Below are 72,089 nucleotides of genomic sequence, written 5' to 3' on the forward strand. Positions count from 1 at the left end.
CAGATGATCAAATTTAACCTTATTAAAACATGCATTCACCAACTAGTACATATAAGATTGAAAGAAGTAAAGCAACCAATAAGCCAATTCCATAAAGGAATACCATAACATAGAGAATTAACGTGGAAAACCTCAAAGAGGAAAAACCACGGTGGGATTTGTGATCCACAATATCAATCCACTGGCCATATGCAAAGATATTACCAAATATAGGGGCCTGCACTTAGAGAAAGGCTTACAACCTAGAGCACACTGCTCATCACAAAAGGAGCCTCACTGACTACATACAAATCCAAACTACAATCCAGAGAAATGAGTGAACTACAAAGATAACATCATCTATTCCTAACTATAGTTTTGGTTAAGCTCTATCTGTTCAGGTTTGAAACCCTAAACCCTTACCGGAATAACCTCTTGCATAAAATTCACATTACAACCTTTCATATATCTCAACATATCTTCCATATCCGAACATGTTACAAAATGATCTAATCAACTGACCTATATACCCTTACAATCCATTATGCCTTATGTTGGCTTACAAAGATAATTACAAAATGAACATACATGTTAAATCAATTATATATATACATAAATATCAAAATCAATTGTCGATGCTAGATCTCCCAAGATGACGTCGACCTCCAATACCAATAACCTGACGAAGTCATGTCGGCCTGCAATGCGGGTACCGAGAGAATTCTTCCCAACCGATGAAGATACCTGTCGGTGCTGGTGAAGTGTCTGTCGGTAATCAACCAAACCAAAATGTGAAAGACGGAACATGTTGCCATCAATGAGAACATATTGAAACCAATAAAATTAGTGTCAATTGCCAACAATCTCCACCTTTGGCATTCATGGCAACACTCATGTGAAAAATGATAATGGTTTCCATCTGTCAGTTTCATCTTGAGACTGCTCCCCGTGAGCTGAATATCCATCTAAGATCATTACCAATACAAAATACTCCATACCTCCATATCTTTTGATACCCCTTTGACATCAATGCCAAAAAAAATACCAAAAACTGAGACGAAGAATGAAAGTCTGTACAAAACAATGTCCCATTATACCTTACCGAAGTAGAATATATTTGAAATTTTTTGGATAGGATTTCTCCAAAATCTCTAGATAGGTATCCCGACCTGATTTGAGTGTCTTGGAAACAGATACTAGTCCATTAAGCATATGGGCATATGACTCTTTATCCTTAAGTTCTGCCAGTGTGGGCTGACCAACCATATCAATACACTCCTTCTTATGCACACTAAATGAATCCAACTGAGGAGTCACCAATCCTCTAAGACCTCTGGCTCTCCTTATGATTTTATATTTTTCCCTCTCAAGAGCTAAAACTTGGGCTTTCAAAACCAAAATATGACCATCAATAGATGTAGTCAAAGAAAGTGATCCATCAAAATAATTGACTATACCTACAATCTTCTCTTGAGTATCCTTATTCCCTTTATCTGTCTCAGTTGTAAGTAAACTTGTGTTACAACATACTCTATAAATATTAGTACACAACCTCAAAGCATTATCAATCAACTTCAGCTTACCATTGATCTCCTTTTTATCTGACTCAATCATCTAATCAAATGTTGCTCTCTTGGCCTGTGTAAACCTCTCCAATGCCTGTCGATTTGATATCTACTGTAAAGATTGAAAGTCTTTTGAAATGTGTTCTGAGATTACTTTAAGCTTGCCGGATGGGATTGCTTCTTTGTCAAATTTGCACTCTGGGACAAGTCTATGCAAAACAGTGATAGAATGATCAATAACTCCTTTGTCCATAGATCCTTCCTTCATTATCTTATGTGCAACCATCATCATGAACTCAGTAGAACTCATCTCGGTAATGCTTTTCGGTTCAACCTACGAGGTGTCAATTGACAACAATGATGGGCTCACTACCGGTTCCCTGTCAGATTCCTCTCTCTTCTCCTCTAATGGTTTAACTTTTATAGCTTTCCCTCTTGCACCGGTGGCTTCGCCACTTGGTGTAGTATCAGTTACTGTCAGTTCCATCTTATGAACTATGACCTCAACCTGTACATTCGGATCCGAAGGATTATTGTCCTCAACATTTGTAACTTGTACACTCTCCGATTCTATCGGTATCTCAACATTTTCCTATACATTAGTTTCTATCGGGAGCTCTATATCCAATATCTTAATATTTTTCAAAATTGTAGATATGGTACCCACTATACCTTTACCTTTCCCTTCAACTGGGATGTCTATAGTGTCATTTTTAGCTTTCGATGAAGTATCAAAACCAGGGTTTGATGCAAAAAAATTGAACCCATGCCTTGTGGGTCTCCTTGACTATCTCATTAACCCTTCCTAACATAAGACTGACTATCTTGTGCTTGATGTGAAAGATTTTCCAATCTGCAACCTCAAGAGTTTTGTCCAACTCCTTTGGAGTAATAGATGCACAAGTAGATAACAACTTTTGAATCTTTATATGCTTGTCCTCCTCATGCTTGTCCTCCTCCATTGCCGATAATCTTCTAGCATCTAATTTATCATATAACTGTGCCGGTATTTGAATTTTGAATTTCTTAAAAGGTTTTCTTAAATATATCCAGATACAACAAAACTGCTTCCTCAACTTCTCTCTGTTCATCATCATCTAAATGCTCATAATAAAATTATACATTCTTCAACATACCATCCTTAGTTATTTCATATACTAATTCTGCACAAGTCTTGGGTGGAATAATAGTTACATTACCGGTGACAAGTGCCAGATCAATGTCAACCATCTTCTTTCTTCTTCCAGTACCAGATGGAGCAGAAGGCATTTTCTTTGGAGCTCATTTCTATGCCAGTACCTTGATTGTAACTTTCCTAACCCATTGCTTCATAGCTTCTACCTTAGTCTCTTCAATTTTCTTCCTTAACACCCTCTTGAATGCTAAGGGTGTGTCATCATCAGATCCAAATTCTGATGGAATAGGCTCAATAAATATTTATGGTTCTTTCCTCTTTCTTCCTTTTTTTACGGAACAACATCAATTAATGCCTTGATATCCTGAGATACCTATTCAACAAACTTTCTTGCCTTTCTTTGCTGCTCCTCCCTCTTCTTCCGGTTAAACTCATTTTCAACCTCTTGCTTTTTCTTCTTAGAAATACCAAAGGTTTTCTCAACTTCATCAATAGGTGCATCAATTAGCAACTGTGCATAAGCATCTAGAATCTGTGCATCAACTTCATAACCCATCTCTTCAATTCATATCTTATGGGGCTTGACAACTTCCATCAAAGTTTCATCCTTCTTTACCATGAAGAATATCTCGATTGAGTATTTCTTAAAAATTTGCTTTGGAACCCTCTCTCTAGAATTCATAGCCTTCTGGAATGCCTTAAAGTAACCCCAAACTTTGTCATCTCGCTGACTACCCAAACTCATAATAGATTGTTTCAGTTGCCTTCCTACCGGGATATCAAATGTCAATTGTCTCTTCCCAAAACCAGGAGTTTCATTGATGGAAAATAACATCAAACAGACAATAAGATTTCCAAACTAGAATGTTCTTTTCTTCTCTCCTTTGATCTTCCCTAGGTTGATTAACAATTCATCTAACATCCATCCACAGAGATCTAACTTCTCATTTTCCCTCATCATCTTAAGTGCTGCATAAATACATGAGCTAGAAACAAAATTCAGATGGTTTGATTGAGTTACCTTGTAACCAATAATCATGCTTCTGAATCTGATATCTCTGTCGGTGATAGTGCTAACCCTCATTGATCGCTTGTCCGATGTTGCGCTGGTGATTTTGTTCACCCGATCATTAGAAACCTTCTTCTCTAGATGCTACCCAATTAGTGGCAAATCGATGATTTCCCTGATGGCCTCCTTCAAGATCTTATGAGGTCTATCCAACTAGGTGAATTCTCCATGCACTCTTCTTACAACATATCTAACAATCTCATCTTCAAATTTGGGAATATCCAGAATGTCGATAAACCCTAGATCCTCAATGTGCTGATACTCAAGCTTAATCTTTCCAGAATCTCCCATTAATTCTCTCATATACATGCTCTTAATATCACTAGTTCCCAAATCCTCAATATGACAGTGAATGTAAGCTCTAACATCTTCAACATATACGACTCCTTCCAAGACACAGGAAAAAGCGCCAACTGAATCATCCAAGGTGGCTATATGCGGACATCATTTGAAAATTGGCCTAGGATGGTCCTTGACCTCAACAATAGTAGGATTTGCAATAAAAGTAGGTACAAGGGATGATCTCGCTTCCATGATGAAAGATAAATACCTGTGAAGTAGTTGCTAGTGAAAACCTTAAGAACTCTTCCGATCGCTAGTGAAATCGCTCAAGAAAATATTGATTGCACTGAACTGCCTTAGACTCGCTATGAATTTCTCTGAATCACTCTGAATGCAAGGTGATAAGAAATGAATTAGATTCAACCTTTTAACCTCCAAGAAAAACCCTAATCTGTCATTGATATGAATGACTTCTAGTGAAAGATACCAGATCTTGCTCTAACATCTCCATGTCAGATAAGCATTTCCAATGTCTAAAACATCTTCCAGAACCTCTTCCCAAGGCATAAGCAGTATTGTCATGAATTTTTCCTACCCCTAAGGCATCTGCCTCAGTTATCAGATGACCTTCATGTTGATGCAGGAGCAACCTCCTCTGTCGGTTGAGTAACCAGAGCATTTCCATCTACTGATTGATCTTCTGACTTTGTGACCCATTTCTTGATATGATCTTGCCAAATTTTATTAACCTTCTCTTTTCCTTTCTCATTTGATCCTTCATTGTTAACCAGTGGATTTTTGCTTCTACAAAACTTAGCTATGTGTCCAACCTCATTGCATGCATAACATGTAACATTGTTCTTTTGAATTACTTTGCTGAAACCAATATAATTGGTTGACCTGCACTGATTAGCCATATGTCCAAATTTTCCACATGCATAACATTTAACATTCATTATGCAATATTTTGTCTTATGACCATACTTATTTCATTTAGAACATTGATCAGGAGCATAATTATAGTTCTGATTTTCTCTATTTTTACATTGCCTATCCATGTGACCAAATTTATTACAAACAAAACATCTACCATTAAACTTATAAGCATTAATCTGCCTTACCGGTGCCTTCTGATTTTGATCTTCATTTGCAGAACCAGAGCTCTGACCTTGTTCAAATCCAAGTCCACTGGAATCTCCATTTTATCTTTGACTTTTCAATAATTCATCAAGTTGTGTTGAACTAACCTTGAATTTTTCTTTATACTCACTTGCAGCAGTCAGATCATCACTTAGAATTATCATTTGTCTCTCAAGTTCTTGTTCATTACTCAGGGATTGCACTAAATCAATTCTCAACATATCATTTTCATGAACCAATCGGGAGCATTCTTCAAGTTTGTCTTTCAGAGATATAGCAAGATTTTCTTCCTTCTTCTTCTGGTCCTCAATCTCCTTTTATATCCTCATAATTAGGGCTTGCATTTCATTCCTCATGACCATGTTCTCTTGACTCAACTTTTGACGTTTCTCATTAAGGGCATCCTTCTCATCATTATCCTAATTTTGCAGAAGTTCCTTCCTCCTAGCTTGAACAAATGACAACCTCTCCTATAGGATAAGAATGAATTCCTGAGCAAAATTCAATTCATCTTGTAGCTTCAAGTTATTCATCCTTTCAACATCATAATCTTCAAGTGCTACCTCAAGTTGCTTCTCCAAACTCATATCCATGGATTCCAGATTCAGGATCTTCCTCAAGCTATTAAACTTCCTTTGAGACACAAGGGTCTGATACCAATTGTTGGGATCCAAGAACACTGAGAGGGGGGGGTGTAAACTAGTGTTCTACCAAAATGATCAAATTTAACCTTATTAAAACATGCATTCACCAACCAGTATATCGGTGCATATAAGATTGAAAGAAGTAAAGCAACCAATAAGCCAATCACACAAATGAATACCATAACATAGAGAATTATACGTGGAAAACCTCAAAGAGGAAAAACCACGGTGGGATTTGTGACCCACAATATCAATCCACTGGCCATATGAAAAGATATTACAAAATATAGGGGCCCACACTTGCAAGAAGGCTTACAGCCTAGAGCACACTACTCATCACGAAAGGAGCCTCACTGACTACATACAACTCCATAATACAATCCAGAGAAATGAGTGAACTACAAAGATAGCATCTTCTATTCTTGAATACAATTCAAGTTAAGCTCTATCTGTTCTGGTCTGAAACCCTAAACCCTTACCGGAATAACCTCTTGCATAAACTTCATATTACAACCTACCATATATATCTCAACACATCTTCCATATCCAAGCATGTTACAAAATGATCTAATCAACTGACCTATATACCCTTACAATTTGTCATGCCTTATGTTGGCTTACGAAGATAATTACAAAAGGAACATACATGTCAGCTCAATTACATATATACATAAATATCAAAATCAATTGCCGATGTCGGATCTCCCAAGATGATGTCGGCCTCCAATACCAATAACCTGATGAAGTCATGTCAGCTTGCAATGCCGGTACCCAAAGAATTCCTCCCAACCGGTGAAGATACCTATCAGTGTTGGTGTCATTGCTGGTGAAGTGTTTGTCGGTAATCAACCAAACCAAAATGTGAAAGTTGGAACATGTTGCCATCAATGACAACATATTGAAACCAATCAAATGAGTGTCAATTGCCAACAGTATGTTCATCATAGAACTATCAATTTTGGCCTTTTAAGATAGAGACACAATTCTGTTGATTCCTCTTGAGTTAGTCTTTTTCCCGTGTGACCTTGTCACCCTATCTTGTCAGTCCTTTCTAGCCTTTTTTTTTCTTATCAAGAGATTGTTTGTGATCTTTTCAAAAAATTTCATCCAATTTGTTGAGGGGGCATATCATTCCTGTCATGGGGCAAATTTGTATCATTTTTTCTTCTTTGAGCCAATGCGACAAACTGCATTGTCTCAAAGAGGGGCAAAATGTAGACACTTTAAATTGTCCTGTCTAATTAAATAAATATTTTTATTTATTTAAATATTTTATCCTGTCTTCTATTAATTAAATAAATCTTTATTTATTTGATTAATTCATTTATCCTCTTTATTTATTTGATTAATTCATTTATCCTCTTCTAAGCCTTTCCTCATTTAAATAAATACTTTTATTTATTTAATTTGTCCTTTTCCTAAATTAAATAAATATTTTATCTATTTATTTAATTGATCCCACTTCCTCTATTAATTAAATAAATCTTTATTTATTTAATTAATTCATTAGCTTTTTCCTTCAATGAAACATATCATCTATCTTTTAATTTTTCTCTACCTACCCTCTTACTATTTTTATTATTTCTTGTACCTACCCTTTAATCCTAGTCGACCATTTATCTTTACACCTCTTAATATTATCCCTCTATTTCTTATAGTGTTCTCTATATAAGAGGATGCCCTCTTCCTTTTCAACCCTTATCAATACATCTAATCAATCCAGTTAGCTAATTAGTGTTTATCTTATGCAATCAAGCCTTCTTGCGATCAAGCTATCAACCACAATCCACTCTTTGTTGATCTCTTATGCACACATAAAATTTGAGAGCAAATATATCAAACTATAAGATCAATGGAGATAGGAGACAATAAAGATTAAAACACTACTTGAAATTTGAAGGGTATATCTTGTTTTATTATTGTTTATTTGCATGATCTTAGGTATCTCTATTGGCATTGGTGAATGTTTCATTATAGGACATAGATTGTTTTTGGTTGGATCTTTATGGTTTTACAATAGTTTATCATGATCACTTTTCACCATATGCAGTATCCTATAATAAGTGGAGTTCCTAGATGTTTAACTAGTGGAAGAAATCCACATTAGAGAAGAAGCTACAACAAATATGGAGATAATTGTGAGCCCCATATGTGATGAAGTGTTATTAAGTATAGAGAACACAACTATCCAAATATAACTAGAATAATTTCTAAATATTCTCATGATTAATAGAAAGAGAGAATACATGGATCACATTTTCTTGGAGAGTAAATGAGGATGATTAAGGGGGAGAGAAGAGACATATTCACTATGGTATAAAGAAATAAAAGAAAGGATGAGTTATTGTGTGTGAAAAATATCATGTAGAGAAACTAACCATCTAATAAGAAAATAGAGATATATTTTTTTTAAACATCTACTAATGCAACATATACAACTAACTACCCATACATATTCAATATCCATTTACAAGGTACACACATATTCACAACGAGCACAAACATAAAAGCATTATACGTAAGCAGAAATAAAACCATATCAAATGAGTCTTGATAGATGGAGGAGCAGGTCTGAATATTTGTACATTGAACACTATGAAACAATTGAAATATTCTAAACAAACTGTGAATTTAAAGAACAAGATCACCACTAAAGAGTATGATGATGAAGAATGTTCATCCAAGGGAACAGTCACCTTACCTTTGAGATTCAGGCCAATCACAAAGGATGTGGTTTGTCAAGTCCTTGATTTAGATCTCACATACAACATACTTTTGGGATGTTTGTGGATTCATGATATGAGAGAGGTACCATCAACGTACCATCAATGTATCAAATTCTCTTATAATGGAGTTGAAGTAACAATAAGAGGTGATCCAAATCCGTTCATATATTGGAATAACCTGTGACCAATATCAGAGATAATAATTCTAATTAATAGAGAAGCAACACCTTCATCAACATATGTTGATCTCGAATCATTGAAAGCTTTTGCATCAAAGCAAGCAGAGCTCAAAGAAAAATTCAAGGTTAAAGACATGGGATGCGGTGAGTATATATTTCATGTCGATCAACTCCCACTATCTCCTAAGATATTTAGTTGACAGGAACAAACTACGAATGAACTAGCTAGTGTTGTGGCTACCACATACAAATGAAAATCTCCTCTAGTGGTGCAAGCAGCTCTTGATATCAATAGTCCTAAGAGTGGTTCCAATGAAGAATCTATTGAATATATCACCAGCTCTCTTGAGAACTCATATACACTTACCATTTCATCCACTCATTCCAGTTCCACTCCACTTCTAGACTTGGATCAACATGAATCACAAAAGCCCTTACTCATTGGGGATCAAAAATCAAGATTTGAAAAGAAAAATCTAAAAGTCAAAAATAAAGAAAAATCCTTTAGTCCAAATCAAAATCAAAATTTATTGGACTCTACAAAAATCAAAGTCAAGGATAAAAATCCTATGAATAAAAATGAACAAGAGTTGATCTCCCCTACTACCAAAATACCTAGGGGCAAAAGTTCTAATATTTCAAGTAAAAAAGAATACTTGCTAATCCTAAGTCTCCATCATGCCATGCTACTTTCATTTCTTTTTGTAATCATAAGCCTTCATAACTCATCCACTTTTTCCACACATCCATTCTCTTTTGGCAATACATCACATCAGTGGACCTTTAATGGAACTTCCTCAAAGGACTTTGTTGTAAAGGATGTCCAAACTTCTTTAGGTGACATGCATATGTGCCTACGTAGTCCACACATTAGTAATTATACCTTAGTTCCTTCATCAAGGAAGATAATCAAGGGAGAAAAATATCATTCAATCAATCAACACAACTATAATCACAAGGTGAAGCCCCACACATTTGAGATGGGTGACTTAGTTCTCAGAGAAAATCCTAAAAATCAGCAAGACAGAGATAACAAGGGCAAGTTTGAACCAAATTGGCTTGGTCCTTATGTCATCACAATAGTCTATGGATAAGGTGCATATTGGATTTCAAAACCAAATGGAGAACCTTTAAAGGAACCTATCAATAGCATGCATCTTTGCAAGTTTTACACATTTTTTTAGATATCCCATTATCAAAAATACGAAAAACAATCATAAAAAATAGAAAAAATTGTTACTTGGTGAAAATATGGCAAACAGGCGCCTTGTTACATAAAAAAATTCAAAAATAAGAAAATTAAAGAGAAATAAATCCGTCCAATGGTGAAAACCACTTTGGTGGCACCCTGGGCAAGTACCATGGTGAAAAATGGGTTACCGATGCCATGTGTAGAGACATTGCTCCTCCCTCCTTCAAGATTCAATCTCGTCCTTTCACCTTGCACACACTCATGGTCTATCCATCCATAGTAAATTTACTCATTCACATAATGGCTTGTTATTGATCTACCTAAGATTGGTTCCCTTTCATACATCTTCCCCTTTCTTTCCATTCCTCTCCTTCCATAATAAATCAGGTCCAATCTGTAACTAGGGAAAATCATAATTCTAGTGATGGGTGTGGAACCTTGAGCATCACATTTTTTAGGAGCATCGTCTTTATGTCTTCCTCTTTCTGTTCGCACATAGTCTGCAATAAAATATCACTTGCACCGCCAATCCACAATAAATTTCCAATCTTCTTCGCAATAAAGTATCAATTTTATGGATTCAGTCAATTTCAGATGAGACACAAGAAGTGGTGGGATTTCAACAAATCAAATCTTTTGGTAGACTTTGGTAGCAACATGGTTTTTCGCATGATTTGTCCTTTATCAGGATGACAACATTGTGACCAAATCAAACATGTTAGCATATGTGGCAAGAAGCACAATTAACTTGAGGATTTCATTGTATGTTGGTGTCAAGTCTTGGTTTTCTTTTGATTTTATCTTTTTGGTGACATGTCTTTTAGCTTTTCTAGGATGTCTTTGACTAGAGATCTCATCTCCAGGATGTCTTTGACTAGAAAGGCGAGGATGGGGTATGTTCACCTATTATTTTGTTATCTGTGGATTGTTTCTTAGTAATTCTATGACTTGTCCAAGGATATGAGGACACTGGGAGTCTAGTGTCAACTAGGGCAATCCTTGTTTGTGATTGTCTGATCTCCATGCAAATGGGTACAATGACTTTCTAGGTTTAACCTATACCTCGATTGTAATAACCTATTTGCCATAATAAAGCTCAATGATGATAATAGCACAAGAATCTCTTTCACTTCCACATCTTCTACCTTCCATCCCCCTTTCTTGATTGACCTTGACTGTCCTTTTTGAGTCTGTGTAGCCCGCTATCATATGACTGAGTATAATGACACACCAAAAAGATATGCATTTCATATAGTTTAAATCTACATCATCACATGTTAGCACATAGTAAATATGCATTTAGAAATCATGATAGCATCACATCCTGCATATATCATTGATTAGCATTTTCATTCTCATATAAAACATAAAAAGATAGAAATATAGCATATCATGCATTTCATCATGCATCTAATCATAACCATATACTCAACTGCATTTAGTACATAAAAACCCGGAAAGAGAAAAAAAGTATATTGCATTTCATCATGTACATATTTTCATCCATATCATAGGCATAATATCACATCATCATAAAGCATATACAACATCACATAGGAACACATGCATATAGTTGTAACAAGGAATGGATCATCTCATATATATATTAAAAAATAATAAGTGTCATGATACAATGATGTCAAAATCTCATATGGCTACAAAATCAACCAAAGATGTCTACATCATCATACAAAAACTTATGCAAAATGGATCCAAGAGAGCTATGATGAAGACCCTCCCTTGGAGCCAGCTGGCCTTGAAGGTATGTGAGCTCCCGAAGGACCAACCCCTGAATCATCTCATTTGTCCCCTCCTGTAGATCCTGTGGGACCATCTTTTCACCAAAGAAGTTAATAGTCTTTTGTTTGCACAAATCTTAGGCATATACATAATGTGTCTTAATCCAATTACCTTGATCATGGTGTGGTCCTCAACAGTCAAATCTAGTTGTAAGCATTGTGTCACAGGGAATCTCTCTTTAGACTCAATTTGGGGTAAGTACTCCTGCATCCAATCAAATCAACTGTGTCAATCCTAATGGTACTCATGTTCATCACATAGTGTTTCTTATCCTATCCTATCCTAGCCTAGTGATACCTATGCCAATCACATGGTGTTGCTCATCAGGCTCTATCCTAGTGCTTATGTCTATCACATGGCACTGCATCCTAGTGTATATGTTTGTCGCATTGCACTATATCCTATCTTGATAGAGTACTCACCAGATTTTATCAATTCAACAAATTATCCTATATTCAGCTTAGCAAACCTACCTATTTTAGGGCACCTATTTGAGTGAATCCTCTCAACAGCTTATCCAATTGGCAACGTATGTTTATTACAGAATTGCCAATTCTAGCCTTGTTTTCAGTTGTCTTCCCTAGGGCACCTGTTTGAGTGAATCCTCTCAATAGCTTATCCAATTGATAGCGTATGTTCATCATAGAACTATCAATTTTGGCCTTTTAAGATAGAGACATGATTCTATTGATTCCTCTTGCATTTGTCTTTTTCCTGCGCGACCTTGTCACCCTATCTTGTCAGTCCTTTCTAGCCTTTTTTTTCTTATTGAGAGATTATCTACGATCTTTTCAAACATTTTCATCCAATCTCTCGAGGGGGCATATCATTTCCGTCATGGAGAAACTTTGTATTAGTTTTTCTTCTTTGAGCCAACGCAACAAGCTGCATTGTCTCACTAGTACATTTGGGGCTGATTTCTGACGACCTATCATCGAAATTTTGACTATATTTAGTTGGACAGTCGATAAATGAAGCCATCAAAAACTCGTTGTTGGTCATTCCGATGGTGCATTCTAACGTTGGAATTCTTACGAAATCTTGAACTCTTCTGACAGCGGTCATGACCACTCATCCGGCGAGATAATGTCGTTGGGCGTAAAGCATCCTCCTCGGATAGACATCGAAATTCTGACACCTACCAGGAACTTTCACCGATGAGGATTACGGCGAGCATCCGACAATAGAGTGTTGTCATACATCAGCTTCCTCATCGGATGTTTTATCGATTGGCATCGCAATTCTGACGCCTACCAGGAACTATGCACTGACGAGGATGTTGTTTGTCCGATGGCTTGGTTATCGATGCAAAGTTGGGAGGATGTCAGAATTCCGATGGTGATTTTTTTTTTAAAAATAATATGCATGCCAATTATAATGGTGCTTGTTGGTTCCCTTTTAGCATGTCCTACTAGATGGACCCAAGTATTTCAATTTCAAGTATACTGGGATGAATTTCAATGCCATTTGGAATCCCACATGAAGCCACATTGATATTTTATCCATTAATGGTATTCATAATGCCAAGGGTGGTAATTTGAGAGGGGTAATTAAAAATGACAGGAATGCAATTTGAAGGTAGGGGTTGGCAAAAGGGATCAATGATGGCATGTACAACTCTAAAGTACCAATGAAGAGATGAGTAAAAAAAAGAAGTAATGGTTGGGAGGTGTGGTAGGGGAAGTTTAAATACCTTGATGGGGATGGAGAGAGAGAAGGGAGTCATTTTGGAAAGGTTAACTTTGTCACTCTGATTTCTTACACAAACTCATGAGATTTACTATTCTTTCATACTTTGACCTTTAGGGGACTTAGACCAACACTTGGAAGATAAAGGGGAAGGATATACATGAAAATTGATATCAAGGAAAGTTTCAAAGTCAATAAATGTGCATTTCAATCCATGATATGAGTTACATGAAAGGGGACATGACAAGTCTAACCTAACCAATTTATCTTTCCCTCGAGCAATTCAAATCTTTGATATTCAAGAAAGTGTGGGCCTTCCCATGCTGCATCCTTAGAATATTATTCCATCTAATCAAGTACTTGGTTATGTTTTTTCTCTTGAACTTACTTTTTTGGTCTCTATGATTGTCTTAGAGACCAAGATGAGGAGGTATCTCCGAGGAAGGTTCAATATGTTTTCCCAGTGTCATCTTCAATTAGAATATATAAAACACATTATGCATTTAAATTTCATCTAGTAATTACAACTCATACGCTACCTCAACTACCTACTTTTGGACCTTATATGGCCTCTAAAATTAGTAAGGACTAATTTTTTCATATTTGATTGCCTTTACGAATGACTACTTGCAAGGCTACAATGAAAAAAATACCAACTCTCCTATTTCAAATGTTTCATCCATATGATGGTAATCAACACAAATATTTTTTTTGATTTTATGGTTGTCGGAGATTATTTTTGAGTGAATTCGAAATGTATTAGCCTTGTAGGATCAAATCACTTGCTCCTTGGAACCTATTATCAAAATAAACAGGGTCAACAAAAAATTTAATCTTCATACCCATATAATATCATGAAGGGGTTCAACTCAATGATAATATGATGAATTGTATTATAGTGGTACTTCCCCAAGGGGAGCCATTTTATCCATGCATTTTGCTAGTCCATTGCATAGTTTTTTATTGCATACAGACCTAAACAATAGCATAAATCTCTGTCATATTTTAGGTGCCTACACACTATGTTAGAAAATGTCTCACTATGATAGGCAACTAAATTCTAATATTAGCCAAGATTGCTCCCCATACATGCTCTAAGGCATCTATTTTGATCTCAAAAGATTGCTACAAGTCAGATAAAACAAAGAGTGGTACTTCCTCTTATTCAGTATAAAATCTCACATAATGCAACCACAGTGTCCTAAGATCATCCCTAATGAAACCAAAAAGGGACCAGTAAAACATCCTTCACCAATTACTATTTCATGTATATCGGGATAGCTAACCCGATCTAGTAATGCTAGTATTGAAGGAGGTAATGGAATAGCTATACCAAACACCGATATTGAGAAGCTTGTTGGAATAACTAACAAGGGTGGAATAACAATATTTCGCAATAGCAATGAGGTGAAGTTGTCCCGACAAAGAAAGTATAAGCGTAAGTGTCATTTGAGCTTATCGGGATAACCTATGAAGTTAGAATAACATATTAGAGACATTCCGACCAGTGAGAAGTATCATGATGACATGTAAACAAGGCGGTATCGAGGAAACTATCCCAACTATACACCTGCGGTTGGAAGATGGATATCGGTGGAATCTATGGTGATACAGAGAATGATACCCTTATCGGCGAGGCTAATAAAAATTGGAGTAATAGGATCATCAAAAGGCTGATAGAACATCCTATCCTAATAATGAATATATCTAATAACATCGGAATAAGACACTCCAATAATGCATCCTCTTCTAAGTACCTATATTGGTATAACTTATAAAGATGGGATAACATCTTTCTGCTTCGCCAATGGTAAAGGTAATTTTGATAAAGCACTACTTAAGAGGTATTTGGGATAACTTACATAAGCGGAATAGCACATAAAAGTTGCTCTGATCAATGAAGTTATCTCGATGCTTTACAAGTGAAACAATATCGAGAAAGTTATACCGATCTGACATTCACAAAACAAACAACTTGATAGCAGATGAGAGAAGGATAAAACCCTTATCGGGATAACTTGTAGTGTCAGGAAAATGAACTTTGGGTATGTCGATAGTTAAAACAATGCCGATGGACACTGACCTAGACATTATAGGTGCAGACAGATAAAAAATAAAACAAATTGAAGATTACTTGTCAGGATAGCTCAAGCCGAAATGACACAAAAGGCAGACGGTTACTAATATAACCATATTTATCTATGGCAACTAATTTGTTAGAAAAGCGCCAAATTTGGAGTAGTGATGGAAGGAGTTAAGACAATGTCCTACATCATCAGAAAATTAAAATTTCTAAAAGATGGCACATTGATTCATAGAGTTAAGGAACATTTATTGTTGCATGAAAGATGCTTTCTGAGAAGCATATTCAGGAGACCGTTGCATTAAGAATTACAGAGACTTTGAGACGATACTGAGGCAGGTTGAAGGCACATTGGACAATGATGAGTAAGTGTTATGATCGATTCCCCTGTTATTGTTTCAAATAGTTTGTTAAATTGCCTTTGAAATGGAAAACCCTAGTGGTGTTGCAAAGAGACAAAGAGGGGAAACAAGCAAGGGTAAGGGAAAGAAACAAAAAACAGGCGAGACAAGTCCTAAAACTAAGGATGAAGATAGAAAACTAAATCAGGACTCGCTAGATCAACTTCCAGGTTCCACCCCAAAGCCTAAGATATTTGCAGAGTGGAAATTAGAGGATAATTATACTGATGTGGGAGATGTGTACACAACCATCAGGGGATATGAACTATTTTTGTTTTCACTATCACAGACGAGAGAAACCAGAACCCATCTGCAATCCATGGCAGTTAGGTCTAGGAAAACTTGTAGTCTCACATGTCTCTGTTAATATTGATCTCCTAGAATTGTTAGCACTGAATTTTAATCCAAACAAAAGAGCAATATGTGATCGAGATGGAAATCCTTGTTTCTTTGTGTCACAAGAAGTAGTTTCTGAGGTTTTTGATTTGTGTGGAGTTTATGACCGTCCCATCATTCTTGAAAATTTGTTGGAGGAATACGGAAGATTGAATACCACTTATGTTGGGTGGAGATTACCATTTCATTTGCTAAATCCTGAGGTCCCATTGGAAAAAGAGGAAAGTCTGACATTTCATGTAAATCTATTCACGGACTACTTCAAATACACATATTATTCAGTAAGACAAGTACTGGGGCTAAATACTCCAGATTTCATGAGAATTGAATATGTGGTCATTGCAGCAAACATTCAATCGTAGAAAGCCAAAGAATTTGACTATGCAACATTCATGGCAAAACAACTTGTCCTTGGACTCACAGCCATCCAAAGGGACTCTGCAAAAATTCACTTCTCACACTATTCCCTACTTATGCATATGGTGCTATTCTATGGGCACGAGATGGGTCTATGGCCCGAAGAGATGAAGATAAGAAGACATGATGATAACAACCATTCTCTACCAGTCCAATTATGGACTTCAATATGGGATTGTAGATTTGTCAAATCTAATTACATTCATTTTAAAGAATATTTTGTTAACACTTTACAGGTTTTAGAGTTATCCTTACCACTCTACACTTTTAGAAGATGTAAAGAGATTCTTGAGGCCTGTAGACTTTGGGGGACCAAAACTGTCAAACACAATTAAAGAGATTGGTACTGCTTCTCTGATGTAACCATGATAAGGGTTTATGGCTTCAAAGATGCCCCACTATTGTTGCCTAAAATGGTTCCCAACAAGATAGCTTATCTGGAGATCATAAGGAAATTGGGAGAATCAAATTCTATGCATTTGGCTTCACATAATAAGCAATCATTTCTGCCTGGGACTCTATGCATAGGAGAATTTGTTGTAAATGGAAGAGAAGGGAAAGAGCTCGCATGGAACAAATTGTTCCATTATAACATGAAATTGGGAGCACCAAGAAAAGGCTTTGACCCAGAGGGGTATATTTATTCAATGAGAAAAAGGCAGAAACTAGGTGCCTATGAACACATCCCATATCTAAGAGATGACTTGATAAGAAATCTAAATGAAAATGATGTTGAAGTGGCTATAGATGATCACAATAGAGATGTTGAACAAAAGGCCAAGGAGAAGAAGACTGTAACCATATCATCTTCAGAGGATAAGGAATCATTAGAGGAGGATGAGCTCTCATTTGAACAATTCTCTAAAATACTGATTGAGGAACACATGTTGCCTGTAAGAGATCCTAATGAAGGAACCCCGGTGGAAGATTATCCAAGGCAATTGGCATGTGACACTCTGATATCTGATGATGATTTCATAGCATCTCTCGAGTTCATGTCATTTTTATATAGGATAAAAGGGAAAGCAATCAGAGAAAATATTGATGAGGTCAATACCTCCAATGAAAGGCGATTATTGGTCACCTTAGAAAATGAAGTAGCACAAGAAATGGCTCTGATGACTCATGAAAAGGGGAGGAAGATTCTAAAGGATGCCAATTTTTTTATTTTTCCTGGGTGTGATATGAATTCAACCTTGATCTTTGATAGTTTTCTCCATGATGTTGGATTCAAGCACAAATTATCTCCTAAGGGTGTGACCCAAGTGTATATGGGATGACTATAAAACCCTGACAAGCATGCCATGAAAATATAGTCACTGTATCCTCCAAGCAAAAAGCCTATGGTTATTGATACTCAAAAGGCCTTCGGGCACATTATGACCTTATAGGTTGGGGAGGCAGACCCCATGATGACAATAGGTTTAGGGGTAAACATAGCCAAACTAAACAAAGCACATATTCAATTCTTGGTGAAAGAAAACCAATCAAATAAGCTTGAAATTGTAAAAATGATAACAGAGGTTGATCGACTTAAAGAAATGACAAAACAAGGGGAGCCACAAAGATTGATAATAGTACAGGGTGAATCTTCCTAACCCCAAACCAAGGTTGATCAATTGAAGGAAGAAAACTATCAACTGCAGGCCAGGGAAAACTTTAAGAAACCCCCCCTTGGACAAGGTGTAAAAACCTGGCGAAAGTTGTATAATTCCCAAGGAAAATTTTAATTTTACGGGCGAATTTTTGTGGTTTACGGAGAAAAATAATAATCTTCATTGGCGAATTAGTCGTGATCGCTCAAAGTTTGTGAAAAAATCCTGGCGAATTCTAATGTTTTAAAAACCCCAAAAATATTTGCATGGGTGAATTGTAATGTTTTTAAAACCAGAAAAATATTTGCATTGGCGATTTCAACCTATTTTCAAACCATTAAAAAAAAATATTGGCGATTTCAACCTATTTTCAAACCATAAAAATAAAAATATTGGCCATTAGATTTGATCTGGAGATATCAAAGGCTAGGATTGAAGAAGTTGAAGAAGAGGTTAGAGGGAGGGACACATGTCATCTCTATGGTGACAAGCGTCAAAGAAACTTGCTCATGAAACAGAAAGTGTCTAAGGGGAGAGGACATGTGGCCAAAGTTCCATGTGTCCAAAGGAGAGGATATCCAACCTATAAGATGTTAGAACAAAGAGGTTAGGATGTGCAAGATAGGATAGGGTTTGTTAAACCCAGGATTAGATTGAATGAGTTAGGTTAGAAGGTGGAAGACTGCCCATTAGGGCATCTTGCGACCTAGCGACAAGCCCTTATGACTCTCTCTATCTCCAAATCGCAAGCTGAAAATGCTAAGCCTTCGTAACCTCAAGATCTAGTGACTGAGGGAAACTGAACTGCCACTTGCCAATTCTCGACCATAAAATGTTAAGTCTTCATCACCTTAGCGGCTTGGAGATAGTGGTAACTTTAACCCTTGTCACGTACTCGCCAACATAAAATTGTTTATCTCTTAACCGCTAGCACTTTACTCGCAATCTTGCAGCTTGATCAGGTCTTCAGACATTTAACTTCCCGAGCTGGTGATAACCATTAAACCTAACCACAAACTATCTAGTCGCTAACTCATGACCTAAAAATGCCAACATTAAACAAACATGAGAGCTAGCGACAACTGTATGAAATGAGTTACTCGCTAACTCTCGCGGCTATAATGTATGACATCAGACCAACTCGAGACCTCGTGACCAAAGCAATTTCACTAACAATCTCTACCTCAATAACATAAAACGCTAACACCCAAAAAGCCTGAGACCTCACGATGTAAACCCAAACCAACTTGTCGCCATCTCGCGGCTTGATCACGTCTTCAGAAATTTTACCTCGCGAGCTAGTGATAACCATAAAACTTAACCACAAACTATCTGGTTGCTAGGTCGCAACCTAAAATTTTTAAGGCTTGGATGCTGACTCATTCCTAAGGGACTGGTTTTAAGGTTTCTCTTGAGTCGAGGTTGATTAGACAAGCGAGGACGATGGTTTCAGAGGCATAAAAGGATTTGATAGCTTCTGAGTTAGAGATGGGAGTTCACGGGTTTCTCTAAGAAATAAGAGCTCAGGTTGCTTGTTGTCAAGGATTTTGAAGAAGAATTTGTCTAATCAAGGAGGAATAAAATCAGAACAAAATTGTTCACAATAGATGAGCCTTAGCAGGATACAGTGGATTTGATAGGCATGATGATGACTTCTAGAGTCTACAGTCATGTTGAAAACCACCAAAATGATAATTTTTCACATGAATGCAGAATGAGAATCACCAAATGAAGTGTGAAAATGTTATAAATACAATGGAGTGGTGACTTAATTGGTAGAAGAGAAAATAAACCTTTTTCATTTTCTAAGAGTGGTTTTTTTCCTCAAAAAGGAAGATGATGTTTGACGAGGATCGTGCATGGAGTTGTACTTGTAGTTGTTGTGTGCTCTGTGATACCGGATGGGTGTTTTTTTGTTTTCTTCTATGTGAGTTTGTTTATTGTCAGAGGGGTTGTGAAAGTGAGAAGGATTGCTAGAGGGGGTGTGAAAGCCTTTTCTTATCAAGAAGGGCCAAGCATGGCACATCCTCTGCTTCTACTCTTCCATAGGATGGCAAGGGGTCTGAAGAAGGAGCCCGTAGAGGAATGAAAGAAGGATTTGTTTGGATGGGGAGTGGTAGCCAATCATCTTTGTGATGACATGGAAGCTGCAACCCCTCCCCAACAAATTACATCTACCCTAAAGCTCTTGTTTCCACTTTCCCTGATCGTGGGCATGAAGGCTCAAGTTCCTCTTTCCATTGTCTCTATTCCTGGGCATGAAGGCTTCCTCCTCTATTTGGAAATGATCTGTTGGACAGAACGTAACATCTCACATTCCATCCGAAGGCATCAGGGTGATAATGGCATGGCTCAAGCAGTTTTGCAAGTTGTATAGTCATTGGGGTTCCTTTTCTAGTTCCAGTAGTGATTATTCATTCTAGACTCTAGGTGAAGGGAGCAAGTTGTATACTGTATAGCCATTTATATAGAAAATGAAAAGCATTTAGTGTCAAGCTTTGTGTAGGTTCTTGAAGGAGTTATGTATAAATTATTAAATTTATTTTGTGTATAATTGTATCTCTTTCAAATGATCAGAATCATGAGATTTAACTTTTTTCATTTGTTGCATTGTTATGGTGTATATAATTTTTCATTTAAATTTTCTGTTAGTTTGGAATCATAATACATATTAAGGATTCACCTCATTGTAATTGGTGGGCGGATTATAGATAGTCATAGAACACCTCCATATATATTACATAAACATCCATAGCATATAAAATCATAAGAGTATTAAGAATGAAAGCATTACTATTAAACACCACAATAGATAGGAATACATTATACAACATAATTAGTAAAACATCAAGACAATAGACCGGTGCCTTATCCTGGGGCATAGACTCTAGAGTCACTTTAAACTTACAATTCAAGACAACCTGATAATAAACTTCAATAAGAATCATTTGCAGATAAATAGGAATGAAATTATGAATAATGCCATTACATACACAACCCAGATTCATATGTAAACTGAAAAACCCTTGACCATTCAATTCACAATGAAAGCATAAATTCAACACAAAGACAATTATGTGAAGATCTCAAACTGCAAAAGATATTGATATTATATTCATAATGATATCAAAAAGTAAATTCACAATGCGATTCAAGTTTTCAACTATGCACTTGTCAAATTCTTGAATAGTTGAGCTATTATAAATTTATAACTATATAAGAGTTTTCAAGTTCAACATCAATAAAAGTGGCCAACTGGCCATCCCTCTCTACCGATCAAAAAGAAAAAGATTACTATGAGGAATCTTGGGTAGCAACCTCAACCTGAGATTTCTTCTTTGGCTTTAGCATGGCTTGCCACCTATCCACCTCTTTGTCTTTTGGCCAACTAAATGCCTTTACCTCTTCCAACTTTGCAACTGAATCTATCCATCTGGCATCTGTAACTGCCCTGGACTCAACAATAAATTTTGCATGGTCAACCTCAATCTTGAATAGTGAATCAAGCATACCGTTAAGGAAATCAACATCAACCTGTTCATTTACATGCTTGATTATTTCTTCTTGCTCCAGAATCAAATCAAATTCGCTGGTCCAATCAGAAAATGATTTCAACTGTCCATTACTACCATATATTGAAGGCACCAATTTACTATAACCTTCCCCAAATGTCTGCAATTTTTCATTTATAAGCACATCCTTCCCTGTGAAAAATGCATAAACTGCATTCATTACCTCCACCATGTCTTTGGTGTCACTAATCTTGGGAGGGAACTAGTCACTATACATCATTGCAGTATCTAGCTTATCCATTAATCTACTTCTTCCTGACCAAACATTGAACAAAGGTCCAAGAAAAGTGACAGCCTCAGAGGATGTTTTACTTGCCTCTGTCAAAGAAATGTGTAAATGATGCACTACCATCAATTTTCCTTTCAATACATTAATCTTGTGTTTCAGAACTCTTGACACAATAGAGATAGCCTTGACATTTTGTTCCTTTTCAAGCTTTTCAATTTTCCCTGTGTATTCCTCCATTTTTGTTGTCACATCAGCTGGTATTTCTTGTACTTGTTCTGTAATCTGTATTGGAGGGGGCTCATTTACAATTTTTTCTTTCAACTCCACTAACTCTTCCTCCAGAGCGCCCTTCTTCATTAGTGTCTCTTCATATTTTTTATTCAATGTAATCAATTGGGTATATGTTTCTGTGTATCTTCTTGACAAATCCTCTGTTTTTGATAAATTCATGAAAGAAACTTGAGTTAAAAAAGAGGCAATCTCCGTGTCAGTTGTGTTTTGCAAGTTCCAAATCATTCTGTCAGCTTTCTTTTCTACTTGGATATTTAGAAGGTGGGGCTTTTGAGTGGAAGGGGCCAAAGACCAAGCAACAAGTATCTTTGACTTAGGATTAAATCCTGATCCTCTTATTACATCTCCAATTTCAAATTCAGTTTTGAACATTGGGTCCTCTTGCTTCCTAATCTAGTCAATAATAAAAGTAGATTGGATATCCCAGTCAGGCATCATAATCATACCAGTACTCTTAATCAATTGTCTTGCCTGTTCCACAGATATTTGCTCCCTGTCAGGATCATATTCCTGTAGTGCCTCGATGATCTCCTGTTTCTTTTCTTCATTTGCTTCCTCTATGATCAGATTTTGTCTTAATTGTTTTTGTTTCAATCTTGACAAAAAACTTTTAAATTCATCTGACTTAATAAAGTCATCATCTTTCATGAATTCATTTGACAACATCACACGCTCATCAAAGCCTTCAGCAAGGGCTTCATTTGTTTCTCCCTATTCTTCATTCTGCCCTGCTTCTCTGAGATGTGTCCTTATTTGATGAAAGTATTGTCCTTGTTCTGTAACAATTGCTCTAGCAGGGTCTCTCCTCACAATTGTATCGACCTCACTGGTTTTTTGTTTTTTTGCAGCTGGGGTAGATTGAACTTCATCCCCACTCTCTACATCATCAGTAGACACACTAAGTGGCCTCTTGCTGCTGAGCAGCCACTTCGAAATGTGGAATTTGAGGCATTTGTTCCATTAGAGTTTCATATAAACTTAGCATTTTGTTAATCCTCTCCAGGTACGGGCTATCAGGGCAAAAACCTGAGAAACTAGGGTCAGCAGCCTTCAATTCTACTTCAACTCTCATCAAATTTTTCCATTTTCTTCTCCTTTCTTGTACTTCATCTTTTCTCAGCAATTTTCTAACCACATCTTCATCATCCAATGGTTCATGGTCCTTTATTGCAGCCCAAGGTGTCATTTTTGGCATTGCAATTTTAATAAACTGTTCTAGATCACAAAAACTAGACACAACATTAACCAACCTATACTGTTTAAGGAAATTGTTTACTTGATCAAAGCAACTCCTACCAATGGTAAAATCAGACGCAACCCAAAGCCTAGGAAGAAAAGAACCCTTCCTGTGTTTATCAAGGTATTCTTTTTCAACTAGGGTCAATTGCTAGATAAACTCCATAAAAGCAATCCTAATTGGAACAAACTTTGGTAAAATATGGGGAGGCTGAGGACACCCATAGACTCTGATCACATAAAATTTATCAAAAAAATAAAAGTCCCCCCAGTTATGTGAAATAGACCAGTTTGGAACAAACTAGTAAGGTCTCAAAACTCTCCTAACATCAATTGACAATCGTTCCCTAATTATTCCTAGCATTTCCATAATTGGCGAAACAATCCAATTTTCAAAGAAAAGGAAAGAAGAATGGGGAGAACTACTATCCCAAACCTAGGTCCATCTTTGTATTGGCATTAAGACACCGAGTTCTTCTTTGAAAAGATCCAATTCTTTATCCAAGAACTCAACATTATAGAACAAGATTAAATGCATCAACAATGAATAATGCTTGAATGTAGGGTTGGGTGCACCACTCTGAATTTCAACTAGAGCATTGTGAATGTGTTCAACCACATAGCCCACATAATCATAATCTTTGTTAACATCTGGGTGTTGAATGTCCATAGCCATCATCAGTAATTCAGCTGGCACTGTTGAATCTCCATCAAAACCCAACACTCTGCATAATCCATAGATTGTACAATGCATATAATGGTGGAAAGGTGTGATGTCAAACGGTGGTTCGATACTCTCTGGAATTATAACCGGCTTCCTATTCACCCTAGGCATGTATTTGGGGATTTCATGCTTCTTGATAACACCTTTGTATGTGTCATAATCCTCTGCAATCCGCTCCAAATCTATATCTGTACATGCAGAACCAGTAATCTGGAAAGCTTCAACAAAGCTAGCTCTGTTAATTGAAACTAGGGCAAACTGGTTCTTTCTTCTGATTACCCTAGATACTGGGCAATAGCGTTTGGCCAACTCTTTGATCAAATCCACATCAACATACACATCTGGCACAATTAACTTTGCCATATTTAAATCCCAAGGGTTTGACATCGGGACACCCTTAACCCTATTATTCTAGAAATACTTAAACAGAGCATAACCAGTCATATTAGGCATGGTAGGGTTTCTACATTGGCTAAATAAATCTCTCCATGCCAAATGATTTGTATTCAAAGCAACGGAAGTCCTTGGCATCAAATCTACAATTTCTTCTTTGTATTTCTTAATCATCGTTTCCTCAGTGGCACTGGCCTTGGAACCTTGAGGTTCTCCTGCTCCACTTGTCGTGGCCTTGGGCTTGGGCTTGGGCTTGGGCTTGAAACCTCCAGTACCACTCGTCGCCTGGCTCATTTTAGCTGCAGGAGAAAAACTTAACCAATTTTCTGAAATTTTCTCACACCCAACACTTTGAATTCTCCAACGTTGTTGCAAAGCTCAATTCACTGGATTACCTCGAAGATAGAATGCATTAATGCAATTATACAAAACCTCAGCTCGATCATGCAATTTATGGTATTTACTATTTGGGCATCGTCACTTCTCTCAAGTCTCAACTCTCAAGTCTCATTAATTGCCACACTTGCATTAACTAGCTAGTAGCTATAGTCTGTGGCGTTAATTCAAACTTCAAACTGAAGTACTCGAGCGAAATTTGAATTCATGCCCTTATATTTGATTGGCGATTGGCATTCAAAACTTTTATAGAACCTGGCAAACAAGTCCATGTGTTAGCGAGTTAGCGACAATGCTACCAAATCCTCTTAATCGCAAGCTCGCAACCCCTTTTACGAATCCTCAAAGAATCTCACAAGTGAGCGACAGCCGTTGATCTAACAAAACAACTTATTTCATCGCAAGCTTGCAACTAGAAACTTAACTTGACTTAAACCCTTGCGATCCCACGACAACAAGACACTTAACCACCATCGCATGCTCGCAACACTTTTTGACTTAAGACTTAAAAACCCGCGAGCATGCGATGACCACAAAATCAGACCAAAACTTATCTATCGCCAGATCGCAACTTAAAATGCTAAACAACTTCAAAACCTGTGAGCAAGCGACTTAACCCCATCGCATGATCGCAAATTAAAATGACCTAACCGTGAACACCTCGCGACCTTGCGATAACATAAAATCACATCCAGTTGCAACCTCGCAACATAAAATGGTATTTGGGCATTGTCACTTCTCTCGAGTCTCATTAACTACCACACTTGCATGAACTAGCTAGTGTGGCATTAATTCAATTAAACTGATAGAATGCATTAATGCAATTGTACAAATGTCAAAATCTCGACTAGATCATGCAATTTATGGTATTTGGGCACCGTCACTTCTCTCAAGTCTCATTAATTGCCACACTTGCATGAACTAGCTACTGTGGCATTTGATTGCGATTGCCATTCAAAACTTTTACAAAACTCAACAAACAAGTCCACGTGTCAATCCCCATCTTTAATCGCACACTCTCAACTAGTTATAACAATTAGGAAAGGAACTAGTGAGTTAGCGACAATGCTACCAAATCCTCTTAATTGCAAGCTCACAAGCCCTTTTACGAATCCTCTAAGAATCTCGCGAGTGAGCGACAGCCGTTGATCTTCATCAAGCCCTTCAGTCGTAACCTCGCAACATTATTTGTAATATTCTTTCTTTACCTGTGAGCTAGCGACCACTGCAAATCTAACAAAATAACTTATTTCATCACAAGCTCGCAACTCGAAACTTAACTTGACTTAAACCCTTGCGATCCCGCGACAACAAGGCACTTAACCGCCATCACATGCTCGCAACACTTTTTGACTTAAGACTTACAAACTGGCGAGCATGCGATGACCACAAAATCAGACCAAAACTTACCTATCGCCAAATCGCAACTTAAAATGCTAAACAATTTCAAAACCTGCAAGCAAGCGACGAAACCAACTAAGCTGTGATACCAACTACATCGCATGATCGCAAATTAAAATGACTTAACCACGAACACCTTGTGACCATGTGACAACATAAAATCACACCCAATCGCAAACTCGCGACCAAAGTGATTTCATTAACAATCTCCACCTCGCTAACATAAAATGCTAACACTCAAAAAACAAGAGACCTCGCGATTTAAACCCAAACCAACAGGTCCAACACTCGCTAACTCGCCACTTAAATTGTTAAACATGAAATTTATTTGCAAGTTAGAGATGAAACATTAAACATGTCTGACCAGTAGGTTTGACCACACTTGACGATGACATGGACAAATAAATAAAGGACAACTCAGATTTTCAATGCACGACAACTTCAGTTTACTAGCCAACTAAGACAAAAAAAAAAAACACAAAACCCTAATCGCCTTGAACATCATTTTAAGCATTTACTGTAGAATAGTAGAAAGGTTCTAGCAGTAACAGTTATGCAGTATGAATAATTTTATGGATCTTGTGACACAAATTGTTGCGTTTCATGTTTAACATAATGTGGAACCAAATACCAAACTATTAATAAATCAATTGTTTAGTAATAATTCAAATTCACAATTTAAAATATGAAATAAGTATCCGTTCTACTTTTAATTGACAAATTCAAGGAATACAATATCAAAAATCATCAATGACAACTATAGTATTGCAATTTTGCAAATTGAAATTGTAATATGACTCAAGAACTGTAGTATAATTATAAATACCTATAAAGTGACTGCTAATTCACTTCAGTGACTCAATCCGACTATCTGAGGCTTCTATATCCCAAATGGACTCAAGATCCGGAAACTGACTAGTACTAACAGGTTCATCTTCATTCTAAGTCGAGTATTCAAAAATGTCTTCGTCTTCATGCTAACTCTGAGTCTGTGATCTATCATATTCATTTGTCTCAGCACTAGCACTAGCAGTAACACCACCAGCTTTTAAAGTGTTGCACACCCCTCGTATTTCACGCATGGAATTCCAGATTGTCAGTGCCCTATCATATAGAAAATATCTAACATTATACTGGGTTAAAAACAACCTCAAGCAAGTTTCCAAATTCTTGTCTAATTTGTTTCTGATCTTTGATTTCAAAAGCCCTAATGCACTAAAAACTCTCTCATCTTCCACCGACCCCAATATCATTGTTTGACATAAATCAACAAGTTTCAAATATTCTGGTATTGCAATACATAATGCTTCACTTTGATCTATCCTTTTCCAAAGCCTTGTGATTGATCCAGGTTCAAATGGATTCTCCAAGTTAAACAACTGTTGTTTCATAACCAATGCAAACTATTTACATTGTTTTCTACGATGATCTAAATTTAAAATTCCTTCTATTGGCTGTCCATTGCAATATGCATCTTTTGAAAATGTCAATATCAATTCCTCTAGTTTTTTATGATACATCTTTGCATCATTTGGATTATCTCCAATTGAATGCCAAAATTGAGGATACACACAACCCATGGCTTCAAGTATTTCTTCTCGAGGAAATCTTTCACGAATCTCAGTTGAAAGTTCATAAGCAATAGACTTCAAATTATCACTAACAGATTTAACAATCCTGTCAAAATCTTCCTTTTTAACTGGTAGTGCTCTACCTCGCTTGCCCATCTTAGATTGGTGCATTGGTATCTGAAATCCTTTTACAAAGACACATAGCTCATTTTTGGTATTGAAATGTAAAAAATTTTCAGCATGATTCAAATCTGTAATTATCTGCCACCTAAAAAAATTTGGGCTTCACCCTGTTAGATCTGAATATAGACCATCCAGGCTCAAGCATGTCATTTTACGTAGAGTGCTATACTCATTGATATACATAGTTCTGTCTTGGGCTTTCTTAACAAGTTTTTTCATTGAATCCAGCATGGGGAGAAGACTAGCTAAAGTTAACAGAGTCTCTATATCACTTAACTTATGTAAGAGATCAGGAGCTTTGTCTACTGTGAGGCGTTGCTCATACATTAGACCGATCAAGGATTGATATTCTGTTAGAACTCGTTCCACTGGTCCATGCAAGGAGATCCATCTGGTCTCAACATCCTTGAGAAGCTTGTTTCCTCCTGTTACTCCCTCAACAAAAATCTAAAATTCTGCAAAACATTTAGGACTTCGGCAGAAGTATGAGTGGATCTCGTGGACTAGATCTTCAACTTTTGACACTGTAGGGAAATTTCTTACAATTCTATATGCTAAATTCATTCGATGGGCCATGTAGTGAATACCAACCATGTATGGTGCAATACTAGTTTGTAATCTTGCGCAAAGACCGGTCCTTTGACCTTGCATTACTGCAGCTCCAACACACACCAACTTCTTGGCAATTGTCAAGTCATCCATTCCAGCAATTTCATTCAAAGCTTTCTTAACTTCCAAATATAAATTTTCTGCTGCTGAATTGCCCCTCATTTTACGAACACAGAGTAGATGAGCTCGGCGGACGTGTTCTTTTATAGTATACACATGCATACAAACCCAAGTAGTGTTATCTACCGCAGTAACTTCATCTATGGATAATGAAATGAAATTCGACTCTTTTACACTCTCTTGTAAATTTTTCTTTTCCACCTCAGCGAGAGCGTTTGCCATTTCACATCTAGTTTTTATTGACCAATGTGGCATAGGATAGTGAGGAACATTCAAAAATGATAATAAATTGCTAAATTCTGGGAAATCTTTCATAGGACACCCTCTCGACATAATATGAAAAACAACACTCATCTGAACAGTCTTTGCCAGGTTTGCATCTTTCGTTGCATGTTCAAGCCCAACCTTGATTGTATTTCCATATCCACTATTACCAATCACTGTCTTTTTGTGGTTATGCTCTTCATATTCCGCGGCATACTTAACATGAAGACATTCTTCCTTTGATTTCCATCTTACTACTTGTGTTTCCTTTTCGTCTATGATCTGTTTTTCATAAACCTTACCAATATGCTTTTCTATGGTGTCAAGCTTTAGCTGCATCTTCTTCTCTCTTTTTGTTTTCCAGCTACAAATCTTACACCTGCATTCTGTTGGTTGTTCATCATTGTTTGGAATCGGTTCAATGAATGGGTACTTTGCTACCCAATCAATCTTAAAAATCCTTTTCATCTCCAACTCTCGCCCCAGTTTTACTTTCCTTTTTCTTTTCTTCCTACCAACATCATCTTCAGTACTAGCATTTGCATCCGAGTGAATTATCTCATTGTGTGTATCCCTTACAACATCTTCTGCCATGTCGGTATTGCCATCCTCATTTGATGCATTTAACTCAATGACAATCCCACCTTGTGGTGGTGGTGAGCTACTGTGAATGGCTTTTGTAACTACAGAAGTTGATGGACCAGAAACTTTGCCAATTCCAAAGAAAGACTTTATGGTAGTATCTTTAAGTTTAAGTTTTGGGCATTTTGATGGCCTCTCAATCCCTTCAGTTTCACCACCTTGAGGAGTCTTACCCTTTTCTGACATCTCAATCCCTTCACCACCCTGAGGAGTCTCACCCATGTCTGACTGTGACATCTTGAGTCTTGACCTCTCACTACAAATTAAAAGTTAAAACTAATACTATCAAGTATGAAGAAATGATTACTCACCTTTATGCCTTCTCAATTCTCTGAATCAGGAATCAAGAATGCCTGGGCCTATGTTGCAGGATTGTAACTCTGGCCCTCCGCCCTACAATGTGAATGAACTTCAACTTTCCAACTCAATTTGCGGAATGCAAATCAAGACTCGAGAGCTCCCAATTTACTAATCAGACATGAACAAATTGTAAGAAAGAGTGTAAGAAAGAGTGTATTTATAGCAATCCATGATTGCATTTTTGGTGAACTACGCGAGGCCCGGGCATTGCAATTGCCAATAAACATTTAATTTAATTGCATTTTTGGCAAATTGCGTGGGCATGCAATGAAAATTTAATTTAAGCAAGGCGAAATGGGTCCTCGAATGCTTATAATGTTTTAATTGATATTGGTGAATGTGGCCAACGCATGCAATGAACATTTAATTTACCATTGGCGAATTAGTTCCTGGGTACGTGGTCATTTTACTATTGCTAGTGAATAACGGAGGTGATCTAATACCCACATCCTAGTGATTCCAGGTGAATATTACGGGCATGCACATCAAAGGTGTGTGGTCAATGGCGAAGCCAGATTCTACAGTGCACCGTTAACCCCAAAATTCCGAGTGATTTGACCATGATTTTGCCCCAGACAATTCGCATGAAATTCGCCAATTGGCGAAGAATCACCACTAAAAAACTCTCTATTGCAAGCCCAATTGAAGACAACAAAAAGTGAAACCATGCCAGCCCTGATTCAAAAACGATTCACTAATATGATGACATGGATGGATAAATACAGGGATACATACAAAAAGAACCACAATATCATATAAGAACATGAGCGATTAGATAAGCGGCTACATGAGAAAATCCTGGAACTACAAAATAGGGATGAGAGACAACCTAGTGATATACAGAACTGTGAAGATTTGATAAAGGCTCACAAAGAATACCTAGAGGAGTTGAGTGTCTAATGTGAATTCATTATCAATGTTGTGAATTCATCGAGAGTATGGTGATAGTCATCCTTATAGGATCCTCTCAATACTATCCAAATCAGTGACAAGTAAGACAAAATTCTCAGTCACACCTTGGGTGCAAGTGAATGATATTATATATACTTTTGGGATGAAAAACATTGAGAGTCATAGACCCAAGTTAGTCTAAAAGGAAAGTAACTATCCATTCCCATGCTCATACATACTTACATGACTAATGTTGCCCTTGTGTATCCTAAACATTGGAGAGACCTTATTTGACTTGCCTAATCAATGTGGTTGTTGTCCTAATATGAAATCTTGAGTTCTACCCTTGCCTCTGCATCAAACTTTCCACATCATGTTTCTTCACCAAAACACACTATTCCCAATCTTGCTCAATACCCTCAATGGTCAGGCATGTATAATGGTTTCAACATACAAATTCAATGATCATACACTCCATTCTTCTAGACACCCTTGGATACATTACTTGGATTATAGGCTTGGGAAAACTAATATGAATTGAGCCAACACCATGAGGATATGGTCAAGTATCATGGAAACTGATCATAATTTGTGAAGACAGGGTTCACACCTAAGTGTTGTCTCTCAACAATGCCACACTTCCAAAATTGTTAGTCTTAAGAATTCTCCTATTGGGTCAACACTCATTGATGGCCACAAGGCCAAATCAATGTATCTAGGCTTCAAACTTCTTACTGTAGGCTTGGAGGACCCTACACAAGGTCTATGAACACTCACTTGGTATTACATTAGAAGGAGCCTTCCTCTAGAGCTTTTTTTGTAACACACACATCATTGGTAATCATTGTTACGATGGATGGTCTATTTAGATAGTAAATAAAATGCTTATTCTTTTTCCACTCTTTGAAACTACAACAAGGTATTTGACTTGGTAGGGTCCCCACACATCGCTTCAACACTAGACGTTAGGCAATTCAACCTTTTGCCTTCTCAATGCATTTTTTTTTGTCTTTAACTAGTTTTCTCAGTCTGATACATAGGGATATCAGACCTTTCATGGCATCATCACACATACAAACTTCCCCATATGTCCCTATAAGTCTAAGATATTAAATACATTTCACCTAGAACTATCTGGTACAAATTCTTGCGTCCTATCCATACAGGATGTGTGCACACCATACTATCATCCTTGACTCATGTGTATGATGCAGAGGTAGGGGCGTGTATAATGGTTTCAACATACAAAGTCAATGATCATACACTACATTCTTCTAGACACCCTTGGATACATTACTTGGCTTCTAGGCTTGGGAAAACTAATATGAATTGAGCCAACATCATGAGGATAGGGTCAAGTATCATTGCAGCTGATCATAATTTGTGAAGACAGGGTTCACACCTAAGTGTTGGCTCTCAACAATGCCACACTTCCAAAATTGTCAATCTCAAGACTTCTCCTATTGGGTCAACACTCATTGATAGCCACAAGGACAAATCAATGTATCTAGGCTTCAAACTCCTTACTCTAGGCTTCGAGGACCCTACACAAGGTCTATGAATTTTACCATTATAATTATTTTTTAATGGATGAGGATCTATATTATCATTTCTAAAATAGTGTTATGCATATTATAATTCACAAAAAGAAAGGTAAGTGGAAAGAGTCACATCCCCAAGTCCAAAAAAGATAATAGATCAAAACAAAAAATAATTATAACAAGACAACTAAGAGGAGGAGGTTAGCCCTAGTCATTTGTTTTGCCTCATACATTAGCAAGGTCCAAAGTATCCATGAGAGGCTCCCAACCATCATTACCATTGTCATCTTTTTTATCTATAGCAACATCATGAACAAGAGAAAATACAAGATCCAATTGAGAAAAATCTCTAAAGTTTATCGACATGCATAAGTTGTGGCATGGGTAAGGAATTAATACTAAATTCTATATTAATAAATTTAAATATCAATCAAAATGCTACAAGTTTTACCCAAAAAAGTTGTGCTATAACTAAACACCATATTTCCTAGTTCTTTACAGAAAAAATTAAATACCAATAATACAATCAAATCATGCAAAATAGGTCAAATTGCTGAAATTAAATCTTGTACTCTTGTATTTGAAAATCAAGCAATGTGCTAAGAGAAAATAAGAAAATTCCTCTTGACCTCATGTTCCACAAAGAAAAACACCTTATAATCTGTCAAAATAAATAATAGCATCCCTCAAAAAATATTACAACCTACTTCCTCTTCGTCCACAAACAACACCTTATAAGCGAGCCTATATATATCATCCACAAACATTTAGGCTAAAAATAATCTGAATCAATTGGTCTTCAAGAATGACCAATGCATTTGTCACAACCCTCCTTTATCACTTTTTTTGATTTAAAATACAAAACTCTATTTATATTCTTTGGATGAATTATGGAATGAATATTGTAAGGGAATAAATTAATAAACCACACACACATGGAAAATGCATATATATTTTAAAATTGTTATTTAATTTCCCTCACCCAAATTAAGGCACATGTTGTAGGAGGAATAAGAAGCTTCTAGAGGCTTCTCCACCTCCTTGCATGTAACTCCTCCCACTAAGCCTAATTAATTTGCATGGAGGCCAAATTGGGAGAAGAATCTCTTTTTTTAAATTAAAAAAATAGGTAGTGGGAAAAGGGTAATTTCTTTTATAAAATGGGAACAAGTTTCAAAGGAAAAGCTAGCTAATCTTGATAAGAAATTTCTGCAAGTTGAATTCTCTTTGGTAGTCCACTTCATTGGCAGCAAGGATTTTGTTGGAGGATTTTTCTTCAAATTGGAGGATCAAGGAGGACTCCACACCATCTTCAAGCATCCAGGTTCCTCCAAATTAGTTCATGCATCTCATTTTTATGGTAGATTAGATTTGATTAGATTAATTATGAGTATGAAATTTTAATTGTATTTTGTTAAAGAATTAGTTTAGATTTTGTAGAAAATGAGAATCCTGGTTTTAATAAGGTTCATTGTTAAAATTCTTGATATGAATTTAGTTTTTAGATTTTTGTAAAGAATGAGATTTATTGTAAAATAAAATTCATTGTTTTTGTCTTAAATTTTGTAGAATGAAATTCTTTTCTTTTGAAAATAAGATACATTAGTTTCAGATTTTAGAGAATAAAATTCATTGTTTTTGTCTTAAATTTTGTAGAATGAAATTCATTTCTTTTGAAAATAAGATACATTGGTTTCAGATTTTAGAGAATAAAATTCATTGTTTTATCTTGGATTTTGTAGAATGAAATTCATTTCTTTTGAAAATAAGATACATTAGTTTCAGATTTTAGAGAATAAAATTCATTGTTTTATCTTGGATTTTGTAGAATGAAATTCATTTCTTTTGAAAATAAGATACATTAGTTTCAGATTTTAGAGAATAAAATTCATTATTTTGTCTCAGATTTGTAGAATGAAATTCATTTTCTTTCTTGAAAATAAGACTCATTGTTCTAATTCTGATAAGAAATTAGTTTTCAAGTAAATGGAAATTAGATTATTATCTTCAGTTTATTTTGATAAAAATTAGATCTCCCTGTGTGTATAAATAAATCTCCTCCCTCTGTGAATGAATTTTCCCTGTGTAAAAATAAAAATAAAAATGGATAACTTTCTCTGTGAATGAAATCTTTTTTTTCTTCCTGTGTAAAGGAATGAATTCCTTTCTCTGTGAATAAGCTTTCCCTGTGTAGGAAACAGAAGAAATGAAGAAAAGAAATAAACTCCCTCTATCTGTGAATGAATTTCCCTGTAGAAAACAAAGAAATGGAAAAAAAGGAATCCCTCTGGTTATTGTTTCATTTTGTCCCTAAGGCAAACCTGCAACATTATTAATTACCTATTTTTTTTGTTATAATACTCCTGTATAAAATGATAATGTCAATACTATAACAAATATATATATATATATATATATATATATATATATATATATATATATATAAGTAACCCAAAAAAATAAATAAAAAAACAAAAAAAAAATTAATTAAAAAACGAAAATAAAACTTTCGAACTTCACCCTCGCCCGTAACGCATGGCGTTTTGCTTTAATGGTAGGCCGCATGCAGGGACGGTTACATAGTAACCGTTGCAGGGTACGGAGGGGCCCGCAGGGTCCCCTCATCCCTGCGGACCTGCGCATGCAGGGCCGCAGGGGTGATGGGACCCGTGGTCCCCACCCCGCAACCCTCTATATTATTATAAAACAATGCAAGCCCTCTTTGCCATTAAGTTAGAATTTAGTTTTTTTTTATTATTATTTAAGTTTCGAAATTTGAAATTGTAATTTGGTTATTTTTTTAAAAAAAAAAAAGGAAACAAAGTTAATTTTTATTTAGTCTTTTTTTCTTCTTTAGTTGATAATAATGACATTAGGAAATGATGATTTTTTTTTCCTTAGTATGAATTTAAGGATATCGACTTTCAATTGAAAATGGGATTAATGTGTAGCAAGATTGTAATTAAACTATCCTAAATAAACTTTAAAATTTTTAAGACACTCGATTGAGATTAACTTACCTTATTACAAGTACTTAGATTTAATCGTTATTTTGGATTCGTTAAGTCATCTTTCATCATAGATTAATTGCTTCCGTTAATGGTTCATAGCATGCGAATTTTTTTTAGGATAATTATATCTTCCATGCAATTACTATTATGCAAGTTCATTTGCTATGCAAATTACACTTCAAGTAGTTACTTCAATTATTTACGCTTTCATTTTGTCATTCGTAGTTAGAAAATTAAATAAAGGAAGTTGGAAAACCAAAACTAGCAGCGTTCGGTATATATGGTGCCTCTGGGTCACGCTTACGGGTAATGCCGTCGTGTTGAACTACTGCACTTAGCGCCTAATAAAGCTGCATTAACGACGTCTGTGGCATCGTCCCTATAAATCGTCGGGGAGTAATAAGGGTCATTTGGAAGTTAAAAATCCAAGGGGCGGGTAATCCCTCTTGGATCGATAATTAATAAGATAACTTTTAATTGAATTTCACATCCGTTGAGATAAACCATAGTAAACCCCTCTTAGGGATGGTCTAGTTAAGAGCTCTCGTGAAAATGACTTTATTTATCTATTTATTCACCTCGAAGGGATATTGGTGATTTGTAATTGGGTGACGCTCATGTTAAGTATTAGGATCTAGTTATTTTGTTAGGCCACAAGCAATAGGCCATCTTGAGCCTTCGCTTAAGTGCTACCTTCGTGGGTAGCAACCGCAGAGAAACTGTCTGGGACACTGACCCTAGAAAGGGTTGCGTACCCACAAAAAAATCAGTTTACATCAAACCATAGATTAGAAGATAGAACTACATACTTTACGCCTTGATCCCACGCCGAAGTGGGTATGTAGGCAGTCTTGGGACGGAGTTGTCCCTCGTACTCAGGCGTTCGTGGGTGGGGTCTAGGCTTGGTTGAGTAAGAATCCTAATCGAAAGATAAGATAATCAAACTCAATTCAATGCATACTCGGAAGGAATCCCGTATGGATTCGCTTGACTTCCCGAGGCTTTAAGCCAAATTCCGAGGCGGAATTCAAGCTTGTCTTATTTTCTTATTACTCCTAAGGACGGCGACCTCGGTGCATTCTTGTTAGAAGAATGTAGTACTTAGTGAGTGGCTCAGGACCCGAATGGTCCCGATGAGTCTAAGTCTCTGGCCAGAGCATCTCCTATCCCGTTTGGATGGATGCCTACCCTGTATGGGTAGATGCCTATCCCGTATTTGATAGATGAAATTTACGTCCCGTATGGACAACTGCCTAACCCGTATGGTTAGAAGCTCATCCCGAATGGATGAATGCCCAGTCCTATTTGGATGGATGCCCAGAGTATGCAATTGAATAAAACGTAATAAAGAAAAAAAAATATACTCAATTTTTGTTGGATCAATTTTGGTGGGTTATTACAGCATTTTTTTAAAAAGAAAGGTAAAGAAAAGGGGTATTAATGGGAAATGATTAGACCAAATGATTAGTGAAGGGATGCACAAGAGGGGTGATTGTGGAGCACTAAACTAAGAGGAGGTGTTGTGGCTTTGTGGTTTGTGGAAGCATACCAAGAGGAATAAAGTTGGAGGATCGACCAAGAAGGATAAGTGACAAAAAAGGCAGATTATGAAGAAATACATAAATTAGTGTGTGGAGGCTATGCAAAGGGAAGAAGATAACACAATCAAAGTGGGTTGGTATTGTACCAAAAGAGAACCAAATGTTGGGATCCTTAGCCAGAGGAGAAAAGTGAAAGCATGGGTAGAATGTAGAGTTTGTAAAGATTTGTATAGAATACAAAGAAACGTTATGTTGTAAGGTAGACCAATGAAAAGACTAAAATTATAATTGTATGAATGCAAAGTTATTGAGAATTTTGTTTCTTTGCAGAGAATGATCTAGTATTTATTGTTGATAGTACTATATACTCTAGCTAATGCTAGCCTCTATCTTGCTAGTATAGATAGTAGCAGCCCTTTTCAATTTGCTAGAGCTTCTAGAATAGATACCATTCTTCTGCTGAGGATCTCAACCTCCCCCAAGAGAGGGTAGCAGGGGACAAGATACTCAGACAATGAAACACATCAAAGTTTCTCACTGGGCAGCTTAGAGGAATCGATAAGTGCATTCCCGAGTACAGATCACTAGTAATAGTTGTCCAATTCTTATCAGTAAGCTGCTAGCCCCCTTCTTTATGTGCTCAATCATGAATATCCATAATGAATCAAACCCCTACTATTCTAATAGGGTTTGTTCTCCATTATAAGATGAAAGGGCCTTGTGTGAGCAATATGATATGTGCTTCTCAATCCTCAATCCTAGATGCAAGATTGGACAAGAGAAGTGTGAGGTCCGCCATCTGAGCGTGTGTCGATGTGCAATTTGTAGGTGGCATTTAGGGATAAAGTTTCCTTGCTTAATTATCCTACCTTTTTCAATCTATGTATGTGCAACAGGTCCAAAATTCATATGCAAAATGAAATTGATAATGTGTAACCCCAAAATGAAAATTCATATGCAAAATTCATATGAAGTAAAGCCTAAACTTTTAGTTGTTTTGTGAAAAATGCCTAACTCGACACAGGAGATCGCACGCAGGGTTGCCTTGGGTTGATCAGGGTCAGAGGTCGATGCCAAGCTTGCGCAAGATTGCTTTGGGTTAAAATGAATTGCAGTGTTTTGTTTTTTTTAAGTAATGCCAGTGTTCGTCCGAATTTCGATGAACGCGAGAACTTTTAAAAAAAAAAATCAAATTTCATTAGTAATGCCTTCTCCGTCGAAACCAAATATGAAATTATCGTCATAATTTCAATGAATTCGGGCATTTTAAAAAAAAATAATCAAATTTGGTCACAATATACCTTCTCCGTCAGAAACCTCCATCGGAATTTTAGACCAAATGTATTAGTGTCTCAAAGAGGGGCAAAATGTAGTGACCTAGAATCGTCCTATCTAATTAAATAAATATTTTTATTTATTTAATTATTTTATCCTAAGTCTTCTATTAATTAAATAAATCTTTATTTATTTTATTAATTCATTTATCCTCTTCTAAGCCTTTCCTCAGTTAAATAAGTACTTTTATTTATTAAATTGATCCCACTTCCTCTATTAATTAAATAAATATTTATTTATTTTATTAACTCATTAGTTTTTTCCTTCAATGACACATATCATCTATCTTTTAATATTCCTCTACCCACCCTCTTACTATTTTTATTATTTCTTCTACCTACCCTTTAATCATAGCCGACCATTTATCTTTACACCTCTTAATCGTATCCCTCCATTTCTTACAGTGTTCTCTATATAAGAGGATGCCCTCTTCCTTTTCAACCCTAATCAATGCATCTAATCAATCTAGCTAGCTAATTAATGTGTCTAATCAATCTCATGCAATCAAGCCTTCTTGGGATCAAGCTATCAACCACAATCCATTCTTTGTTGAGCTCTTGTGCACACATAAAATCTGAGAGCAAATATATCTAACAAGATCAATGAAGATAGGAGACAATGGAGATTAAAACCCTACTTGACATGTGAATGGTATATCTTGTTTTCTTATTGTCTATTTGCATAATCTTAGGTATCTCTATTGGTATTGGTGAATGTTTCATTGTAAGACCTAGATTGTTTGAGGTTGGATCTTTATGGTTTTACAATAGCTCATCATCATCACTTTTTATCGTATAGAATATCCTATAACAAGTGCAGTTCCTAGATGTTTAACTAGTGGAAACAATCCACATTAGAGAAGAAGCTACAACAAAGATGGAGATAATTGTGAGCCCCATATTTGATGAAGTGTTATTAATTATAAAGAACACATCTATCCAAATATAGCTAGAATAATTTCTAAATATTCTCACGATTAATAGAAAGAGAGAATAAATGGATCACATTTTCTTGGAGAATAAACGAGGATGATTGAGGGGGAGAGAAGAGACATATTCACTATGGTATAAAGAAATAAAAGAAAAGGATGAGTTATTGTGTGTGAAAAATATCATGTACATAAAGGAAATGAAGACATACTTAGAAAAGATGAATTGAAAAACAAGTCTAAATGGCATAATATAGAGAAAAGGAAGAGCTTATGCCAAATTTTCTTCCCTTAAATTTATTTTTATTTTTACGATTTATGTCTAGGTGGAACAAAAAGTGATACAAATAGTGCAAAGAGTAATGATTATTTACAATGGACCAAGACCACTAAGACTTCAAGAACCTAGGAAAATAGAATGAGAACCAGTTGGCAAAGGAGGAGAATATTGATGTAGTAGCATCTTGGAATATTAACAATCTCGCATCACCAAAAACATTTCAATAGTTAGGGTTAAGTTTCTTAGTGATTTAATACATTACTTTGAACCAAAAGGCTCAAAATTTTGAAATAAAGGGGAGAATTATGTAAAACATATGTTATAAAAGAAAACTACTCTACATAGAGTAAGTAAATACTAAAAAAACATTTTCTAATAGTATCAATAGAACACTAGCAGTGACAAGAATACAACATCTATTTCCAATAATCAACAATAGTTATATCCTAGATGTCTTTGCTCTTAATAGAAATTATACCATGTGGCCTTTCAATCCTTGAGGCACATTCTTTCATTTCTAGTTTTTTGAAGGTTATTTTACTCTAGGAGATGAAATCATGGGAGTTTGTGAATTAATTGTTTTAGTTACAAAAAATTTTGCCACTTGGTGATAGTCACCCATTAATTATAACATTAGTTACCTAAATTAAATGGGACAGTTACTTTATATAAACACATTCCCCTTACTATTTATAAGCATTGACAACATCGTATTTGATAGTTTTTCAAAGGAGGGACATTCATGAGCTTTGACGAAATTGACTATGAAATAACTTTATCAATGTTTTCTTCTTAGATGTAGATTTTGTATATGCATATGTTTTGTATCTATATTATATAATTAAAATTTTAAAGGATAATTATTATGAGATATATTTTTTCTCTGTTATTCACTTTAGTGTACAATATTTTTTGAATATTTTTTAATCAAGTCATAGATCTAAGATAGAGAAGTGGTTGCATCAAGTGGGGAACATATGTCTTGTGAAGAGTGGTAATATAAAAATAAGTAGGGTAAAGATTGGAGCAAAAACATAATGAATATTAAAATAAATAGACATGAAAGTGATTCTATGCTACACACAAACAACTTAGAAGTGGAAATTTATAATTGTCAAGTTCACCAAGTGAAATAACATAAATAAACTATCACATGTGTACATTAGGGTTTAGAGGTAGATTTCTTATATAACACAAACTGACTCTAATTTAGATAAAATAAAACATTTAAACACAAAGAGATAACAAGATGAACAATTTCAAACAAATAGAATATTGAGATACAAACACAAATTAGAAGTGAAAATGCATAGAAATTAGGTTCACAAAATGAAAGAACTTAATTAACTATATTGTGTCTTTATTGTGTATTAGTAATCGATCATCATTTGGGTATCGTCTCCCCTCTCATAAGTTCATCGTGGCAATTTTGTTGCATGACTGGTAAGTATTCTATTGGTTATACCTTGTTTGTAGCAATGGTAAATTCATTTGTGTGGTTAATGCTCTTGTTCCATTTTTTGGGCATGACACTTTTATGCATGTGGTTGTGCAAGTGCGACACATAGTTGCCATATCTTGTTGTTTTAAAAATATAATTTTAATGTAGGTTTTCTGCTAGGTGTGTTGGCTTAGGGTATTCATCATAGATTAGATTGAATTTAAAATTGAGTGGATTCTCTCATAATTCATCTAGAAGAAAAAATAACATGAAATCTTACAAAATAAAAATGTTAAATAGGTCCTACTTGTTATCCTTATTTTTTATGGTGAAAAATTCAACATTTCATGTTCATCAAAAAGACATGTATTTTTGAGTTCATCTTTTCAATGTCTTATCAATATTATAAGTTGCATGTGATGCTTCCTTGTAACCTTATTTTAATCAACTCATGAACATTATTTCTTACATCAATAAGTCTTGGTCACAAATGTTTATAATCATTTTGAAGCATTGAATTTATTTTCAAGACAAAGTCATAAATTGTTGGTTGTACTCATTGGTGGTTTGTAATCAAGTTCACTCTCCTCATTGTGTCACAACTTCCCCTTCAACATAATTTTTGAATGTGGTAAAGTGTTCAAGCTTGGATCTTCATAGAAAAATATAGGGTTTTATTATGTGATGTGATAGACATTTCTTCTCAAATACTTTCTAGCATCTTTATTCCCTCACAAATCATAGATTCACAAAGTTATATAATGGTTTAAAATAATTAATATTAGGTTTATAAAGAGATTATTCAAGGATTAAACACATCAATTTCATAACATATTAAGTTTAAATATAGTTACAATTGGGTTGCAACCACAAATTTATCTTTTTGACACATACTTATCAACTATCACACAATGAAGAAACTTCCTAAAAAGTTCAACAAACGATGTATAGTGTAAGTTAAACTTATTTTCCCAATTTTGAAGTTAAATGAAGCATAAGTATGTGGAGTTACATGATTTAAATTTAGTTTATCTCTCGAAAGTCATAACTTACACTTTGTAATTTACACATGGTCACAAGTTTAACTATAAAAAGTTTTATTTGTACAAAATTATAAAATAACATTATCAAATAAAAAAAATGATATCACCAAAGATTCCATAAAACTATATGATTAATTTTAGGAATCTATTTGTCAAATTGTGATAGCATACATAAAAGTTATACATCTCACAAGGAGACACAAAAGACTGGACTTCAAACTAAAAATAAAAAAAAAATTTTAGAGAACTTACCTATCCAAAGTAAAGAGGTTAGAGAGGGCTTTACAATGCCTATAAAACTATAAAAAAGTGACCACTTAAAAGGTTAAAAAGTTTCCTAGGCCCTACTAGGGTGGAAATTCACTAGGGAGGTGGCATTTAGGTGGTCCCTAGAAGTGTCGAGTGGTTGAAATAAAGGGTTCACACTACTCAAGTGATGGGGTGGTGGATGGGCAATGAGGGAGTGAGTTGTGGAGTGGAGGCAAGGTAATTTTTCTAGTTGCTTTACGATAGTAGTGGTTTCTTCACCAAATTTTGATTTTGGTGGGGTCAATTATCATTAATCTATTGGTTAGGGTATTAAAACCCTTAGCAAGTAATAGGAATATGAATCACTCCTACCAAGAATATTACATGGAGTGCCATATTTACCTTAGCCTACAAACTTTGATTTTTTTTTTCTTTTTTTTTTTTCAAAACTGAAAGTAATTATTTTAGAAATAATGTAAATTTTGTATACATCTTGTACCATGCTTACATAAGCGTTGAATTATCTTGTTAGGAGGAAAATCGTCTCTTCCTCTAATTTCTCCAAATCAAACATACTTTATATGAATTTATATGTTTTGGCGCCTCCTAGATTCTACCATGAGGTGTGATGTATGTCGAAGTTCCTTGAAGTGCAAGTGACTAACACATTTTTAAAATAATCCTATATGCAAAGGCTACCAAAATGAGCTATGAAAAATATATAAAAATAAAACTAGAGAAGAAAAAAGGTCACATGATGGGCATAAGCTAGAATGTATACCTTATATTTTGGATGAATAATTGGAGACTAATGCAAATATAAGATTTTTGTTCTAAACCTAAAGAAACCTCAAATAGAGCAACAAGGAATGCAAACATAAAAGAAAAAGAAAAAAACTATTACTAAATGAAAACCTTAGATGCATTAGATATGCTCTTGAATGTTTGATATAAAGATGTAGGTTGACCCCTCAAATAAAAAGCATGTGTACTTGCACAATGATGATTCGTGCATAATTTGATGAAGGCTAAGGGTTGATTTATATTTTTTGTATGAGGATGTGAATAATGGGTATTTGACCTTCAAAACTATAGTTGAGATTGATTAAGATGAGTGAAGGATCTTCACTAACCAAGAATCACGAAGAAGTATTATGGGGGATCGTCAGTGGTCTCTAAGATCAACAAGGTAATTAGTCTCTTTTATTTATTATGTATTTATAGTTAAATTAATAAGTACACTAATACATTTAGCCTAAATTCCGACAGAGAAGGTATATTGTGATCAAACTTGATTTTTTTTTGAAAAAATGCCCGATTTCGTCAGAATTCCGACGATAATTCAACATTTGGTTTCGACATAGAAGGAATTGGCAATGACATTAGGGTTTTTTTAGAAAAAGTGCCCACGTTCGTTGAAATTCCGACGACCGCGTGCATTACTTAAAAAAAAAGAAAAGACCAAATCATTTCATAAATCCCGCCTCTTTACAAATCCCGCCTCTCATTCATCCCGCCTCTGTAGCGAACCTGTGGGTTTAATCGTGGGGGGGAGATCATTGGTCACTTCCCAAGGAACTGCCCCAAGTAGAGCTGGAACTAAGATTGCTGGAAGCTTTGGAGATTTACCACCCTGTCAAATTACAAGGTTGCCCTCATTTCAATCCCTTCCATTATTTTATTCACGTGAATCATATTGTTCCCTTTTTTTGATTTTTTTATGAAAATAGTGATCATAAACTGAAAAATATTGGCATGGCATGGATGGTGTGTCATTGTGATGCACAGTTTATCTGATAATTTTGTATGCACTTATCTGGTTTTGCTTGGTGAGGCCAACTTTAATGCAGTAAAAACAATGCTTTGATCACATTTTTGAATATTTATAAATCGAGTCACACTTGAATGTCGCCTATAATTGTTATGCTACAACTTAATCACATGTCTAGTGGAGTAATAGATGACCTTATTTTGCTGGACAGATTTGGCAATTGGGTCATACTGTCGTGAGTGTCTCCCATTACCATTCCACTGTAACCTTTTAGACCACAACTATGGGATGCATATGGGACAACTCACTGCTTAAACTTTAAATCAGAATACTTCCACGACCAAGGGTTTAAACTTTAAACCTGTACATATACTATTGCTGTCCATAACTAAGAAATAACTACGAAAACCTAGATGAGCTATTGTTTCTCAATTGATATGGATATATGTGTGTTGGTGTTTCCTACTAGTTCTTAGATGTTCTCTAAAGAATAGTCATATCTTCATTAGTTTACTAATTTGAAAGAAATTAGGAAAGGTCTAGTACCAGCTTGTAGAGTCACTATAAAAGTTTTAAAAGAAGATTGTGATTTACCTTCCTCTAAATGTGTTACTAGTATAGGGAGATCCTTTGTCCTCTACTTCCTTGATCTTCTTGAGACCTATTCATTCTTATAGTATGTAGTTTAGTTAATTCATATATCATACTAAAAACCCCATCTTCATTATTTTCATCATTGATCTTTGAGAACAGATTCAAACAAGTCATATTGTTTATAGAGATATATGTCTTCTTCTACTACACCCCTCCATGATATTGCATTAGTCATGTAGACTAATTTAACAATTGTGTTCTTACAAGAGCAATTTGAAGTGATGTGGCAAAGCTTGTTGCAAATATAGTAGATTATAGTTTTGGATCGAGGCTTGGGATACTTGCACTTGCAAAGGTAAGTGTGTTCAGAGCATGAAAATGATGATGATTAAAGGATCACTTACAAAAAAATGAGTTTGTATTTTTTGTGAGAATAATGCTTGTGAGTAAAGGGCTAGCAACCAAAGGGGCCAGTTTAAGGAAAGTAAGGATCACGAGACTTGTTTATTGTTTAGTAAAATTTTGAATATATTTGTTATGAGTGATGAAATGAATTATTTCAATTTGAGCCATATCAATGAGATGAATCAAAGAACAAGTAGCAATAATTGTTGGTGTAATAGGGATATTACCTAGCCACTTCCACTATTAGGTCATTTTTATGCCTTATCATTTAAGTTTACTTAAGGTATACATAGGATACTTATCACTTTATATCTCATATCATAAGATTAAGATACTTTCATAATCTTATGATATCCTACATGTCTCATCTTGACCTATATAATCAAGGAGTTCTATTTATAATCTCATTCATTCATATTGTAAACGTGCATTCATTGATAGGAATATAGTTTATTCGTGTCATATTGATCTTCTTATTTTGTTGTGCTTTCCATTAGACCTCTAGATCTTGGGTGGCTATCTCCATAGTCAAATCTTAAAATATTTACCTTTCTAGATTTTATAAAAGAAATGGTTTTATCAAGAATATCATATGGAATAGCTTCTAAATATTTGCATTTGATAACAATATTGTTAGAGCATTTTGCTTTATAGGAAAATAATCTAAACTAGACTTTTTTTTTCAAGCTAAGACAAAACAAAGTAAGGTAGTACAATAATCACTTTCTCTAAATTGAGATTTTTTGGCAAAATTTTCCAAAAAAATCTCTAAATTAGTCACATAAACATACTTTCTCACTATCTTTCCCTCCATATAACCCCTTGGATCAAATAAGGGTATAATTCTGAATGCTCTCAAGTTATACATAATAATATCTTTGTCACATTGTTTTAAGTTTCATATCTCATGGCAGTGGTTACTCTTGTCATATGATTGCTATTGTGTAGATGGGTCCTTGAGCCCTGGTTTAATCCCATTTTTTTTATCTATATCAAAGATATTCTTAGCATCCTCACTCAATGGCGATCAATCTCTCCCTACGCAGATTAACCTATCTCTAAATTTGGAAAATGGGTGCAGAAGTTTGAGTATGAGTACTCTTCGGTTATTTGTCATGCTTGTTAAGGATTGAATGAAACAAACTCTTGTTCATGGATCACCTTCTTAGCCTCCTATGGAAGTCATTCTTTGTGTGGTCTACCATGACCATAATCAGGGTCTTAATAAATGTATTAGATACTCTTTATTATCAATAAGAGAGTTATCATAATATAGTCATGGCGAGTGGTTACAAATAAGATTAGTGGGTCCATAGTTCCCACTTGGTTTGTACTTAGAAACGTTATCATTTCTTAGTTGTATCCAGAAACTACAAATTCATGCATCTAGCCAACAATACACACTAGCTATTATATGATTCCACTAATGAGAAAAGCCTAGTCAATCTTATAGTTTGTGGAATTAGTCATGTCCCTCATATAGAATATCTATATATGGAGTATTCTTGCCTATAGATTACCTATTATTTTGCTTAATAATGTGATTATTTCACATACATCATAAAAGTGCCCTTCTAATATGTTTGTGCATCAATCTTGAAACCATATTTTTATTAACCAACCAATGATAAGAATTATCTTAAACACGCCTCTATATTTGAATCCCACTAGCTTTGATAATCAACCATAATAACCTTAACAATGCATCGACGACAACAATGGCTAATAAATCATCAATTATCTTAGGTGAATCTAGCCAAAGCCAACCCATCAAATCCACTAATCTCCCTTGCATCCCAATCATAAAATTTTATGGTTATTGGAACAAGCTTGGGAGATTTAGTTCTTCCTTTGCAAATCAACATACCCTATTTTGGTTTCCCAAATATTTACTAAATAACTTTGAAGATAAATTGGGAAGAGAATCCATCATATAGATATTTCTTTTCAATAGCCTTAGAGGACATTATTTTGTCTATCATTTATTATAATAGCTAATACCCAATTTTTTTATAAGATAACAAGAAAAACCTCCTCTTCACAAACTATGTTTTCCTTAATAATCCAAGAATGAAAAAAGGAACCCACATAAAAATTACTTACTCCCTACCATGAAGGCAAAAGAACATCCAATTTAAAGATAGATGTACCAAAAGGAAAGAAATATCACCTCAAAATCTATCTTGAACTTATACATTGAATCTATACACACGAGAATCCCCTTAATAACTCTCTCACAACTTTCAATGCTAGAAGAATGAGTGTTTTCACAAGACTTTCATACTATGATATTTATATAAAGATTCACTTGCATAGTTTTAGAGTCAAGCTGACCCATTCTCATGAGTAGTTTACATGAACCCCTCATAAGAATGGATCACTTAGTACTCATTTAATCAAAGTGATGCTCATAGCGGTGAAGCATTAGGGATTCCTAGGAGGTCACCCATACTAATACTACTCTAAATCAAGCACGTTTAACCATGTAGATTATCCCAAGATCAAACCCATTCAACTTGCCACCCCATTTGCAAAGCCTTCATCAAGTGGTGTGCCTTATAAACCATTCATTATAGAGCAACTTTAGCTTATCCATTGACAAGTGGGAGGTGTTGATTTGTTTTTTATGCACATGCGAACGTAGAATAAAATACCCAAAAGTGTCTTATCCTCTCTTGAACAAAGTTACTCAAATGCTGGAGATTTGCTTAAGGATCACTTGAGACAACTCCAAGGTTCTGGTATGTCGGGTCACGACGTGTGGATAAATATAGTTGGTTGATGTGATTGTTGTTATCACAAGGGGACTTACATTGAATTGTCGAATGCTTGAATAGCTGGAACTTGATCATCTGATATTTCAATCTCGCGATGCTTTTTGTCCTAAACTAACTTGAATTGAAAAAGGGGCAAAAGGTGAAGTGTTAATAAAATCTATTCTAAGGCCTAGACTATAAGAAGATGGATGAACGATTAGATGGAATCCTACTGAGCGAGGTCTCAACATAGGGTTATATGAGACAGGGGTAAGTTCAATGGTGATTTCTCCTCTGCAACCTTTGCTAGTCTGTGTGAAAATGAGAGCTTGACAACATTCTTTTGCTTTTAGCTAGCTAAATTTTTCAAGAATTTTATCTCTAGATTTAATATTTCGTTTCTTGCATGAATCTATTAATTTTGAGATAACAGATCTTGCCTTCATGAATTGATCCTAGTTTATCCCTTTAACCCTGATTAATTTATTTAGAGTGTTTATTTCCATTTTAATCCTTTCTTTTACAATTAAATATTATTAAAAAATTGTATTATTGTTCCAAATTTTGTGGATATTTAGGAGACACAAATAAAATATAAATGTAATCATTCCATATTTTTGTAGGAGATATTGGAATGAGACTAATAGGAAGAGTAGTAAACACGAGTCACAATGAGCACTTTAGAATAAATCTAAACATTATAAGGACGAGTAGCTTGGAAAAATAGAAGCGTAATTTATTTTCCAATATGCAAGATTATTACTTGGGAAAGAATCTTGAAAGAGGATTGAAAAGATTCCTTGAGGTAACATTGTCTCACTTATCCAAAATTATGAGGAAGGATTCATTAATGAAATGGTCATTAACAAGATGGAGAGAATAATAATTAGGAAGAGATAGATTTCACATGCTACTAGGTGACTAGATTGGAGAGAAACTAGAGGCGAATCATTTAGCTTGGCCAGACACAAAGTCTTAGAATAGATGCCAACCTTGGTGAATGGAATGAAAATCCCAAACAATTAATGAGTGGTGAGACAAGTAGAGGCATCTATAAATTTTGTTTTGATTAAAATAAAGAAAAAATGGGACTAAAACCAAGGGAAATGCACATGGAAAGGATATGATGAAAATTAAAATAAATAGTTTGAAGATAATATTAGTTACCTAAAGGATATTCCACTTGATTATTTGGTATATCATAAATATTTTGACAAATTTTGAAACCATTAGAGGTACCTTTTACTTCTGTAGATGAGGCATTCATTCATGTCGAAGTTGTGATAGCTTATTTGCCTCTTTATAGACAACAAATTATCCATACGAATTATCATATATACTTGTAACCTCCATCCCAAACCACCTATTTCACTCTTCTTCCTTTGTGTACCTCTTTTATTCTTCCATTACCTCTTCGCTTACCTAAATTGAATCCAAAACATAGTGTATATAGCATCAAAAAAATTCCATATTTGATTAATATTATCCACAACATATCGAAAAGACAAATACCACACTTACTGTGTCATCAACCAAAAATAATTTACTTACATATTCAAAGAGTTCAATAATGGAGAAACATCCATGCGGTGCTCTACAAATGTCCTTGAAGGTTCAAGAAATACTTATCCTCTATTGGTCCAAACTTTAAATCACTTTCCATGCATGAAAATAATTGCAACCATACACAATTTCCCACCCAATAGATTCTCTCAAACTAGTTTACTATCTTAACATAGGGTCAAGGAAAAGCAGGCCAAAATAGGAATCTAAGTGTCTTAAAAGCCTTCAAGACCATAGTGGTGAGGATTGAATTTCTTTCTTTAGTGGTATCTTTTTGTAGATTAATTGGTTGGGGATTCTATTAGGACCTTTTCCTAATTAAAAAAAATATATAAAGATTACATCCCTAAATATTGCATTCATAATAGAATAAATTTCTGCAATATTGAGACTATATTCATAATAGATTTATAGTGATGAATAAAGAAATATTTAAGATTATCAAAAAATTGATGTTTTCTTTCTCCCAACCGTCATTGGATATTCGGTGATCTTTGAGGCATTATGTCAAATAGTTCATGTGCCTTATCTAAGCTTACATATTTTGCATGCATGTGTACCTGGGCAGTTGCACTACAACATCTATACTCACTAATCACATTTGGTTGGAAGTTTCTAAATCCATTTCAAACACATCTTGTGCATATCCTGCAATCATAGCATTCCATTAGATCATGTTTCTTTGATGCATCTCACTAAACAGTTCATGCGCTTTCATGTCTATACTTCCACATTTTCCAAGCATGTCAAACAGAGCATTTCCAACCATAAGCATCTGATATTAATCGCCCTTACCTTCTTCTTTGATGGAAGCCCATACTCTGTTCCAAAGCTCCCATTTTGGCACAGGTAGAGAGTACGTTGGCAAATAAAACTGATTGAAATGGAAATCTATTTGTTGCATTGACTGCATTGTGAGGACGCTTATGTATTTCATCGACAGCATAAAGCAGGAAAGGACATAAGAATATCTCCTCGAGGAGGTATTCTATGACAGTTGCGAGGTAGATGAGAGTTTCTTATGCCATTTGCTTTGTTCTATGTAGTCAAACGCGAGAACACTGTTTGAATTCAAATGCTAACGGTGATTGTCTTTTTAACGGAAACAGACGGGAAGGGACGTCAAGGGAAGGAATGGGCCCACAACACACCTAAGCAATCAAAGCTTCATGTGTGTTGTTTAAGGCTGCCCCCTTACGACATCATAATTGATTGGCTCTTCACTCCTAAGGCCTTCAAAAGTCTTTAATGGCTTCATTGAGTCCTTTTGTCTTCCAAATTCACCTGCACCAACTTGAATTCTCCTTCAATGCTTGATTGTATGTTCACTTGGAATTGAATTGATTTTATAACTAAGAGATCACTTGAATTGTAGGTAGACCCCTTCAAATGACAGAGTAGGCTTCCTTTTATACCTTATATATGTCTTGAAAGCATTTTATCCCGATAGCTTTAAATTAAAGTACTTTCTCTTCTATCTGGTATTGGTGGAGCAGATCCTTTTATGATATGTAAGCTGAGAATATTTTATGAAAGGTCCCTAAATGAATACACTTTAAACTGATTTTAATATACCTTGAAGTGTGCAATATGGAAGGTTTGTATTCTTAATCTCCTGCCCATTTCTTAATTTAAAAGATGATATCTTTATTAAATATCTTTATTAACTTGATTTCTCCTTCAATTCTTGATGAATGCTTGATTGCATGTTCACTTGGAATTGAATTGATTTTATAATTAAGAGATCACTTGAATTGTAGTTAAACCCCTTCAAATGACAGGGTAGGCTTCCTTTTATACCTAATATATGTCTTGAAAGCATTTTATTGTGATGGCTTTAAATTAAAGTACTTTCTCTTCTATCTGGTATTGGTGGAGCAGAGGTTGCATTGCATCGTCCTAGGATACATATTTCCGCAGATACAACACAAGTTAAATGTATCTCAGGTCGATGCAAAGCAACCTCTGCTCCAGAGATCACCAAAAAATAGAGAAAGAACTTTAATTTAATGCCATTAGGATAAAAGTCTTTAATCAAGACAGATAAAATTTGAGTTTGATTGTCATCATTTACTCTACCAAATTCTTCACACGTAACTCCTGAATCAATTTCCTACTCACAAGAATTTCATTATGTCTCAAATATAGGGAAACAGAAGGCTTTAAATAGAAAAATTGAATATGCAACTAAATCCATTGACTAACTAGAAGAACAAAATTAAGAAACGGTTTGATCATTTGAGAGATGTTGTAGACTTGCAACTCACCAGCTAAGTTTTTGTGGGTAAGAATTTTTTTTGTTTTGGTTATGGTTGTGGTGTTTATAGGGAGACATTTACAAATTTATATCTATTTTCACTATTTAATGGTTTATGGGTTTGTAATGGTAATTTAATGTTCTTTCATATTTTTGTATATATTCTTTATAATAGCCTATTATATTGATTTGTTCTATTATGCATAATGGTGTGGGTCAGATGGCTTTGTCGTCGGTGCATGAAAGCATTGAACGAGTTCTACTTTTAAAAATTACATGAAACATTTTTAATTTATTTGATTCAGTGTTATTTGCAAAAAATGATTATCAATGATGTTTCCTTTCTCCAAAAATTGTCTAGGATCTTTCCATCAGATAATATGTAACATCGAATGAATAAATCTTTTCATTACAAATGCTTATTTTATTTAATTATTATCTAAGCGTGAATTAAAATTTATATATGTACGGAAGCAGAACATACAAGTTGAAGAGTCGTGTGCAAGCAAATTTCCTAAAAGAAAGCAAGCAGGCATTATCTTGAATGACATGGAAACAAGCTCATCAGCTGCCTAGAAGAGAGCAATTGGAGAATGGCAGAGGAAAGTGTTTAAGGGTGATAAATAGATAGATAGTATGCAATACAAACAAACAATATCTGGAGTGTCTGATGTGATGTCTCTAATTTATGTTTGGAGGGACTAACTGGTTTTGGAGTTCCTGCGAAACCTATTGGGCCACGCTTGGAGGAAATCAATGTGTTCATACAAGGAGCACCTTTTTTCTATTATGAGAATGATACTTTTGCACCGAGGGATATTTGGAAGTCAATATCCAAAAATTTCTATAGTGTGGAACAAGAGTTGGCGGACTCGAAGTATAATTGTCAGCTTTCAGAAGACCAAGAGGTTATGTACACAATCTCCCAATAGAAGAGCGATTTCAAGAATTACCTCTCCCCAACATGACTATTTAGGAAGCACTTCCTCAAACAGAGGACTATTGGCCTCCATGGGATCAAAGAAAAAAATTAAAGCATAGACTCTAGATGATGTGGTGGTGTCCTTTGTGAAGAACTCTACACTATAATTGAAAATTCATGAGGGAAACTGCAAGATAGTGAAGAGAAATACAATCTTGAAAAGTGGGAAGAATGGATCTTGGTTTGGGTGGGGCCAAGTCAGGTCGCTCCTCTAGAGGTTGATAAGATAGAAATCATATTAGGATTTGAAAAAGATCACACTCGTGGAACTTCGTGTGCGAGTGATCGATTGTGGTGTTTGGGTAATGCATTCCAAATAGATACAGTTGCATGTCATTAGGATAAAGCCTGCAACTATATCTATTTGGAATGCATTACCCAAACACCACAATCGATCACTCGCACACGAAGTTCCACGAGTGTGATCTTTTTCAAATCCTAATATGATTTCTATCTCATCAACCTCTAGAGGAGCGACCTGACTTGGCCCCACCCAAACCAAGATCCATTCTTCCCACTTTTCAAGATTGTATTTCTCTTCACTATCTTATAGTTTCCCTCGTGAATTTTCAATTATAGTGTAGAGTTCTTCACGAAGGACACCACCACATCGTCTAGAGTCTATGCTTTAATTTTTTTCTTTGATCCCATGGAGGCCAATAGTCCTCTGTTTGAGGAAGTGCTTCCTGAATAGTCATGGGGGGGAGAGGTAATTCTTGAAATCGCTCTTCTATTGGGAGATTGTGTACATAACCTCTTGGTCTTTTGAAAGCTGACAATTATACTTCGAGTCCGCCAACTCTTGTTCCACACTATAGAAATTTTTGGATATTGACTTCCAAATATCCCTCAGTGCAAAAGTATCATTCTCATAATAGAAAAAAGGTGCTCCTTGCATGAACACATTGTTTTCCTCCAAGTGTGGCCCAATAGGTTTCGCAGGAACTCCAAAACCAGTTAGTCCCTCCAGACATAAATTAGAGACGTCACATCAGACACTCCAAACATTGTTTGTTTGTATTGCATACTATCTATCTATTTATCACCCTTAAACACTTTCCTCTGCCATTCTCCAATTGCTCTCTTCTAGGCAGCTGATGAGCTTGTTTCCATGTCATTGAAGATAATGCCTGCTTGCTTTCTTTTAGGAAATTTGCTTGCAAGAGACTCTTCAACTTGTATGTTCTGCTGCTGTACAGATATAAATTTTAATTCATGCTTAGATAATAATTAAATTAAATAAGCATTTGTAAAGAAAAAAATTTAGTCATTCGGTGTTACATATTATCTGACGAAAAGATCCTAGACAATTCTTGGAGAAAGGAAACATCATTGATAATCATTTTTTGCAAATAACACTGAATCAAATAAATTAAAATGTTTAATGCAATTTTTAAAAATAGAACTCATTCAATGCTTTCATGCACCGACGACAAAGCCGTTTGACCCACATCATCTCTCGCCATCGGAATTCCGACGACAACTAATGAAACGCTCGACAAGGATGTTGTGCATCCGACGACACTCCTCTGTCAGAATTTTATACTTTGGAGTCGGAATTCCGACGATAGCCCGAGATCGTGACGGTATTCTTTTGGGGAATGAGCATCCATGGTGGCCATCGGAAAGGTTGGAGGTGATGTCGGAATTGCGACGACCACAAGGATAGTCGAAACTTCTGACACAAAGTTTTCGACGATTTTTTTTGTCGGTAGTGCGATGAAATGTGGTCGGAATTCCGACGACTTGCCATCGAAATCTTGACCCAAATGTACTAGTGGTATTAGCCTATTTAACTAAATAATATAAATTATTTAATTAATTAGTGGTGGTAAATGACTAGGGATATTACAATGGGATTGGGAAATATAATTAAGATACTACATGGTATTATGATATAATGGTTATTGTCACATTATAAAGTGGTGATATATAAGTGTCTACTCTAAGATAGATAAGTGAGATAAGAAAAGATCTATTGTGAATATGTGGGAGAGTATTGGGGAAATTGTATAATATGACTAGATAAGGGTCATGTGTAAGAAAAGGAATAAGTAATGAAGTGGTGAGGTATAGGAAATATCTATGAGGATTTTTTGATAAAGTGGAGAGGTGTTTGAATATCTTTACATAGTAAAGAAGGTTGGAATAAATTTGTAAACTAAAGCTATGTAGGATGGGAAGGGGTATTGGGAAAGAGTGACATAGAGCATCTTCTATAAAAGAAAACCACTCTACAAACACATAGTAAGTACATAGTTAGCAACGTTTACTAATAATATCAATAGAATAATGGTGGTTACAGGAATAAATCTATTTCCAATTGTTAACAACAACTATATACTAGTTTTTAAAAGTGCTTAATGTAAATTATACTAGGTGGCCTTTCTATGGTTGAGCTGAACTCAAATTCCATTTCTAGTTCATTGGGGATGATTTTAATGCAAGGGATACAATCCACAGGGGCTTCACTTAGTGAACTTGGGTTATAGCACGTGTGTTCATGTCATACTAAAGAATCCCCCTATGCCCTAAACTCCTTTTTTGTAACCCCCTCCCAATTCATAGCTTGAATTAAAAGCCTCCCTATTTTCACCAAATATTGCATTTTTCCATAGCTCAAATTTAAATACCCCCTATTTTTACAAGATAGGCAATATATTGAGCTTATTTTTTAGGATATTAAATCCCCCAATATGAATGTACGCGATATAATATTGTTTAGCTAGTGAAGCCCCTGTGATAAAATCATGGGATAATGATGTAAGCAGTTGGAGAAATATCATAAGCAGTTGTTGTTCATGTTATATTCAATATAGATTTTTTGAAAGGGTTTTAGAATTGTTTAAGCAATTTATGTTGTTGTTATCATCTAGACAGTCACATTTCAAAGTCTTTACTAGTATTCGCTCATGACCCATGCCAAAATGGAGAGGGGTATGAAAGTGACAAAACAAAAAAAGTAGATACAAGGAAATGACAAATGGAGATGAAATAGAAGCTAGAGGGAATTCCAAAAGTTTAGATGGGATAAGGAAGCTAGTGCAAGGTGTATATAGACATGGTAGGAAAGCAAATTGTCTATAAAACTATAATGGTAGACGGAAAATAGAACAATTAGGGTGCACGAGAAAGACTAAAAATCTTTGAGTAAGCCTATGCTTGAAAGGCAAGTAAAGATTCTATATCTCTAATTGTACAAACTTAAGCTCCTAAATTATAATAGAACCCTCATTATTTATGAACAATAATGTGAACAATACTTTTCATATGTTACAAGTCACATTATGTAAATGAATATTTTTATGTAATAATGTTACTTCTCATAATAAGACTTACTTTACCATTATCCTTTCTTCATACTTCAAAATGAATAAGACTCGTATCTTAGAAAAAATTACGACAAATGATCTTTTATTAAAAATTGGCTTTTAAACCAGCAAATATGTTTGTGGTAGAGAGTGTGTGATACAAGAAAACTAGATCTACTTTAAATCAGCCATTGCCTCCACGTGGCATAGCTATCCGCGAAATATCTCTTCCTTTGATTCAAATTTAAAATCATAAACGGCTAAATTTGTCTCCTAAATATAGGTATATACAAACATGGAGAAATATGATCTGCCCGTTTATCTTCAACGGTTAGCTAGCAATGGCTTCGCCTTATTAACTTTTGGAAGCCTACTTTTTTTCAAAATCTATGAGATTATTCTCAGCGCACTTATTTCTTAAATCATTTTATTTCAGATCTGCAGTACAGTTCATCTTCCATTAGTATGAATTTTGTACTGCTCCATCTGCTGGTATGAATTTCGTTGGTTTAAATTTGGGAATGCATTTATGAATGTTTTTGTATTGGTTTTGATATTACATTGTTTATGATTTACTGATTTCTTGTGATTATTGTGTTGTGGTAGATTCAGCCAGGTTATTCTTTTCCCACTCCCTCGTTTTTCTCGGCTGTAATTGATCAAAAAGATGAACAACAATTATTGTGTTGTGGTAGATTCAGCCAGGTTATTCTTTGCCCACTCCCTCGTTTTTCTTGCTGGAATTGATCAAAAAGATGAACAAAAATTAATAAAGTGGATGGGAGGTGAATTCAACATCTGAAAGGTATTTGGATTTCTTTTCCCTTTTTTATCAATTCTCTTGTTTTCTATATAGTTTTCCAGGGTACATTGTAGAAAATAGATAGATTATTATAACATTCCACGTTGTATTCCCTTGCAAAAACATGCCAGCCCCTCCAAATTCAGTGTTTGATTCAGGAAATTTACTGATGTGATGTACTACTAATTGTCTTCCATAAAATTCACTCATATTTAAGTTGCAATTGTAGACTATCACTACCATCTTGATTAAAAAATTCACAGTGCTGAATGCTGGCCCTGTCTTGCTTAGCTTAAAATATAGTTATAGTTGTGCACCTGAGATCGAGTTCAATGCCCTCAGGAGAATGGGATTTTTAAAATTGGGCACCTGAGCTTGAATTCGATGTCTTTAGGGGAATAGGATTTCCAAGTTTGGGCGACTGAGGTTGTGTTCAATGCCCTCAGGGGACTGGGATTTCTAGGTTTGGACAACTGAGGTTATGTACAATTCCCTAACCCAAATTTAAATTTGCAGCTCAACAAGTCTCCATGTTAGGGCACCTGAACTTGTGTTCAATGCCAACAGGGTATTTGGATGAAACTTTTGATTGTCTTTTATAAAATTATCTATTACTTTGAAGAATTTGTGATCTACTCACCTTGTTTACTTCTAGATCAAAGAACTCCCCAGAAAAACCTGTTGATAGAAAATAGGGGAAGGAACTGAATCCCCCTTGCCCCGGAAGCATACACGGCAGAAAACCTAAGACTCCATTAAAAACCATGTTGCTAATGAAACCCTATTTTCCCAACTACTTGGAGTGGGTAAGAAGTTTTATTGCTAAAGAATCACTGACTCACTGAGAGAATGGCTTCAAGAATTTCAGTGCTAATTTAGGCATAGAATTCCATGTCTGGACAATTGCAAACTCTACATAGAAAATTGCCTGGGATATTCATTTTACCTTAGATTTTTATAACTCGCATTATCTGGCATACAAAGTTGTCTGTTGTGAAAAGAAAATTTCATGAGAAATAATACTTCACAAGTTCACAGGCACAAAAAGCACTGCTATTAAAGTAAAATGCCAAAGAAAGGATGGAGTTCAAACCATTATAGTGCCTGCTGCTGATGCAGCTCTTGCGGTTGCCAACTCTCCTGTAAAGTAAGTTGACGGCTGTAAGTTGAGGCACAAAGGACGAGGCCACAACTGATTAAGAGAGAGAATGAATAGCCATCATGATAGGCATTGATATCTTGAATCCCAACACAGTGCTACTGCTGCTTGTTATTTTTGATACATCAACTAATATGCGAGGTTGAAATTTAGAACAAAAAGCACTGCTACTGCTGCTTGTTATTTTTGATACATTTAGAACTTGAAACATCTCGCAACCTATAATTAACAACATAAATGACGACTACCATATTGAGACTCTTCCCAATAATCGCAATCTCCTTCTCCAATAAAACACCCGTAGGAGTAATTCTCTCCTGATTTAAAAATTTCAGCGTAAAAAATTAATGGAATCAATCTTGATTTTCCTAATTTCTTCAATAATCTTCCTACTGGCATGTTTATGCCCAAGTTTAAATCTGTTCATGTCTTAGATGTAGGATTTGAAAAATACAAATCCACAGAACCCAAAAGAAACCTGCATGCAAGAAACCTGTCACAGAGAAAGAGAGAGAACGAATACAAGGGTTTTGGCTCTGACAAAGAGAAAAGATGTATTATCAGAGAAAATATGAATCAAGAAATATGAATAATACAAGAGATCAATCCTTATAAAGGAGATCAACACCAAAAGGAAAACCTAACCCTAAGGTGTGAGCATTTAATAATTAAATATTAATTATTAAATGACTAATGTATGCATAAAGAGAAATCTTAAGAGGAGAGCAAAGTTAATTAATTACTTTACTCTAACACCCCCCCTTAAGATGAGCTACAATGCAGCTACAAACAATGCAGAAGAAAGCAAAGGAACTACAATGCAAAAGAGGGTCCCGGCAACAAGGCCTGATGAGGTACCCGAATACAAGAAAATCTCTATAAAGCGGAGTAAAGGAGAAAACCCAGTGGGAAAAAACTCCTCTCCAAAAAGAGATAAAGAATCATGCTGAAAAGAAAACATGAAGGAACATGAAGGAAGGAAGGCCTCACTGAGACCCCCCAAGGACAACTTCCTTCACCCCAAGCATTGAGCGCAACTGAAGATAGCGCGGAGATGCCAAGGGTTTAGTGAAGATGTCTGCAACCTGCTCCTCTGTAGGAATATACTCCAAGATGAGAGAACCATCCTGAATCAACTGCCTGATGAAGTGCATGTGGATTTCAATATGCTTTGTCCGCTGATGCTCCACTGGGTTGCGAGAAATGTGAATGGCACTCTGGTTGTCACACCAAAGAATAGTGGGACAATCTGGAGGAAACCCAAACTCTGTCATCGATTGCCGAAGCCATAAAACCTCCTGACTGGCTAACACTGCTGCACGGTACTCAGCCTCAGTAGATGATAATGCAATAGCAGATTGCTTCTTGCAAGACCATGTGATAGGACCAGAACCAAGGCAAAAAACGAAGCCAGAAGTAGACTTCTGATCATTGACATCACCAGCCCAATCGGAGTCAGTGAAGCCAATGATGTGAGGGGATCCTGAAGAGTAGTGAATGCCATAATGTGTGGTGCCCCGAATATATCTCAAAATACGTTTGGCTGCTTGCCAATGGCTCTCATGAGGATCATGGGAGAACCGAGAGACAAGGCCAACCGCAAAGGAAAGATCAGGACGAGAATGTGTCAGGTACAACAGACTGCCAACCAACTGCCTGTATAAAGTGGGGTCTACTGAAGGAGTAGAGCAAGTGGAAGACAAAACAACACCTGACTGAAATGGAGTGGGGGCAGACTTGCAATCAAGCATGCCAAATCGCTGAAGCATATCAAGAGCATACTTCTCTTGAAAAATGGAAATCCCATCCAAAGACTGAATAACCTGTAGACCCAGAAAGAAGTGCAAGAGACCAAGATCGGTCATCTCAAACTGCTCCATCAAAGCTCTCTGAACACTCTGAATCATGGAGGATGAGCTACCTGTAATGATGAGATCATCTACATATAGCACTAGAATCAAAAGATCACCCTCCTGACGCTGAATATAGACTGTGTGATCGGAATGACAGCGTGTGAAGTGCGAGGAAAGCAAGAAGGAGTCCATCTTCTCATACCAAGCCCTGGGGGCTTGTTTGAGACCATACAATGAACGTCGAAGTCTGCAAACCAAAGAAGTGTCCTGCACAAAACCCTGAGGCTGCTCCATATAGATCTCCTCATGTAGGTCTCCATGCAAGAAGGCACTCTTCACATCCATCTGAAACACTGTCCATCCCTGTGAAGCTGCAAGTGAAAGGACCAGGCGTATAGAATTCATCTTGGCGACAGGAGCAAAGGTCTCAGAGTAGTCAATACCCTCTACCTGAGAAAACCCCTTCGCAACAAGACGGGCCTTATACTTATCAATAGAACCATCTGCAGCATACTTGGTACGATACACCCACTTGCACCGAACCAACTTTCTTCCCTTAGGAAGAGGACAAAGATCCCAAGTATGATTCTTCATCAAAGAAGAATACTCCTCATCCATGGCCCTATCCCACTCTGGGTGTCCTGTCGCCTCTGAAAACTTTTGAGGATCATCTGAAAGGGTATGACTCAAAAGACTAGAACCAGATGTCTGAGCACGAGTGCGACGAGTATCTGAAGGATCACCTGCCAAAGAACCAGCTGCATCAACAGTATCACGGGCCCACTTCGGCAAAGACGGAGCAACTGGTGGTGGTGGAGATGGTGGATCATGATCTACATCATCCTCAAGAGATAAGTAATCCTCAAGAGATGAAGAGGAAGGAGTAGGCAATGAGGGAGAAGCTGGTGATGGAGAATCCATCTGAGGATAGCACTCATCAAACTGGACATCCCGCCGAAACAAGACCTCTCTGGAATCAGGATCAAACAACCTGTATGCCTTAACATCCTCACAGTAGCCAACAAATATGAGTGGTCGGCTCTTCCTCTCCATGGCTATCCGCTGAGCATCAGGAATAAATGCCCAAGCCTCACTACCAAAAACTCGGAATGTAGAAACATCAGGCTTGACATGGGTCCAAGCCTCCTCAGGAGTCATATGTCGTAATGCCTTATGGGGCATCCGGTTCTGAATATAATTGGCACAATTGATTGCCTCAGCCCAAAATGAAGAACTCATAGCTCGAGACTGTATCATACAATTTGCCATCTCCCGTAAGGTTCTGTTCTTTCTCTCAGCAACACCATTCTGTTGAGGGGTATAAGGAACTGTAAACTGATGCTGTAAACCATGATCAGTGCAAAAATCTCTGAAAGCCTGATTTACATACTCCCCCCCATTATCTGTGCGTATCCTCCTGATAGAAAGTCCAGATTGCTTCTCCACAAATGTCTTAAACTTCCTGAAAGAGTCAAAGACATCAGACTTGTACTTAAGAAAGTACACCCATGTACGTCTGGAGAAGTCATCAATAAAAGTGAGTACATAACGGGCCCCTGAAAAAGAAGGAGTCGGAAAGGACATAAGATCACTGTGTACCAACTCTAGGGCTGCCCTAGCACGAGAGGCTCGACCCTTAGGAAAAGGATCTCGATGATGTTTGCCAAGGACACAACCACGACATACACCATCTGTACAAGAAATCTGTGGAAGCCCAATCACAAGTGCCTGTGTACTCATCTGTTGTAGATATCTGTAATTGACATGACCAAAACGCTCATGCCAAAGCCTGCTCACTGAATCTGCATGTGCTATAAGAGAGGAACCAACAGTGTCTGAACTCTCAAAGCCATCAAAACTATATAAGTGAGATGCAGAATCCACACTCCCAGTAGCCACAACCAAGTCAGGATCATGAAGATCTCGAATAACCACATCATGTGGAGAGAACTCAACTGTCTTACCAGAGCCAGAGTGGCAAATCTGATAAACGGATAGAAGGTTTGTCGAAATGTCAGGAACCAAAAGCACATCCTGAAGACAACCACCATCCAATGAAACAGTACCTGAACCCTGAACGGAAAGTTGTGCTGAGTCACCAACTGCAATATGTCTAGTGCCTGTAGGAGCAAGAGCGGTGACCAAATCCTGTGTGTGTGTCATATGGTGAGAGGCACCAGAATCTAGAATCCAAGTGGACGCTGAGGACAATGCTCGTGCAGAAAGAGCATGACCTTTCCCTGTGGGCTGTGAAGGAGGCTGTGGTGCACTGATATTATGCTGCTGCATGGCTTCCTCCAAAGCCTCTAAACGTTTCCAACACCTGGAAACGGGATGTCCTTCCTTGCCACAAAAACTGCAAGGATCACCTGATTTCTTCTTAGTCTTGGAGGAAGACTCACCAGACTTTGAAGATTTGCCCTGTTTAGAATTGAATTGTGGTTTTGAATCAGACTTAGGTGGTGGCTTGGAGGGATTCTCACTAGCCTCTGAATCTTTCTTAGGCTTTGGTTTCTGCTTCTGTTTTCCTTTGGAGGGCTGGGCTACCAATGCGTGGTTCTGTGAACCTGAAAGTGAATCCAACTGCTTAAGCTTAGCTTGCTCACGAGTCAGACGATCACAAAAGACCTCAAAAGAAGGCATGACATGTCGAGCACCCAAGGCATCCATGGTGGAATAGAAGGTCGAAGAGAAGATCTGAAATGGACCCCGAAGCTTAGAGAGAATCAGGAAAATGCACTCTGTATCAGTCTTAGTCTTACCACAACCTTGCAAGATAGATCTTTGCTGTTTGAACTTCATCAGAAAGTCCTCAATAGAAGGAAATGAATCAGGTACCAAGGAAGTTAACTCTGCCTCAAGCTGCAAAGCTCTGAACTCGTTGACAGTACCAAAAAGTCCCTCAAACTTGGTCCAAATGGCTCGAGGAGTGAGACAACCCTCAAGATGAAACTGAAGACTGTCAGAAATGTGTAAAGCCATCAATCCCATAGCCTGATCCATATTGTTCCTGTGCTGCATAATCTCAAAAGGACGTGTCAACTGAGGCTGAACCTCATCCAAACAGGACCATAACCCTTTTGACTGGAGAAGAGTCATCATGCGACCCTTCCAAGTGTGGTAATTATGCGGTGTGAGAGATTCAATAGGTCTGTCTGCCATCCTGTAAACTGTGCCTCAACTGCTCTGAATTTTTAATTATTATTAAGTGGTCTTTCGGAACTAGACAGAAGATGCAGAAGGGGGTTTGATTTTTTTTGTATTGGTGTTTGTAAATTCTAGTTTTCTGATGTAAATAACAGAAAGCAAGAGAAAACACCCCCCCACAATGCAAAAAACTAATCCCCAGTACAAACTGAAAGCCAGAAAATGATAGAAAGCAATAACGGGTTGGGACAAAATTTGGAGCACCTGAAGATTTTTCTGATGAAATAGACTGTAGATCTGAAAAGAGCACAGAACCACCTTTCCGACGCCTATTCGCTTTCGAAAAACGGAGTCCGTATGCAAAAGATATGGCTCCTGGAGTGCAAAAAACTTGTTCTGACTTCGACTGGCAAAAAACACTACAAAACGGAAAAATCAGAAAAAAAGATCTCCATCTTTTAGATCGGGCTCGGAACCAGCTTTCCAACGCCTATTCGTTTTCGAAAAACGGAGATCGGACGCCCAAGTTATGCCCGAATTTGTAAAAACAGCTTCAAAAGGCCCTGATAGGCCCTTTCAGCCCTCAAGGGCTAAAAAAAGAAGCCCCTGGTCCGCTAGGCGACCAGGGGCTAGCACTGTTTGGTGGCGGCGGCGGCGGCGGCGCAGAGGCGGCGCAGTGGCGGCGGGTGGTGCGTGGGCGGCTCGCGGCGACTAGCGGCGCGCAGGCGGCGCCTGAGCGGCGGGCGGGCGGCGGTCTGCGCTGGGCGGCGGCGCGGAGGTTACCGCCGGCTGCGGTGGCTGAGCGGTGGCCGCCGGGCTAGGCGCTGGCGGCGCTGGCCGTAACACTGGCTGCGCCTGCCAGAAAACCAAAACCGGCGATTTTTTATATTTTTTTTGATTTTTTTTTAAAATCTGCCTCGGTTTTCGTGCCCTAGGGCCGTACGGCCTTGGGGCCAAAAAAAATTTGCTTCCTGGTGCAACTATGTCCAAATCGGACGAATTTTATATGGAAATAGGGGTTTTTGGGCGCTACGAGCTCAACGGTGAGGTCCGTTTGGGCTCAAAGTGCACCGAAAAAAAAATACCCCCTATTCCAAAATAAAAAACAGAAGACAAACACAGATCTGATGCAACCAAAACCTGGATCTCAAAATCTTTCAAAATTCTGAACAAGCTGCAGCAGATCCCGCTCTGATACCATGTAGGATTTGAAAAATACAAATCCACAGAACCCAAAAGAAACCTGCATGCAAGAAACCTGTCACAGAGAAAGAGAGAGAACGAATACAAGGGTTTTGGCTCTGACAAAGAGAAAAGATGTATTATCAGAGAAAATATGAATCAAGAAATATGAATAATACAAGAGATCAATCCTTATAAAGGAGATCAACATCAAAAGGAAAACCTAACCCTAAGGTGTGAGCATTTAATAATTAAATATTAATTATTAAATGACTAATGTATGCATAAAGAGAAATCTTAAGAGGAGAGCAAAGTTAATTAATTACTTTACTCTAACATTAGAAAGAACCAATTTGAAGTTTACTTTTGGTATCTTATCTTTTTGCTCTTGGTCTATCCATCCTTCTGCCCATATCACTTAAAGTGCTCTGGCCTCCTCGACCCTCTCAGTATCAATCAACATATCTCTGATGGCCTAGATCACATCTTATCCCCATTTTTGTTCTACCAACATATGCATTCTTTTTTCATGACTGCTTGTGAATGCCATTAAATATTTATGCTACATTTGGGGTACATCCATTAATAAAGGGTTCATAAATCATAAATATATATATATATATAGTTTATCCTTCAGAGAGGAATTAGGTTCAGATATTTTTAGCTCATCTACATATTTTAGCCTAAAAACAGGAATTGATATACATGTTTTAGCCTAACAGCAGCAATCAAGTTCATAAATCTATATTTGGCAATCATATATACATATTTTAGCCCATAAAACTAGCCTACAAATGTAGAATACCATCTAAACCCACAGCAAACCAAACCCAAACCTGATTTAAAACCGAATCATACCCGAATCCAGGGCTGCAGAGAAGAGAACTGGAACTGAGTTATCTCTAGACTTCCGATACCTTGATTTAGATATCTTCCACATAAAGGTATGTGTTTACATACATTGCGTGTCCATTTGGTTTTTAAATTTGAATGCACATTCACTAATATCATGCGATTTCATATTTCAGATCATACGATTTCTCACATACACTGCTTTTATTAACTTCGACCTTCTTGAGCTCCTTTTTAGTTCATAGTTTTAAACTTTTAAGTATCTGCTCCAAATTATACTCATATATGTCCTCTTCATTGCTTTGTCTTTTTTTAATATTGCTGATTTTCTAAGCCTACCATTCTTTGGCACACATCTTGATGCTCGAAGCTTATATTAATATCAATCTTCCCTTGAATAGTTTCCAATCCCATTTGCAAAAAATGCAGTTTGAAATCCTCTCCTATTGGATTCTCCAACATTCGGACTAAAATCAACATCCGTCAATTATAATCTTTACAGGACTCCCCCTTGCCTTATTTAAGATTATTACTCCATTCCATGTTGTATTCCCTTGCAAAACATGCCAGCCCCTCCAAATTCATTGTATTTGATTCAGGAAATTTATTGATGGATTTGATGTACTATCGATTGTCTTCCATAAAATTCAATCATATATTAGTTAAGTTGCAATCACAGATGTCACTACCATCTTGATTGAAAAATTCACAGTGCTGAATGTTGGCCCCTATCTTGCTTAGCTTAAAATATAGTTTTAGTTGGGCACCTGAGCTAGAGTTCAATGCCCTCAGGAGAATAGGATTTCCAAAATTGGGCACCTGAGCTTGAATTCGATGCCCTCAGGAAAATAGGATTTCCAAGTTTCGGCAACTGAGGTTGTATTCAATGCCCTCAGGGGATTGGGATTTCCAGGTTTGCTTACCCAGATTTATATATGCAGCTCAACAAGTCTCCATGTTAGAGCACCTGAGTTTGTGTTCAATGCCAACAAGGGATTTTCTCTTCCATAAAATTCAATCTATTTCGGTTAAGCTGCAATCATAGGATCTTTCAAATGTAGGGGTCACTATTTGTGCATAATCAGACATCTCTGGTTATTCTATGGTTGTTCCTGGGACATTCATATAACCTTATGGACATAAGCAATAGGCTGAAGAGCTTAAAAATCAAATCTCCAACCACAGGAAATGAAGTATCCAATTCAAGCTTCAGCTCATCCAAATATATAACTGGAGTATGATTCTGAGCTTGATGATGATCCTTTGGAAAAGCAAGAGGGAGCTTCCGAATTTTTTTTCCTTTAGAAGAATCCGCTGCTAACCCAGCAGGATTCTAACTTCTCTTTTACTTTGAAGAATTTGTGATCTACTACCTTGTTTACTCCTAGAGCAAAGACCTCCCCAGAAAAACCCATCGATAAAAACCAGGGGAATTAACTGAATCCCCCTTGCCCCGGAAGCATACATGACAGAAAACCTAAGACTCCATTAAAAACCATGTTGCTAATGAAACCCTATTTCCCAACTACTTGGCACTGCTAAAGAATCCAGAGAGTCTCTGAGAGAACGTCTTTAAGCATTTCAGTGCTAATTTAGGCATAGAATTCCATGTCTAGACAAATTCTACACATTTTGGAAAAACCATAGAAAACTAGCTAAGATGCTTTTTTTACCTTAGATTTTTATAATTCGCATTAACTGGCAGATAAATATACAAAGCCGTCTTCTGTGAAAAGAAAATTTCATGAGAACTAATACTTCACAGGCACAAAAAGCACTGCTATTAAAGTAAATTGCCAAAGAAAGGATGGAGTTCAAACCATTATAGTGCCTACTGCTGATGCAGCTCTTGCGGTTGCCAACTGTCCTGTAAAGTAAGTTGAGGCCTGTTAGTATCGGAAGAGGCCACAACTGATCAAAAGAGAGAATGAATAGCCATCATTATAGGTATTGATAGCCATCATGATTGTATCAATTGTATGGGTAGCAAAATCCCAATTGCTTCATCCCTCTAATTTTGGTAAGCATCCTTCTCCTTTTTAGAAGGGAATTTTTTAGTTTCTCACACAATTTGACACAGTCACATGATTTCCAAAATAATTTGAGTGGAGAAATTCTCGTGACTGATGATTATGTACCATCAATAGAGGCACCCTTGGAATTATCTTCATTATTACTGGAACCAAGATCACTGAAGAAGCTTAGCAAATGCTTATCAAAATAATTTCTTTGCAAAGAGCTCTGAAATTCATGTTATGAAGTTTTGTGTTTTAAGTTTGAATTCTTATCTGGGAAATTCGTAAGTGGTAGTTAATTTTACAAAGGCCATGACATTGGAAAAGGGCTCAAATGGAGATCATATGACAAATTATGGCCTCCAGAAACAAACTTTCAGCTACAAATTTTATCCACTCCAAAAACTTTAAAACTGTAAAAACTTAAAATCTGAAAATGGCAGGAATCAGACCACTTACAACTCCTAAATTTGCTGACTGTCCGTCCTGCTACCTGCTGATTGCTCTTCTCTGCCTACTGGAGTTTCACTTGGACTGTTTTGATTCAATGACATTCAGATGCATGTTTGCCACTCAAACCTGTAATAATTTTGGGAATTTGTGGAATTTTTCAAATTTCTTGGTTGAATACTATCACCAACTGCCACGTTACAATTGCCCACAAAACATCCAAGAAGGCTAGCAAGTATTTATTCCCTTCGTACCTTGATATTGAGAAGCTTGTCAAGTGAGCTGCACCCATGTGTTCAATCCATCTAGGATTCATTATAGTTTCTATAACTGCTGATGGTTATTCCAGTGCTACTGGTTGCCTACCTGAGTAGTGCTTGCATTCTGATCTCCAACCCCTGATCTTCATGTGACCTGCTGCTTCATTTTTATTAATCCCTACATTACATGCTGAACCGACCTAGGGTTCATTGTACTTTTGATAGCTAGAGTTATTATCCTAGACCCAGCCATAGTCCTTGTTAAATTTGAACCAGAATAAATAGATAGCGGACAACTAAATAGTTCATTGTACTTTTAATAACTCTGGTAGTTATTATCCTAGAACTAGCCATAGTCCTCTCCCTCAGTTGCCCACTGACCAATGTTTGCATTCCAATCTCTAATGCTTGATCACCATGTGACCTGCTTCTTGCTAGCTCTAAGAATGTTAGACTTTGAATACTTTCCCATGGCAGTTTTGAAGGGCAAAATAGATGAATTTCTCTGCTACAAGAATAATAAAGCCCTGACGGTTTCTGCAAGGAATCTAACTATACAATCAGATCTGAATACTGCTGTACTTGAAGGTGATTGTTTATAAGAAACCGTAACTCACCTATACTAGACAAAATCTTGGACTAGGAGAGCCTCACAAACCCAATTCTCTTCGAACAAGTTCCTCTTGCCTCCAAACGCTTCAGGGAACTTGTATCTAAGATTAGAATATGCACTTTTCCCACAAATTTTGTTGGATTTCTTCTTCTTCTTCAGATTTCTTCAACACTTCAGTGAGATATTGCCTGTTCTTTGTGCACCCACGCAACAAAAAAGGATCACAAACCTAAGGAGTGCCTGATACTGTATGAGATTTAGAAATGCAGGTCCATAATTGAAAAATTAAGAAACTCCATGAGCATAATAGGGAACACTAATAAGTATTGGCGACAAAAGACTCCAAAAGAAGAATCTCAAAACACTCATAATTTCAAGTCATTTTTATGCTCTGATTGTAACTCTCACGCCTCGCCTTATTAATATTATGTCATATAAGGTGCATTTTTTAAAACAAAAAGCATTCCTGGTTGGCTAATATAAAATTGCAGGTTCTAACTTGGTGTATCGATGGATATATGGTTCCAACTCCTCAACCCATCAGGACTTAAGAATTTAATATATTTCAGAATACAATTAGTTATGTTGGTCAACCAATAAATTCCAGGTAATACTCTAGAAATGAATTCAATCATAATTCGGTTAAGTTGCAATCATAGGATCTCTCAAATATAGGGATCACTATTGATGCATAAACAGAAACATCTTTAAAAAATACAATCTGTTTGGCTTTCCTCTAAAACAAGCAGGTATTAGAATCAAAAGATCATAATATTAAATAAGTTTGAAGATGAGATCAGTTGCTTTCAACTTCAATTTTATGTATCATCTCATGTCAATAGTATTATAGGTAGAGCAAAATTGGGTTTGATGTTTAGGTATCCAGGGTTTTAATCACTGTAAAAATCCTAAAGTACCACCCGCCTCTTCCATCATATCTGTCAATGCCAGTATTGTTCACCAAATGATCCACTGCAAAACATGTCAGTATTGTTCTTATTAATGATGAAGAGGATTTCAACACAATTGTAGGACTGAAGATGATGTCTATTACAATAAGTCAAGATAGAGAGTCTACTGCTGTACTTAGTGAACTATACTATACAACAGGCTAAATAACCAAACCAACCAAAATTGTGTCCAATCGCTTATGAAAGAAATCTGTCTTGCTTGGATTAGAACATAGTTTTAACTTGAAATTCAAAATATACAACAATGTGCATATTGTGCATATTATAGGAACATTACATATTTTAAGACTGGGTATCATTGCCTGGAGGTTTACAATATCAAGGTTTTCATTTACTTGAATACTCCAAATCTCTAGTTTGTTTGCTCGTCTTCTTTCAGATAATTGAGATCGGTCTTCACATGTCAGTTTTGATTCTGTAATTAATCCCTGAGTTATCACAAATTAACATTCGGTTTCAATTCGTTTCAAGTACTTATTTGAAGTTGCATATATTTACATTGCTATGGTCTAACTAGTGAATGCAATTAGATTTTGTTTGTATGGTTTCTTCTTGATGGATTCGTCGCTCAGCTCTTAAGATGCATGCACCAATGTTTAAATTATGCATAAATTATGGTATATGAAGGTAATTTATTTTTATCATGGTCTAACACTATTTTTTAAATTGAATAATCTTAAAAATTTGTCAAATATATATTTAACATGAATTATCATAGTAAATGGTGTTGATTTTGAATTTAGATAATTGTCAAGTGGCCACAAATATACTTATTTAACATTTTAGAATTATACTCTAAAATCTCTCAATACATAGTTTAAAATTTGAAATAGTCAAAAAATAGTTAATTTTTATGTTTTAGAAAAATAAAATATATATATAAATTTATTTTAAAATGGTCCTTTTAAAACATTCAAAATAAATTAAGTATATATTTTTTTAATTTTATTTTTTTCTTCTAAAAGTCTTAAAACTTGTACATAATAAATTAATTTTTTTTTAAGTTTTAAAAGTTTATAGTAATTTTTAAATTTACTTGACAAAAATAATTAGTATTTTTTTTAAAAGTAAATAAATATTTTTTAAATTAATAATTCAAATTTAATTAAACTTTATTCTAAGTAACTTAAAGTAATTTTGAAAGGCAATTCACGTGAGAGTAATTTTTAACATATTTAGTATAAATTTATTTTAGTAAATAATTTTAGTTAAATTTATATTGTAAATTAATTTTAAAAAATTATTGTAATTTAATTTAGTATTTTTTTAAAGGTAATGAAGATTGGTCATAAAAATGGGTACTACATGTGGGTCATAAAAAATGATTACTACATGTGGGTCATAAAGATGGGTACTTAATTTGGGCAATCAAAACAAGTCATAAAAATGGGTTATTAAAATAAGTCATAAAAATCGATACTCAAAATGGAAACTCAAAATAGGTTATCAAAAGGGATATTCAAAATGAGAACTTAAAATGGTTCATAAAAATGTATACTTAAAACGAGTACTCAAAATGGGTCATAAAAATAGATATTAAAAATTAGTCTTTAAATTGGGTCATAAAAATGAGTTATCAAAATTGAGTATTAAAAACGGGTCATAAAAATGGGTTATATAAGTAGATACTCAAAATAGACCATCAAAAGGGGTCATAGAAATGAATATTCAAAGTTATAAAAATAAGCACTCAAAATGGGTCATCAAAATAAGTATTTGAAATGGATCATTAAAATGAGTCTCAAAATGATACTCAAAATAGGTAATCAAAATGTGTCATCAAAATGGGTTATAAAAATAGGTAGTAAAAATGAGTACTAAAAAATAAGTATTCAAAATAAACATAGGTTGTCAAAATGGGTCATCAAAATAGTACTTAAAATAGGTCATTAAAAATGGGTCCTAAACATAGTTCTTCAAAATGGGTCACCAAAATAAGTACTAAAAATGACAAAAATAAATGGGTGCTAAAAAAAGTCATCAAAATGGATACTAAAAATGGGTCATAAAAATGAGTACTCAAAATTTGTCATAAGAATGGGTACTAAACATGGGTCCTCACAATGAGCACCCAAAATGGGCCAATAAAAATGAGTCATCAAAATGGGTCATAAAAAGAGTTATTAAAATGGGGTATTAAACATGGGTCATCAAAATGGGTCCTCGAAGTGGGCACTCAAATGGGCCAATAAAAATAAGTCATCAAAATGGGTCATAAAAAATCATTAAATTGGGTATTAAAAATGGGTACTCAAAATGAATCATAAAAATGGATACTAAGAATGTATCATTAAAATATGTCATAAAAATGGGTCATTAAAATAGGTACTCAAATTTGTTCATAAAAATAGATTGTAAAATAAGCCATCAAAATGGGTACTTAAAATGGGTCATAAAAATGAGTACACAAAATAAGTATTTAAAATGGATCATAAAAATGAGTCACCAAAATGGGTTCTAAAATTTAGTCATAAAAATAGGTACTAAAAATTGCTCATCAAAATGAGTAATGAAAAAATTATCTACAATGTTTGGTTGATTGAAAAGAAGATTTGTATCCAACAGATACATTAGTATCTTGCCTATCGGCATGAACTAAAAAA

Source organism: Cryptomeria japonica, chromosome 11, assembly GCF_030272615.1.
Source record: "Cryptomeria japonica chromosome 11, Sugi_1.0, whole genome shotgun sequence".
NCBI lineage: Eukaryota > Viridiplantae > Streptophyta > Pinopsida > Cupressales > Cupressaceae > Cryptomeria > Cryptomeria japonica.